This window comes from Sorex araneus, chromosome 1 (assembly GCF_027595985.1).
Source record: "Sorex araneus isolate mSorAra2 chromosome 1, mSorAra2.pri, whole genome shotgun sequence".
Classification (NCBI taxonomy): Eukaryota; Metazoa; Chordata; class Mammalia; order Eulipotyphla; family Soricidae; genus Sorex; species Sorex araneus.
This window is the reverse complement of record NC_073302.1, coordinates 300,782,803-300,839,954: the sequence shown is the minus strand read 5'-3', so window position 1 is coordinate 300,839,954 and position 57,152 is coordinate 300,782,803. Positions and strand designations below refer to the sequence as shown.

Genomic DNA, 57,152 nt, shown 5'->3' with positions numbered 1-57,152 from the left:
ATAATAAAGCCAAAATTGGATATTAACAGCAATTAGTTTCTGTAGAGACACGGGGAGAAAGAGCTGCAGAAAACCCCACTGGGCCTTATGCCGAAGCAATCTGAAATTAAACCAGTGTCTCAATTAAATGGGAATAAATATTGCCCCATCAATCCCGGGGAATAGGAAGGGGCTGAGCAGAGCCCCCTGCCAAGGCCACGTGCCCCTCCCCCGGGTCAGGTTTTGGTGGCCTGGCCATGGCAGACACATCCGGTTCCATGTACACATGACATTGACCTTGGACTCGGGGCTCTCAAGGTCATGCCAGGGCACTGGCCTGTGAACCCCAGCACCCCAAGGACCCACACCTGCAAGGAGGCAGAAAGGAAAGGAGACTGTCCAAGCTAAAAGACAGAGTGATCTTGCTCTCCTGGGACAACAGCAGGGCTTGGGGGTTCAGGAAGAGCCTCTCTCCTCTCCTCCTTTTTCCAGCTTCCCAAAGGCTCAGTCCCCTCCGGGCTGCAGAACCACTTCCGTCCAGGTGGAAGGGGGGGGGTGTCTCTTTTGGCTTCCTGCTGATTGTTGTGTGTGAGGGGGCAGATGGGGATGGGGGTGCTCGCCAGGGGGCAGGCAGAGGGGAGTAGGGGAGACACTTACACTGCCTGCGTAGTGGGGAGCAGGGCTGAGGCCTGACTGGGGTTGGGGGGCCCTTCCTCCACCTGCCCCCTCACTGCCCCTCCAGAGCCCCTCCCGGCCTTCATTCTAGCACATTCAGAGGCAGATCCGGCACCCTGGAGGTGGTACCCCACAGATGGCCCCCCTTGCCTGCACCCCAACTCAGTTGGCCTCTGCGATTTGACTGCTGCGGGGCCACCTGTCGCCAAGCGGCACCAAGGGGGGCTTGAGGGGTTAGACATCCCTGCTTGTGTCTGAGGTGTGGATGTGGGGGTCCACACCTTGGTTTAATGGTAAACTCAGGGTGAGGTGTGAGACCTCCAGATTTGGATGCAAAAAAAGAACCCAGAGCCCGAAAGTCAGGAGCAGAGGGGAAGTGGGGTTTTGGGAGGCAGGGCGAGGAGCCCCGGGACCCTCAGAGACAAGCAGAGGTGGTGTGTGTCTAAGAAGGGGACTTCTTCAGAGGCCATTGTATTTTTTTAGGGGGGTTCTGAGGTGCCCACCGGCTTCCCTTTTTGGGTGTGTGAAGCATCTCTTTCCAGACAAAAGGGAGAAAGGAGAAGCCCTTGCAAAGGAGACGCCATGGAGGTTGCTTGCAGCTCACAGGCCCTGGCACTTCCCTAGCTCTCCACCGGGCCAGCTGCTGTTTTTCCTGACCAGCTAAATTTGGTGGCCGCCTGTGTCCGCGCCGGCCCTCCCACCACCACAGCCAAGGGCACAGAGCAGCTTGCCGTGTCCCATTTGAAGTCCGTTCTTCTCTAGGTCTTCATCTGAGAGCTAATTAAGGATGACATATGTTAACACCCATGCGCACACACACACACACAAACTGAAGTCGGATTAAAGAAGAGTTGATTTAAAAAACAACAACAACAACAACTAAAATCACCCAAATGAAAGAATTGTAGATGGAAGTTGCAAGAGAAATCTTTATTAGGCATTCTTGTTCCCATGATTGTTATTATTGACATATTCATCATCATGAATCAGCCAGGCAAGCCTCAAGCGCACACACGCCACCAGCACGCCCCTCAGCCCCAGCTGACTCACGGGGCTCGAAAACCACCCACAGAGGAACTGGGAGAGGGGGGTGCCATCTGTCCCAGCGAGGGGGCCGTGCAGCTGCCCCCTCCATCCTAAGGTTGGAACAAGGAGTGGGGGTGTTACGTAAGTTCAGTGGAGGGAAGAACATTGTCTGCCCGGAGAGCCGGCTCTTTCCTGGGGCGCTCATTCGCTTCCTTGCCGTTGTCAGCAATCGCTCTGTCGAGGCCTCTGTCTGCTGAGCCACTGAGACTGCCCCAACCCGGTCCTCTTTTCTCTGGCCTTGGCTCCCAACTACTGAGGCCATCAAACCCTCCCCCACCTGGCCTCTGGGAGCGGGTGGCCCACCTTTGCCTTTGTTAAAGATCTATTTCTTCTCTCCGACACAGAGATCTGGACCCTGAGGCTCTCTCTGGACCCCATCCCCCTCCCACCGTCTCTCTACGGGAAGAATATCCACCCTCGAGGGTCTTCTCCAGTGGGATGAAGAGGGGAGGGGGCCTTTTTAGCAAATGCAGCCGGGAAGGGCCCAAAGCACCCCAATGTCTAGGCTCTAACCAGAGGGGCTCCAGTGGGGTGGGGAAGAGATTGGAGAGGCTTTTTCTGGTATCTACGTCAACCAAGCTGGGCCCCAAATACATGGCTGACCTTTACCATCGCCTCTGGTGAACATAAAAGGGCCCCTGATGTGACAAAGGTGCAGGGCACCTTCCTCTACCTCTACACTTCTGCCACACAAGCCCCACATCAAAGGCACTTGGTGGTGAGTCTGGGGGATCACAGGAAGCCTCCTCTTTCCCCCAGAACACTCACCCAGACTTGCTGGAATGGGACTGGCTAAAAGTCTTTAAATGCAAATAGGCAGGCCCTGGCGGCCCTGTCCATGGTGCCGGGGCCGAGGCTTTGGAGGAGCGAAAGCGCCTGAGGTTTCCGCAGAAAGGGGGTATAACTGGGGCGGCCCCTGGGGCAGGCAGTGCTGGGCAGACCCCTCTGCCAAGGGCACAGCTTGTCTGATGGAATGATGGGGCAAAGCTGAGCGCGGAAGGGCCCGGGGCTAATGTGGGCAGTTGTAGGCCACTGAGCTCGGATGGCAGACTGCGCCCCGCAGAAGCAGAGGCGAAGGGCAGGGAGGGCGCCCTGTTTGCCCAGATGCCTGGCTGCCTAGTCCCCGCCGCTAAGCCTGCCTTCTGGGGCCAGAGGGAGAGCACTGTGCACGCCGTCTGTCTGGTGGGACCGCAGCCTTCTCTCCGCAAGGGCGAGCAGATTGTGGCCTATTTTTTTTTTTCTTTTGCAGATCCAGTGAAGGTTCTGGAAGGAAGGTCACCCGATTGCAGATCCTTCCTCCAGAGGGCAAAGAACCTCAGCTATTACTTAATTATACCCTGACGGGCATGGGGCAGGTGCTTAATAACTCTGGAAGGGGATGAGATCTGGGGTCCTCGGAGTCCTGGCATATTAATTGGTTTCCTGAGCTGGACTGAGGATTTCAGAGAAAAGAGCATCTCCTTGGGATGAGGATTTCTGTGTCAAGATTCCCACTAAAATCCTAAGCATCCCCCTGGCTGAGGTCTTGCCAAGACAGGCCAGTGCCAAGGGCAGGGGAGAAGCTGGTGGGGGCTTCCTGCCTCGGAAAGCTCCTTGCTCTTCTCCGCGGGGACTGCCCCGCCTCCATTTTCTCCACCTGGAAATTAATGGCTTTGGGTTTTGCCACCATCCCTGGCAGCTGGGGAGGGGTTAGGACTGAGTTGGGCAGCGCCGAGGGGGTCCCTGGGCCCGGCTACTCTAGGTCCGGAGGGAGGGAAGAAAGCCCCCCAAAATGGTCTGTACCCAGCCCCACCTCTGTAGGCTGCTGTCTTGCCCAGCCGCGGCCTCTCCCCTCTCACTGGGATCTCTGCCCCAAGCTGCGGTGACAGCGGCAGGGAGCTGGCCAGCACTCCGGGAGTCCTTTCTTGGCACCCCGTCTGCCAGGGACTTCTGAAGGTTGTCAGGTGGCCCAGCTCTACCGCAAAGGACAACAAACACCTCCTCCCCACCCCCTCCTTCACCTCCCGCAGAGCACAAAATAGCGCAGCGTAGGCCCGGGGCAATCTGGAGAGCTCATCAGGCGCGCTATTTTTTTTCCTTTTTTTTTTTTTTTAAATAAGGACAAAACCAAAAAAGGAAGCCTGGGCCCCCAAAACCCCGCCGCGGAGCTCAGGTGGTATCCGCGCCCCCTCCCCATGCGCCCCGGGAAAGGGCAGCACCGAAACGCGCCCCCCGCCAAGCGCTCCCAGCCCGCATCTGCGCGCTCTCACTGGTCCGGGTTTGAGGGGCGCAGCGTCGGCGCCCCTTGCCCGTTCCTCTCCCGGAGTCGGTCCGCCGCGCGCACCCCAGGCCCCCCGCGCCCCCTCCGGCCCGCGGGCGCAGCGCTGCCGGGTTCCGCGGCGACTCCCGGTGCTTAACCAGCCCCATTCTTGGCATTCACCGCGTGCCTTAATTGTATGGACATTTAAATCAAGGTCCGCTGTGAACACGGAGAGAGAGGCCTTTCTTCTGCCGAGGGACCGAGGCGGGGAGGAGAAGGGGAAGAAAGGCGGGGGTTGGGGAGAAAAGCAGGAGAAATCCGGAGCAGGGCGCGAGCGTGCGCGCTGGCCGCGGCTCCCCCAGTGCCCAGACAATGGGGCCGGCGTCTTCCACGGGCTCTTTGTTCTCCCCCACCCTGCGGATCCAGGCTTTTTCCTGCAGAGCGGAGGGGGTGGGGTGGGGGTGTGGGTGGGAGCGGGAGGCGCAGGGGTGCCTCCCCCGTGCTAATTACCCCGACTCCCCTCGCCCCTTCTCCGCGCCGCGCTCCAGACAATGAAAGACCGTCTCCAGCCCCACCTCGCCCCAGCGCCGCCGGCGCGACCCACCCAGCGCGCCCTCGGCTCGGCCCGGGAAATTCAGGGGGGCTCGCGGGGCGGGGGGCAGCAGGGGCGACCCGGGCAGGGCGCGCCGCAGCCGCCTTTACCTCGCAGGCGGGGTTCCTGGCGCGGCCCGGGGCCGGGAACGCGGGCGGCAGCCTGGCCGGAACTCGTCTGCTGCAGTGCTCAGGTCCCGAGTGGTACAGGGGTGGGGGTGGGGGGGCGGGTGGGGAAGGAAAAGGAGGAGGAAAAAAAAAAGGAGAAGGAGAAGGAGGAGGGAAAAAAAAACCACCATAAGAGCGAGGTCCATCTGTCCCTTCATCAGCTTTGTCAAGTCTTGCATACGCTAAAATGCTAATGACCTACATAGCTCATGCAAAATGCAGCAGGGAGGGGGGAGGGAGGGAGAGCGGAGGGGGGCGGCGGGAGGAGGGGACGGAGGGAGGGGAGAGCGAGCGAGAGCGAGAATATATAGACACGGCTTCGAAACGCCCCGTGCCGCGCTGCGCACCCCACCCCACCCCGCCCCAAACTGTCAAAGGGCTTTACCAGGTAAAGGAGAGGGGGGCGCGAGCCCAAATATAAAAGGTCACTGCTGTCGGATGCGGCTGGGTCCCTGGGTCAGAAACGGGGAGACGGACAGAGGATAAGATTCCCCCAAAGCCCAAGGGATGATAATCAGACATTATTTTAATCTCCCTCCCTCGCCCCCCCCAGCTCTCCGCCCTTTCACGCAGGCCCTGCTGCTCCTTATCTGGGCACATCCGCATCATCAATTTTTCCATCAATTTTTTCAGAGCTCCTGGCCACACACGCCCCAGATTCTCACCCCCCCAAAAAATACCCCAAAACAGCCCCTTATCCTGTGAACCCATGCGAGGGAAGGGAGGGTAAAAAAGGAGATAAAAAAATAATTTAAAAACAATTAACCGTTCTTTGGCACCTCTCCGCCCCCGACCCCCCCCCCCCCCCCCACTTCGCCCCGCGGTCTCCCTCGGGACCATCTCTCAGGGCTTCTATTTTCTAAGCTCTCCCCGGCCGCTGTCCAGCACCCGGATCCCCGCAAGGTGAAGCGGGGGAGGGCAGGACCCGAACCCCCCTCACCGCCCGATCCAGCTCCTGTTCTCCAGGAAAAACAACAGAACCCAACAAAAACACCCCAAGCCCTGTCCCTGAGCCCGCCTCAGCAGTGCCAGCATGCCGAAAGCTGACGTACAATTGCATCCGAAGAGCCTGCAAGTCCACGCGCAGGGCGGGCGCCCCTGGGCACCGAGGTCACTGGCGCGCGCCCCTTCTCGCCCAGCCCCAGGTGCTTTTGTCCAGGAGGGGGGGTGCGGTCCGGCAGGTCTTCCTCTTTTTGTTCTTCGGCTTTCGAGACTGAGACTGCAGTCCGCAGCGTTCCGGTGCGCCCGGGAAAGGCAGCGGATCTACCGGGATAAAAGGGATGAGGATAATATATATGCAGATGGCGGAGGGAGGGGTGCGCGCCGCTGCCCGCGTCCAGGGAGCGGCCGCCCCGCTCGGGCCGGCTTGTTTGCTGAGCGGGGGCAGGGGCGGGCGGCGGCCACGGCGCGCTGGTGGTCGCTGCACCTGGCAGGAGGGGGTGAAGCCCCACGATCAGAAGCGTCGTGCTGGGGAGGACCGTGAGCGTGGCCGGAGAGACGCAGCGTCTGCCTCGGGTGCGCCGCGGCCGGGTGCGGGCAGGGGCGCGCGGGGGGCCCGGAGAGCCGCGCGGTAGGCAAAGGTGGTGGCGCCGCAGCCTCCGATGAATAATAATAACGCAGCGCCCGGTGCGGTGCAGCCTGGAAATTCAGCCCTTGGCGTGAACTCGCGTCGAGTGCGGATTGCAGGGGATGGGGAGGGGGGAGAGGAGGGAGGAGGAGGAGGGACGGGAAGGAGGAGGAGGAGGAGGAGGGAGAGCGGGGGAGGGGGAGAGGGACCAAGAGAGAATTTGGAACCTTTTCATTTATCCTTACCAAGCCCTAATCTCGTTCGCTGTCTGTCCTCTTCGACTGAGGTCGATCTCTCTCTTTAAAAAAAATTATTATTATTCCTTTAACGGATTATTCAGTTAGAAGAAGGCGCATCTGCTGACGGTACCGCCGGGCCGCAGCCCCGCAGCCGCTCTGCTGCAGCACACGTCATTCTCACTGCCCCCGGCACCTCCCTCTCCGGCTTGCTCCGGGACAGCTGTGCCAAGGAAAATGCGGATTTGGGCACAAGTGAGAAGGGGGAGCGCTCGGCCGAGCGGCAAAACCGAGCCCGGGGGTGGCGGTTCGCACCCCCCCCAACACACACTCACGCGCGCTTCCGCCGTCTCCCCCAACCCCCGCTTCCATTCCAAGGGAAGGGGCATCCCGGCCACCCCCAGCCACCAGCCCCGCGGTCCCCTTCCTGCCCCCAGCTCGGACTGCGCACTCGGAGCCGTGGGGAGGGGGAGGGCACGCGCCCCGCGGCCCCTGGTACCCGGCGGGTGAGGCCGGCGGTGGAGGATGCGGGGCGCTACCTTTGACATCCCGGCGGGGTGCGCGTGGGTCAAGCGCCTCTGCAGCTTTCCCCGCCCCCCAGCCCGGGCCGCTAGGTGTTGGGGAGCCCCATCCTCCCCGACCCCCGCTGTCAAGGTGAACGTGAAGGAGAGGGGCGCGCGTGCCCGCGCTCTGCGTCCGGACGCGCGCCCCGCGCCCCTCCCTGACCAGCCCGCCCCCCCAGCCGGCCCGGCCAGATGGACGCCCGAGATTCGAGAGGCGCCGACGTGCGCCCCCCATGCCCAACAGCATCTCGCCGTCGACCCCCTACTCGCTCCCGGGAGGCGCCTTTTGTTGTGCGGGTCCCGGGCTCGCGGGACGACTTCGGCCCGCAGAACCGAACCCCCATGCCTCCCCCAAGCGCCCCCAAAGCCGGGTTGGCTCGAGCCCCGAAGTCAGCGCGGGTGATGGGACAGCGGCAGCGGGCGTGACCCTGGCCTGGGCCACGGACACCCCATCTGCTCCTGCGACTGCGAGGCGGGGGAAGGGAGGGCGTGGAAAAAATTCTCAATGTTTCTTGGGCAGCGCTGGGAGCAGGGCAAGGAGAGATGGGAAGGAAGGACAAGCCCTCGACAGCGAAAGGGACCTCGTCAACCCGCGCCCACAAAGCAGGCGTGGACCCTAGAGACCGTGGCCTGCACACTGCCGGGTGGACCTTGCAAGGCCATTCCGGGCTCTGTCCGTTCTAGGATGTCTGCCAGGCACGAGAACAGCGATCTCATCACCCCTTAGAGCTGGTTTTCGCCTCCAACAATGCAGCAGGAGAGAGATAAAAATACAGCAGAGGTTTTTTTTGGGGGGGTGGCGGGGAGAGAGAGAGAGAGAGAGAGAGAGAGATCGAGATCATCCCTGCAATGAAGTTTTCATTCCTGGCTTCCGGTGTGGCGTCTCTTTCCAGGGAAAACTGACCCCTCTGATAACACTCCCCTCAAACTGAAATACTTTGGGGCTGGAACAATGAACAATGAGAGTGGCCAGAGACTGGGCTCCTGGTTGCCACCATTTTGACAGGGGCATTAACACGAGGGGCACCTTTCTTCCTGGTCATTATTACCTTCCCTGGACCCCATCTGCGTGGGTCGAAGGGACTGCCACCCAGAGCCAGCACTGCGTTACAGGGCCTGGCCTGGGCTTCTTAAAGGTGGAGTTTTGTTTAGCTGGCGGCCACTTAGATGCAGCCCTTGCCGCTGCTGCAATGCAGACTGTTGCTCTCATCCTGCGGCATAGGGGGAGGGGAGCAGGATGGTTTTGTAACAGGCTCTGCAGGCCAGAATGGGAACGCCTCAAATGATGAGCTCCGGTAAAAAACGGAGAGGGGGAAAAAAAGAGAAATGGGGAGGCAGAGGGCAGGGAGGGAGAAGTGGCTGATGCTGAATGAATGCTTAGAGCTGACCCTAGGGTCTGCCCCAATCAGGGGTCCGAGTGTCCCATCGCTTCCCCACCCCCATTCCCACCCCTCCATTGCAGACTTCATATTTGTTTTTAACCAGTCAGATCAGAGGCCGGGACATTTGCGACGGCTTTTAAAGCCTAAAACCCTGGGGCTTAAGGGCTGTCTCGACTCCTGATCAAACTCACCCCAAATACGAACACGCTAAGAAATTACATGGTAAAACCTCCCCAAATCGGATTCACTGGGCTGTTTGGGGCCCATATGGCCGGACAGCTGCGCTGTTCCACTGAAAAGGCACTGGGGCCCCTCCCGGCGGAACCAGGCGGTTCCCCAGAGAGTCCAGACATGACCTAAGCATCAGCTTAGCCTGAGGTGAAGACTGAGTTAAAGTCGCTCCTCTCCGAGGTGAAAATAAAGGCCACAGCAAAAGTCTGCTGAGGCGCTGGTCTGAAGCCATTGTGAGCGGCCGATCCCCCGCCGCTTACCCCCTCCTGAGGAGGGAGCCCCAGAAATCAAGTCCCTGCAACTCCCCAGAAGCATGACGTCAGGCAAGCTGGAGGGACGGGAGCCGGAGGAGAAATACGTTATTTGCCAGCCATGACATGTGTTGGCGCCCGGTGCCGAGGGGCAGACCCGGTGCTGACCTCCGCAAGGACCCACGCTCACCATAAAGCCCAGCCTTCAGAGCAGCAGCCTTCAGTGGCCAATGACCCATTAGGAAATGCAGCCGAATTTAATTTTTAATACGGCCGCCGAACCTCTCCCGCATTCTTTGCGGGTGTTGGTTTCCAGCGGGGTGACTCATTCCACGGCAGAATGCAAACCAGCACTCTGCAGTACTTTAAAACGGGCACCTTGTTTTTAAAGGTGCCCTGAAATAGAATCTTCTGGCACCTCCAACTCGTCAGGGTTCAGAGAAACGGAAGGCAGAGCTGTTGGGTGACGGTCGAAGCCAGGGAATGCGGGCTTACACCCTAACCATATTTTTGAAATAAGGGAGGGGGCAACAAAATATTACAAGTCAATCTGGAGGGTGATGTAGGAGGGGAGGGGGAGGGTTTGATTTGTAATCTCTTCTTCTGAACTGGGTCTGCACATTGTTTTTGGAGAATCATCTCAATAGTGAAACAGCCTCCTTTGAAAGCTTGCAAAGATTTAGCACAGCCCAGCATTTTGTGGTGGGCTCACATCCTTGGAATGAGCTCCACAGAGTTCCGCAATTGCTGGGGCTTTCAAGAAAACAAAACCATTTTGTAGATATCATTTGAATGGTATCACTTACAAAGCCCACCCCTGGCCCCTTGATCATTCGGTTTAAAAGAAGAAAGCCAGACCTAGGGAGGAGGAAAAATTGCTTCTAGAGATCACGTGGATAGTTTGCAGTGAATTCTGTGGTTCCGTTAAGAAGGAAACAGTTCTCTTTGTTTCTTGCCTGTATATAGTTCTCCTGTCATTTATGAGCTATACATTTTCTTAGGATTTTGGTAAATCAAAGACTTACCCACCAAGCCTAGCATATACATTCACAGCAGAGCTCGTATTTAATTCTGAAATTCAGGTTCTCAGTTTGCTTGTGTTTACATTTCTTCAGGTGTAGCATCTTTCTGAACCTATTTAGAGATAGGAAACCAGCTTCCGAACCTCAGAGAGCCAGGCTGCACCACAGAGTTCAGAGCCTTGGGCCCAGGCAATGGATGCCACGTGTCTGAAAACACATTGTACCAGGAGCTGGTGGCCAAGTCTGTTTGTTTTGCTTTTGCATTATGCAATAAATTATTTAATGAAGTATACCCAAAAATGGGGGATTGAAAATAAGCAGAAAGGAAATGAGAGGGAGTGGAGTTGTGCTAGGAATCTGTCTCTGGAGAAGATGCTTTCTGAAGTCTCTTCTGCACAGAGATGATTTCTGTTGTTTCCAGCAAATCATGCTTGTTCCTGAGGCTGCAGGACCTGTCTTTCTCTTAAAAATCTCTCTGGGAGCAGAGCGATAGTACAGTGGGCAGGGAATTTGCCTTGCAGGCAGCCGACCCAGGTTTGATCCCTGGAACCCGTTACGGTCCCCTGAGCTTGCCAGCAGTGATCCCTGAGTGTAGACCAGGAGTAAGCTCTGAGCATCACTAGGTGTGGCCCCCAGCCCCAAAATGTCTCTGGCTGACATCCTAGTCACCATCTTCTTAGAGGTCTAAGCCCTGAGCCCACCTGCCCCTCTCACCTCAGTTCTCCTCTTGAACCTAGTCCAGTGACCAGCACCTGAACTTGGGTACAGGAATAAGAAGTTGAACAAGAGCTTAGAGGAAAGGAATGTGTGTGTGTGTGTGTGTGTGTGTGTGTGTGTGTGTGTGTGTGTGTGCGCGTGCATGCGCGTGTGTTTAAAAGGCATTGATCTCAAAATACAGCCATCTTATTTTTTATATTTGGTCTTTGGGCCACACCCAGCAGTGTTCAGGGCTTACTCCTGGCTCTGTGCTCAGGGATCACACCTGGTGGGCCTGAGGGGACCATATGTGGGGCTGGGGAACAACCCTGGAGTGCAGTGTCTCCTGGCCCTCCTCCTGGCCCCGGCCCCCCTCCCCCGACTCAGGCTTCAGCACAGCTTTCTTCTCTCTCCATCACTCTGGGGCAGGAGAAAGCAGGCCCAAGCATTTTCTCTCCCTCACCGTCCCCCCCTGCCCCTGGCTCCCTTTCTCTTGTGCCTTCCTAGGAGCTGACTCCACCGCCTGCAGTGGGGTTCCAAGCCCCCTCCCCCGCTCATGCTCCATCCTGACCTAGATTGAGGATGGAGTGTAATGATTCATTTGCAATGCTTATGCTGGGTATGCCTGGTGCCGCCCGCCCCTGCTTCAGAAAGAAGCCTCGTTATGTGTCCCTCATCAGCTGCTCTTACCACCGGTAAATATTTTTATTCTATTGCTACCCAGGGCAGGAGGCTGGATCCTAATGAATGTTCTGCCCCAGGGGGGAGATCTGGCCCCAGCCGGGGCTGCAGGCCATTTTTTTTTTTTTTTTTTTTTTAGCATGTGTCATTTTGTGCTAGCCTCAGAGAGCTGGGGGTGGGGGCTGCTGGGGTTGCAGTCACACTGCTTTTTCCTTTCTGGCCTGATGCAGGGAAGGATCATTCCACATACCTTTACACAGCGCAAAGCTTTGTTGCAGGAACAGGCGAGCAGAGCGTTTCCTGAATCTCAAGGCGGGGATGCTGAGAGACTGTTGTGTGTGTTTCTCTGCCGGTTCATGTTTGCCTGTGGCCCAGATGAGGCCTCTCCGAGTTTCCTTCTCAGGGAGCTACCATGTACTATAAATTATGAAATCAGTTCATGGCACTCGAAAAAAAAATGGTCTTGACTTCTAATGAGGTGCCAATGGGTTTGTTCGTAAAATACACAGATTTGAAGCACAATTAGTAGAAATCACTAGAAAGGAAATCTTGTCAATTACATAAAGAAGGTGCTGACAAGCTGGGGGGTGTGGGGTGGTGGAGAGAGAAGAAGAACAACAACACGCAAATGTGATTCCAATCTTGTTGGACTGTGTCTGAAAAGGATTTAAATAAATTTGGACCTTTGGTGGTGACAAGACAAAAATGAAAAATAGCATCCAATTGGACAAAAAGGAAAAACTGGGCCTGGGAGTATAAAAAATGAAAAATATCAAGTAAAAGCAGGGTGTGAGCTTCAAGGAGACCTTGTTTGTGAGGGATGAATCGATGGGATGGAGAACACATCTTTCCCAGGAGCTGAGTGAGGCATGGCAGAGAGGCCGCTATTGTTCACAAAATAACCTGGGTGTCCCCGGTTTGCTGAGTAGTGTCACCCGGATTCTTCACATATATCCCTCCTTTCCATTTGAATTTCAGACTGCGGCAAGACAGGCAGGCACGGAAACCCTGCGGCACAAAGAGCCAGGGAAGACCCAGCGCCACACAGCCCTTCCTCATCTCTTCCTTCCTCGTCTCCCCCAGCCCTGGACTGAAGATGCCACCCAGCGAGCACCGGGCCAGTACTGCAGGCTGGCCAGAAAACACCCAAACAACCTTATGTAAGGAAAAGCAAATACAATGAAGCAGAAACACGATGGCAGCTTTTCTCCTGCCTCCTGCATACCCAGTTGAGGCAAGAGCGTGAGGCTGACTGGGCACACGAGACACCCACGGAGGGGCATTTTCCCTGCTGGCCTGTGCTGTACATCACGAGAAGCTGATGGCGCGAGAGGAGATGTCAGCCACACTTTCCTGCTAGTTATCTTTCAAGTACACTACTGAGGGCGATCAACACACACCAGGTCTACAGTACCCTAAATAATACAAATGTGGGCAAGTACAAATGTGGGCTGGTGTCGCTCTGATATTCCCACTTGCCCAGGAGAGCCGCTGGCTTGGATGATCCCTAGTGATAATCTCCTGTATGGAACCCGCATCTTGATAATCTCGGCAGGTTGTTGTGATTTTTTTTTTTTTTTTTTTTGCCACCTGGGGTGAAATGAGGAAGAGGAAAAGGGAACCTGGAATTAGAGAATTTTGTGACTCATTTCAGGATGGAGGGCCTGAGCGAATTCTTTGGCGGTGGGGGGGGAAGGGGAGGTGGGGGCAGAACTATAACCAAGGGAACACACTTTCATCCTGTTTCAGTCACAACTGCCACCGCCCTCACCCCCTGTGTGGTCTGTGGTAAATGATCAGGTTCCCCTCCAGCCCCTCCGCAGCAGACCCCTGTGCCTGAACGAAAAGGGAGGAGGGCATGCACTAAAGAGAGAAGGACGGATTTTCCACATCCTTGGGTCTGGCTTATTTTTCTCTCTATTGATTTTCATGGCCCAGGCCTCTTTAAGGGAAATTGTTTTTTTTTTTTTTGAAAAAAATTTTTTAAAAATTTGTTTGGGACCACACGGCGGTGCTCAGAATTTACTCCTTGCTCTGTGCTCGGGGATGACTCCTGGCAGGCCTTGGTGGACCATGTGTGGTACTGGGGATTGAACCCCAGCTGGCCACAGGCAAGGCCAGAGCCTTCCCCACGGTACCCTCATTCTGTCTCGTCCTAGGGAAATTAGAAGAGGATTTAACATCAGCTGAAAGCACTCGGGAACTCCAGGCTGGCGGAAGACGTTGAGAGTGTGCTGGTTTTCCCTTCTCCTTTCCTTATTGTTTTGGGGATACCCCAGCGGTGCTCAGGGATCACTCTTTGCAGCCTTAACCCACTGCCCTAGGTCTCCAGGCCTGACTAAACGTAGTCTGGGAAACGGGGAGGGTGGGCGTCCACAGCACCCAGAGCCAATGCCAGTGGCACCAGGCCCTACCCGGTGGGGGCTTGGTGTAGGTTGCCCAGGGCCAGGATGGGTGACACTGCCGCAGCATCGCTGGGCACCCCAGTACGAGCCAGGTTTGTTCTTCTCTGTCGTCTTTCCAAGAGGGGGCTGGGTTGTCCCACCTCCGACCCACCCCAGTTAAAGAGTGGGTGTGGCCCAGAACAATAGCACAGGCACTTGCCTTGCATGCAGCCTACCCGGGTTTGAATCCTGACATCCCATGTGGCCCCCCTGCCTGGTGTGACCCCCTCCCCAAAGTGGGCACAGCTACAGGTGAGGTGCGGGCCTTGTGCCGTGCAGACCGCAACTGCGTCCCTCACCTCATCTGAGCAGGAAGGCAGCCCGGCCGCCTTCTCCTACGGTGGAGGTGGACCAGCCACCGCCCCTCAGGAAGGAGAGGACTTACAGGGAGCTCCTCCTGGGGTGGGGATGCGGAGCACCACGCCAATGGCCCCCCCCCCCCCCTGCTGGGCCCCGTTTCTTGCGGCTGGTGTGGCTGAAGTGGGAGAGAAGTGGGGAGCGAGGCAGGAGACCTCGCCATCGGGGAGTGGCCAGAAGACCATTCCACGGGCCCACAGTGCCGGGGCTCACTCTCCCGGGCTGCGCAGGCTCTGACAGCATCCTCACGTTTGGAGATTTCCTTGGTGAGGGGAAAATCCCCCTCAGAGACTTGTCAGGATAAAAATGACCCAGTGAATAAGCACACTCAGCATTGCTTTGTCTTTGTTGGGGGCTCAACAGATATGAATTAAAGACTTTTTTTTTCACATCAGGACCAATAAGTGGCAGCCATGTTGGCAAAGAACGTCAGTGAAATGGGCTTTGTTCTCCCCGGCCAGAGAAGAGCCGCTGGCTGCACGCTGATTGCGGGAACCACACTTTCTGAGGGCTGGAATGACTCTGGGGAGTCCTGGGCTTTGAAGTTAATGTCTGCTATCAAGGAAGTGACAACCTATACTATCTTCTTTGTCATTGTTTTCCTTCTGGAAAGTGATCTGTTACCAGGGACTTGAGGAGATACTGAAGACATTAGCTGTGGATGGAAGTTCTTTGAGGATGTCTGGGAGAAACAAGATGGAACTTAGGACTTAGAAATTTTTTAATGTGATGATACTGCACTGACCAAGAGAGGGAGGGAGGAAGAGAGAGAGGGGAGAGAGGGGGAGAGGGAGAGAGGGGGGAGAGAGACATAGAGGGTGGGAGAGGGAGAGAGAAGGAGAGAGTTAGAGAGAGGGGGAAAGAGCAGGTGAGCAAGAAGGGAAGAGAGACAGAGAGGGAGAGAAGGAGAGAGAGAAGGGGAGAGAAAGGGAGAGAAAAGGGAGAGAGGGTGGAGAGAGAGGGAGACAAGAGGGGAGAGAGGGAAAGAGACAGGGGAGAGAGACAGAGAGGGGGAAAGAGAGGTAGAGAGAACAGAAGAGGAGGGAGGGAGGGAGGGACACACAGAGAGTGAGAGTGAGAGAGAGAGAGAGAGAGAGAGAGAGAGAGAGAGAGAGCAGACCAATTCTGAACACCCTCAGGGAGGCACTGTAAAAAGCATCCTTAGAAATATTCTTAAATAACAGGGTCCTAGACCTTTTATTTCTGGCAAGAAGAAACCTGCAAACCTCCTGGAAATCAATACCTGAAATGCTTATTCTTTTAATTGCATAGCAGAGCTTGAAGGGAATAAATATAACTAGCTAGCTGGACCAGAAATAAAATCCAGCTTTATGCTGCTTACAAAAGATCCATCAAACCCACGGAACAAAAAGGCATAAAGAAAAGTCTGGAAAAGGTAAATACTCACCAGGAGAAAACTGGTATCATTCATTAATGGCAAATAAAATAGACATGAGCGAGAACGCGCGTGCGCGCGCGCGCGCGCACACACACACACACACACACACACACACACACATACACACACACACACACCCCTCCCTGGTGCCGAAGATGCCCCACAGACGGTCAATAGAACACCTGAGGGAAGAACGTTCCCAAATGTGTCACCCCTAGAAAGGCAGCTTCTAAGTGTAAAAGCAAAACAGGGAGCACTTACATGGCAAAGTGAAAGCAGATTTTAATGTGCCTCTCTTGGTTCTTTTTGTTTTTTTTTTTTGGTCACACCTGGTGATGCACAGGGGTGACTCCTGGCTCTGCACTCAAGGAATTACCCCTGGCGGTGCTCAGGAGACCATATGAGATGCTGGGAATCGAACCCGGGTCAGCCACATGCAAAGCAAATGCCCTCCCGGCTGTGCTATCACTCCAGTCCCTCCTCTTGGTTCTTGACAAAAATTGTTGGAAAGGATATTCTACTAAGCTTGTTCTACGGAGAACTTCAGAAACCCTTTGTCAATAGTCTGATAAACTCCTTTCTGAGCAGCCACGAGACTTTTATAAATGCAACCATGTACTAAGACATTCCTGATGTTTCAGCGAACACGAGGGAGAATTCCATGGACCAGAGCACATGCTTTGCATGTGGGAACCACAGTTCAACCCTGATGCCGCATGGTCCTGTGAGCACTGCCAGGAGTGGCCAAACACGAACAGGATGCAATGCCAGACAGATTATTTGAACACAACAGAATTCTGCCTTCCCTCCAAAATCTGTACATTCAGCAGGGGGTATGGATAGACATTTCTAAATAATTCATTGGTCCAAGAAAAAATCATATTGTGAATGATTAATTTGTTAACTAGAATACTACAGATCAACACTTGGATCCTAGCACTGAAGCCATACTCAAAGGAACTTGTGAGTTGAGATACTTCTGTCAGCAAAGAGGAATGATTGAAGGGTCCCAACAGAAGGAGTGTGTGTGTGTGTGTGTGTGTGTGTGTGTGTGTGTGTGTGTGTGTAAACTTAAGAGGGGATGGAGAGATAGCACAGAAGGGGGAGCACTTGCCTTGCATGTGGTCACCTGACTTTGCATTCCCGGCAACCCATTGGGCCCCCTGAGCACGATCAGGAGTAACCCCTGTGCAACACTGGGTATGGCTCCAAAACTAAACCAAACTACCAAAAACACCCCCCTGCAAAAAAAAAAAAAAAAAAAAAAAACACCTCCCTAAGAAAAACAGAGTAAGCTTCTAAAAAGAATAAAAAAACAATGAAGGTGAGACCAGAGAGATAGGCGAGGAGTGTTGTTAGACTTAAAGGCCTTTGAGGAAAGGTCTGGATCCATTTTAGCAACCGGGGGAGTGCCCGGACTCAGCATAATGGAGCTCCTCCCGGAGGTCCTTCTCTCAGAAACTGCTGAACACTGTCCCATCTCATAGGCCCCTTTGGTGACACTGCCCCCTCCATCTTTCTCTCTCTCATTTTTTTGGGGGGGTCACACCCGGCTATGCTCAGGGGTTACTCCTGGTTTTTCACTCAGGAATTACTCCCGGAGGTGCTTGGGGGGTAAAATATGGGATGCTGGGAATTGAACCTGGGTCGGCCTTGTGCAAGGTAAACGCTCTACCTGCTATGCTATCGCCCCAACACCCACCCACTCCATCTTTCTCATCGCTGTTCCCATATATGGGCTGAGCTGTGACTGTGTCCCCTCTCCCTGGAATGGGAAGGCAGGCCTCTGTCCTTCCGGCTGGAAGAGAGGCGGGGAAGGAAGCCTGGGGTCACTTCTGATGCGGGCAGACTCGGGGATCTCATCGAGGTTCAGAAAAGGCTCCTGTGGGACCTCAACCCTCAAAGGCACTTTCTCCACGTGAAGCCATGGCTTTGCGGCTTCTGAGGAAGTGAATGTAAATAAAGAAGTAGGTACATAATGAATAAATAAGCGATGTGTTTTTCCAGTCCCTCGAGGGGGAGGGGGCTTATTCTTTGCTAATCTTGGAGGCCATCATTGGGTCAGAAGGTTCGGGAGTCGCCTGCTCTGGAAGGTAAGTATTATGGGGAAGTTCACAGTCCAAAAACATATCATTTGGGGGCCAGAGAAATAGTTCAGCAGGGAGAGTGTTGCCTGGCATGCAGCTGACCCCAGCTCCATCCCTGGCACTGCATATGATCTCCTAAGCCCCATCTCTAAGCACAGAGCCAGGAATGATCCCTAAACCCCCCTGGGGGTGGCTACAAAATACGAACAAAACACCCAGATTGTTTTAACCATTTTTTTTTTGAGGGGACCATACCTTGCAATGCTCAGGGTCACTCCTGCCTTTGCACGCAGGAATTATTCCTGGTGGTTCTGGGGGTTCCATATAGGGTGCTGGGGTTCAAGTCTGTGTTGTGCAAGACAAGCACCCTACCTGCTGTCCTGTCGCTCGGGCCCTTTTTAGGGGAGTAGGGTGCACCCAGAAATGCTTAAGAGTTGTTTCTAGCTCTGCACTCAGGAATTACTCCTGGTGGTGCTAAGGGGACCATATGGGATACCAGGGATCAGGCCTGGGTTGGCCACGTGCAAGGCAAGTGCCTTCCCCATTGTCTTGTTGCTCTGGCTGGCCTTATTTTTTTTTTTTTTTTGGTTTTTTGGGTCACACCCGGCGATGCACAGGAGTTACTCCTGGCTCTTCACTCAGGAATTACCCCTGGCGGTGCTCAGGGGACCATATGGGATGCTGGGATTAGAACCCGGGTCAGCCGCGTGCAAGGCAAACGCCCTACCCGCTGTGCTATTGCTCCAGCCCCTGGCTGGCCTTATTTTAACCATTTTTAAACAACACCATTTGGTGGCCTAAAGAACATTAGAAATGTCTTGTAATCACTGCTGCTGCATTTCCAGAACCTTTCCACCACCCCAAATGGACATTCTTCTTAACTTTCATTGTTTGTTTCAGGGCCCCTGTCTGGAGGTGCTTATGGAATTTTATAAGGTGCTGGGGATAGATCCAGGGTCACGCCATGCTGGGCAAGTGCCTTAACCCCACACTATCTCTCTGGCCCTTGACTGTGTCATTTTGTCCCTTTATCAGTCTCTTCACCTGTAAATCAAGGTTAATATTCTCTTCTGCGTATGAGGCTTGTCTGGACTAAGTGACACGGGGCAGAAGCACTCAGTCCAGGGCCCGGCTGTGTGTCCAGTGGAAGACGCATCAATGTTTGGTCTTTTGTTGGTTGGTTTCTGGGCCACACCTGGCGATGCTCAGGGGTTACTCCTGGCTCTGCACTCAGGAACCACTCCTGGCAGGGCTCAGGAGAGCGCAAGGGGCGCTGGGGATCAAACCCAGGTCGTCTATGTATAATGCAAGCACCCTGCCCACTGTCCTATCTCTCTGGTCCCAGTACTCAGTGCATGTGATTAAAGAAAAGAGCAATTGAAAAGGAAGAGCCCAATCAATTTGAGTCCCAAGGAAGACTCCAGGTCAGACGTAGCTTGGTCAAGGGAAGCAGGGTGGGTGGACAGGGACCGAATGGGGGCTTGCCTAGAATACCACCTCTTGGAAATAACCTCCGCAGGCTGGCCAAGCCCTGGGGTGGGAGGAGGTCATGTCTAAAATCCTGCCACCAACGCTACCTCTGGCTTGTCGCTCTAAGCAGCTTGGAGAAAGGAATGGATGGATGCACCAGCATTTCAGCACTGAGGAAACCACCATGCCTGTTTAGCTTATCAATGACAAGGCAGCCTCAGAAAAGGAAAGCCAACTCCCTCCAGGGCGCAGCCCTTGGGCCGAGCTGGGCTGAAGAGGCTGGGATGGAGGCAGAGTGGGCATCCTGAACTTGAAAGTCCAGTCACAGGAGAACCATCCAAGAAGCTGAGAGGCCTCGGCAATGCCTACGGGGTCAGGCCCATTCTTTCCCTACTCTGAATCAACATGGTCTGGAAGGTTGCAGAGGATTGCTTCCCTGAAGGAGAGGACGTTTCCCTTTGTTCCAGCAGCCCTGGTCACTCTGGTAAGGAGAGTCACAGGAAGGGCTCCCCCTCCCCGCTTCTAGACAAAACATAACGTGATTCTTGGAAGAACTGGGCACTTTTTAAAGACCCCCACCAGCCCACACATCACGAGCTCTCCTGGCCATTTCACTTGTCAGGTCTGGAGAATAACAATACCTTGTGAGTGGGATGAGCATTCAGTGAAATCCAGCCCAGGGGAGTAGCCTGCACCAGGCCTGGCCTGCGGACAGCGTTCGGCAAATATTTGTTCCCAGCCAAGAAGGCAGATATGGATGTAGGGTCCTCCATGCCCCATCAGCAGCCCACTCGCTCATGCCAGGCAGCTTTTTTTGAGCACTTGGTTTGCTGTGTAACCTGCAGAATAACCCCAGGGGAAGAGGCTGCCATTGGGTTGGGGCAAATTGATGGACAACACGGCCACTGGTGCTACAGGCTACAGTCGGTCTGAAATGGCTACTGTGTTTGCTGGAAACATCCAGAAGTGTCTCAGAGCTATGAAGGCAGCACCATGGGCTTTTAGCCCCTCCCTGCCCACATGGCATGGAATGGCCACCCCCATTGGCCTGGGAGCGCGGTTGCCGCTTCTAGACCCGGCCACTTGCCAGCGTGCACTCTAGGTCAAAGGGATTCACTTCTCTGGACCTTGGGTCCTTGTCTGGGAGGCGAGAGACTTGGAGCCCATGAACTCCCAGACTCCCCCAGCTCCCTCCTGGGTCTCGATGCTAGGTATTCATTCCACGCACAGGTTCCTGTCACCGCTGCTCAGTGAGGCTGAGAGCCCGCACATGTACACAGATCTCTCTCCCTCCCTCCCTCCCTCCCTCCCTCCCTCCTCTGTCCCTCCCTCCCTCCCTCCCCTCTCTCTTTCACACACACACACACACACACACACACACACACACACACACGCGCACGCACGCACGCACGCATACACACTCCCTCTCAGACCCCAACTCTTCCTTCCGAGGAGAAGCGCACCACACCAAATGTGCCCGTGCAGAGCCGTTTTACTCACCGGCTTTCGAGAGCCGCAGCCCAGCTGCCTCTGGACAAGAACTTCTTCCGTGTGACTCGGAGCTTCTGCTGCCAAATGAGCTAGAAACGGCACAAGCTGACTTGCACCCCGAGCACGCACGACTGACTGCCGCAGTGCTCGCCTCCTCCACCCTGGCTGCGGCGGGAGCAGAGAAGTGCTGAGCGCAGCACATTGCTCAGGCTGCCGGGAGGGCTGCAGGCTGCAGAGGAAGGGCTCCCGCTTCTCTCCACTGCGGGGTCCACCCAGGCTCTGCGAGTGCTGGAGGGAAACAACACATCGCCATGCTGCGGGGGGGGGGGCGCGTATGCAGACCCTTGACTTATGTTAAAGCAGCCCCCGGTGGCTCCCCGTGAAATCACATTTCCCCATCTGGGTTCCTCTCCACATGTATAGCTGAGGCCACGTCTGTGTTTGTTGGTTAGGCACTAGTGTGGGGTCTTGGGCATCCCAGGACAAATGCCTGGACTAGTGCAAAGAGGTGGATGTTTCCAGAACCTTTCAGGGCACCAGGTGAGCCAGTCCTCGGGGTTCTGGCTTTTCCTGTGTTATCTGGTGGGGCCAGAACAGGGCAGAGCTGGAGCTCACTCACTAAGCGGGGGGGTCCTCTTTTTAAGTCCCCCAGGTGTTTCTCCTTGACCCACACTCTCAGCTGTGGGACTCTCAGTGTCACTGGTGACCCATCTGCTCCCACATGCACGCAGCGTTGCTGGTCTCAGGATGTATTTGTTAACTCTGGTCTCCGTTTTCTCTTCTGCCCGTGAGGCCAACCCATGACATCACCCCAGCAAGGGTAGCTGTGATGATTTAGGACAATGCCTCCAAATCTTTTTGGGGGACAGTCCCCATCAGCAAAGACCTCCTCACCTGTGGTTTACCCCAGTGCCAAGACCTTTGCCTATTTTGTGCATGACTTAACACCTTCTTGTCCTTCACTCTCTCAGTCACATTGACATGGATGAACTTCATTACTAATGGCAGTGGGTGACATTCCAAACAATTGCAATAGTCTGAAAACCATTTGGCTAGCTGTTGGATATCATTGGTTTATCCTACTCTCCTTGCAACGAGGAGCTTAGGTTTATCAGTCACACCCATCAAAGTGCTCCCGAGTCACTCCCATTCCTTTGTTTATCTGTAACCACTTCTACCAGTTTATCTGCTCTTCCTCTAATCAAACTCTGTTAATTGGTAAGGTCAGAACTTCCTAGGACACTGAATATTATAACATTGCCTTTCTCTCCTCTTTATGCCTTTTGAATAATTTACTTTAAAGCTATGTCTTTTTTGTACAGACACAAGAAGACAATATTATGTTTTTGTAACCTGGGACTTAATTGGCCTCGAATATTATTCCCTCCCGGGCATCTGTTTTCTCCACTTAAGCCTCAGTTGCCCTCAGTTCCTAGCACCCCAAAGCAGGGTCCCGACGAGGGACAGGAAGGATCCAGGGCAAGCAGTGAGTTATGTGCTACCCTGGCATCGAGATGGGCCTGGCCAAAGTGCCTAATTCTTAACTATAAGTTAAGAGCTTGATCATAGACAAATGCTGTCATGATCCAAAAGTAATGATGAGACTAGGACCCTGCTAGGGATAGGAAAGACTGTTCTGGCCTGAGCACTGTAGTCTGAGATTGAGATGGCCCCAGGAGAGCAATTCTATAAGCTTTAATGCATCTCTTATTGTGTCCATACAAAATGATTAATATTATGAATTCTTATATGTTTGCTGGCTGAGGAGAAGAGAAACACATTCATGGGACTCCGCCCTTGGGTGGATCCTCCTGCTGAAAGAGAATTAAGTCCTAGGAGAAGCATCCCCTGAGGGAAAGGAACCTTACCCTATTGCTGACCACACCTATGTGTATGCCCCAACCCCCTCATGCTGTGGAGATTTAACTAGGCTGTAAGAGTGGGTTGGGGGCCAGATCCACAGATCGAGTGAGAGAGAGAGAGAGAGAGAGTTCCAGAGAGGCAGAGAGAGAGAGAATGAAGTAGGATGGGGGAGGAAGAGGAGGAGGAGAATCAGAGGAGAATGGAGAAAGAAGTTTGGAATAAACTGCGATGAGACCAACCATCTTGGCTCCGTTCCTTCCTTCGCCTGCCACATCATCGCCATCAACCTCCCCGGGGTGGGGGAAGTGGCCGGAGACTACTGAACTCAGGTGGCGGGAGAGACAGCGCTGCTGCCCTAGGCCCTGTGCCTGGCCCGGTGCGGTGAGGCGCTCTTTCCTTTGCCCCGTGCTTTTCTTTTTATTTTTGTGTTTTACACAGCTAGCTTCTTAGATCTGAAAAAGTCCTCATTGGTGGGGGAGAGAGGGGGGCTGGGCCACACCCAGCAGTGCTCAGGGATCACTCCTGGCAGGCTTGGAGGACCATTTGGGGTGCTGGGGATCCAATGTGGATGGGTTGCGTGCAAGGTGAGCAGCTTCCTTGCTGTAGAATCTCTCCAGCCCTCGTTGTTTGCAGTGTTAATTTGGCTTTGGATCAGGTCTCAGTGTGGTTGAGTGCTGATGTTCATTGCAGTGAAATTTGGGATTTCTTTGCAGGAATCTTTCTCAGCAAAGCATTTCCTTGGAGGGGGTGGTGGTAGTGTACTTAAATTGATCCTATAAGTCAAAATTCCACCTATCCCTTCATTATGGAATTGTCATTTCCTTCAGGATGTCGTGCTTTGGGCTTATGAAACAGGGGCAAAAAAGTCTTTGTGTCAAGTCCTATATTCTTTTTATTTTGGATCTTGGGCCACACCCAGCAATGCTCAGAGGTTATTCCTGGCTCTTCACTCAGGGTTCTCTTCTGGCAGTGCTCTGCGGGACCATCTGGGATGCTGGAGATCAAATCTGGGTCTGCCATGTGCCAAGCAGTGCCTACCCCACTGAACCACTTCTCTGACCCCCTAAGTCCACATATCCTAATACATATATATTTGGTGTTGGGGCCACACCACACCTGTTGGTGTAGGGAGTGACTCGTGGGGCAGCCCTTTGGGGTCACTCCTGGCAGTGTTAGGGGCATCAGACAGTTGCAGGGATCAAGCTCTGGGCTCCCCCAGCACTCCAGCCCCTTGGACCATCTCTCCAGCCATGGTCCTAATTTTCCCTATAAAATGAAAGGGGTTGTGAAGATCTCTCCAAATTCCCGTTATCTCCGGTTATCTTCTTTCTCATAACTCTTTTCCTGAAGCTCCAGCAATAGGCAGAGGTAGTTGTATCAGTGAAAAATTTCCACCCAAGCAGAAGATTGGGAATGTGACCCTGCTTCTGACCTCCCCGGCTCTTCCCCTGCTGCCCACACCACCTGTCTCCCCTCGCTCGGCTTCATCTCCCCCTCCAGCCAGAGAGCAGGGCCAGAAAGCCTCAGTCATTTCTTTGAGCTCAGCTGCTGCTGTAATGCTTCCAGCTGAAATTCCATCTGGAGCTCATGTTTTCGGCCAGCTCCTCCTGTGAGAGCTGCCTCCCCTCCCTGCACCTCTCAGCCCTGCACCCCAGGGGACAGGGGCTGAGCTGAGGCAGAACTGGCCACTGAGGACAGAACTGGCCATTCGAATCCCCCAAGCCAGAGCCCTTTTTAGAGGCAGAACACCCTTGAGAAGCATCTGTGGGAGGCAGAGCTCTGCCAGGCCCTGGAACCAGCCAGGAGGGTCGAGGCCCGGCCTTCGCCGCCTCCTCCGCGCCCGTGCTCCGTGGAGGCGTTGCCGCTCAGACAGCAGCAAATGGTTAACTCCCCGCTGGAGAATGCTCTAGAGTTCGGGAGGTCTGTTCTCATAGGCTCTCAGTTCCTTCCTAAAATAACTCTGCGAGTCTTGTATTCTCACTTTACAGAGAAAGAAAGACGCTGAGTGGCGTTCCTAAGATCGCACCATAATTGGCAGAATCCAGGTCTTCTAAGCCCCAGACGGGCGTGTTTTTCTCCCCCTTTTCATCCCCCTGACACGTTCCTATTTTCTAGTTCCCTGCCTTGGGGGTCCAGGAAGTCCTCTGGTGACTAGTCACCCTTAATGATGAAATATTCTTGATTTACACAAGGCCAAGGTGTTGTTCCTCTGGTGCCCTCACCGCCAACACTATGTGATGACAGGAGCGGTGGATGATCACATGATCATGCACAGAGGGGCTGAATATTTGGTTCACTGGCAGAGTACATCTCTCACGTGTTTTGTGCTTCATCTATGGCATTGCAAAAAAATTTTTTTACATTTACAGTAACAATAGGAAGCTGCCTGTGGGTGTGATATTCTATGCATACCAAAGGCTCCTTCCCCGCATTTTTTTTTGCTTTTTGGGTCACACCCAGTGATGCTCAGGGGTTACTCCTGGATCTGCACTAAAGAATTACTCCTGGCAGTGCTTAGGGGACAGTATGGGATGCTGGGGATTGAACCTGGATAGGCTGCGCACAAGACAAACGCCCTTCCCGCTGGGCTATCACTCTGGCCCCTCCTTCCCCTTGTTGTCCATCAAATACTTGTTCTCAGTGACCAGCTAATGCTTCATTCCCTGGCATCTGAGGTTTCAAATGGAGGCCCGCTCTGGTTCACATTCACTCTGGTTTCTAAAAGCTTCTCCCAGACTCGTACTCCAAGAACATGCTTGGGAAGTGGGCCGAGGAGGGGGAACATGGGCGATGGGGCAGGAGGGGAGGACATGGGCGAGGGGGTAGGGAGACCCACAGGGAGAGGACAGTCCCGGGAGGTTCGAGGCAAGCGCTCCGGTGGCTGGGCAGGTCTCGGAACACCAAGAGCTCCCCAGGGGGATTTAAGGGGAGGATAAGCACACTTCGTCCCCATTCTAGGGCCAGTAGTCAGCTCGGGTGGGGTGGGGGGTCAGGACCAGCGGCCACTCCAAGACTGACTCAGCACTGGAGCCTGGAACATCCTCTGAAAGCCACAAAGCCGCTTCAGCACCAGAGACAGCGCCCTGGGTCCGGGTGAAACTCCGCGGGGTCCCCCTTGCGCTGACCTTTCTACTATGTCCAGTGTCCTGTCTCCTGGTGAGCTGTGCTGGAGCCAGGCCCGGCCTGCTGGGAGGGTTGGCCGCTCTCTGTCTCCCTCTCAGCTAGGAAGCGTTTTCTTCCTCCGTCTGCTCTGGGCTTGCAGTCTTGCTCTTCTTCCAGTTGCTGGAGCCCTTTGTCTCTCATCCCCTCTGCCCTGTTTCGTCAGAAAGAGGAAGATCTTGTGCCATGGCTTCACTGCTGCCCCTAGAGGAATCTTGTTCATCTTGGTTTCTGCCCGTCTTTTCTTTCCCGGGATGTCTGGCTCTGTGCACACACGTGAATGCCCCCGTCTCCTGTTCTTCCCGGCCAGTCCGTGGAGCCGGGAGCTGAGGGGCAGCCTGGGAATGTTGTCGCTTGTGGGGGTTTTGAGTCAAGATAGGCCCCAAGCAGGGCAGAGCGTCAGGGCAGCTACAAACGGTGCTCTGGCAGGCTCTTGCTCTGCACCTGTGAAAGGACCCCCAGAGTCTAGCTCACATTCCTCCCCCTGCAAAGACTCAGAGCAGACCCCTAACTTCTTTCAGCCTGCCTTCTCTCTCATTTATTTTGTTTTGGGGTCACTCTGGTGGTACTCAGGGATGACTCCTGGCTCTGTGCTCAGGAATCACTCCTGGTGGTACTCAGGGGACCACCTAAGGTCTCAGGGATTAAACCCGGGTTGGGGCGGGTTCCAGGTCTCACCCATACATGTTCTCCGGCCTGAACTGTAAGGAGACTACACATAGCTCATGGAACAGCCATGGGATCCCTGCTGATAAATTGTGCTGTATTGATACTTGGTCACCGATAGCACAAAACCTTTTGCACAAGGGAACCGGCCTCTTGGATTCCTGCTCACGGCAGACTCTGAATGGCAAGCCTGAGGCTTTGACGATTCAGAGGGACACTGGTCAGCAGGTTTTGGCCAGAGGTGTGACTCTTTGGAGAGCACTTGCCTTGCATCATAAAAATAACCCTCAAGCCCTGGAGGGACACTTGTCATCCTGCTTTGAGTTGGCTCTTGCCAGTGGCTGCCACCCTGATAGACGCCCTGGGCTTCTCGTGCAGCTGCAGGGCTGTGGGGGTCCACAACGAGCCAGGAGCCCTCCTTACCTCCGGTCACCCCACTCTGCAGAAGTCTGGGGGCGTGGTTCTGACTCTCTGCTCGATTCACTCCCTTTCTGTCCCTTCCACTGACCACTGCCCTGTCTGGCAGATGAGCTCAACCTCCTTCTTCCGCTCTTTCCCCTTTTGTTTTGTTTTGTTTGGGGGCCATACCAGGCAGTGCTCAGAGCTGATTCTTCGCTCTGTGCTCAGGGATCACTCCTGGGTAGGGGGCTCGCTCAGGTGACCATATGTGGTGCCCGGGATTGACACTGGATTGAGTACCTACCTCCCTGCTGTACTGTCGTTCAGGACACACTCACCTGCCTTTGGATCAGAACAATCTGGGACGGGGGCAGAAGAAACTGTGGGTATCTGGGGTGGGGGCAGGAGAAACTGTGGGTGAGCTGAGAGGTGCCATTTGCTTAAGGGTAGATTTCCAGGAGTGTGTTTAGTGATTTTTTTTTCCTGAAAAGGAGACAGTAGCCAAATTCAGTTTAGGAAACTTTGTTTTGGGATTTCTTTTGTTTGTTTGTTTGTTTGTTTGGGGGCCACTTTGGAAGTGCTCTGGGGTTAATCCTAGCTGTCCACTCAGGAATCACTCCAGGTGGGCTCAGGGGACCAGATGGGGTGTCGAGGATCAAACTGGGGTTAACTGTGTGCAAGGCAAGTGCCCTGCCTGCAGTACGATCTCTCTAGCCCCATTTGTTTTAGAATTTCTAAGGGAGACGCCTGGGCAATAGAACAGTGGGTAGGGCCCTTTGCCTTGCACTCGGGCAATCTGGATTCGATCCTCAGCATCCCATATGGTTTCCCGAGCACTTCCAGGAGTAATTCTTGAGTTCAGAGCCAGGAGGAACCCCTAAGCATGACTGGTTATGACCCAAAAAGGAAAAAAAAGGACTCTCTAAGGGAACTCACTTTGTATTGTCCCTGAGAAGGGCTCCCATCCCCCCCAACCCCCTAACTCCGTGGCCAGTACAGTTTCTGCTTGGAAACCCAGAGGAAACTTTAGAGCTCTCATCCTTGTCTTGTCACGTCCTGTGGCTTCTGGACAATCGTACTGTTTGTCTCCACAGCCGCATCGTCCTCTTCTCTCTTTGCAAACGGGCATCCTCTCTCACACAGACCTGATGGCGTGGCGGGAGGGCATCAGCTGCCCTCTGTCAGGGGTTACTGCTGCGAGGTCCCCAGGAAAGGGTTGCGAACCCCAGGAGATGGTGCAGAATCTGGATGAGCTTCCAGGAAGTGCGCCAAGCTGCCACCAGCCTGATATGGAAGCCATCACCCCAGATGGCAGGGCGGGGAGTGGAGGGGCGCGTGGGTCCTTGGTGATACTGCCAAGCCTCGGGATCAATCAATTCTGAAACTTGCACTTCTCCCAGCCTTCCTGTTGTGTGAGAGCTGAGCTCCGTATTGATTGAGCAGGGGTTTCTATTCCCTGTACCTAACACCCTTCAGATGCTCTCGGGTCATTTGTTAAAGACAAATGAATCCACGGAGCCCACCAACCGCCCCTCTCACTCATTGGAGATTCCTGAACCAGCCCTGGTTGCTGGGTCTGGCCTTCCTGGTGACCTCTCCCCTTGGTCAGGTGGACTTCAGGTGGCCTCGCCAGAAGACTCACCTGCCAGTTGGTGAATTCCATTTTATTTTATTAAAAAAAACCCCTTGTTATTGAGTCACTGTGAGTTATAGAGTTACGAAGTGATTCCGATGGGGATTCACGAGTGCTCACTTTCCTCCACTGATGTCTCCAGTTTCCGGCCCGCCCGCCTGCCTCTCTGCGGGCACTATTCTCTCCCCAGTGGGCACTGGGATTTACAGTCCTGTACTGGCAGAGAATCACGCATGCCCCTTCCCCTCCTCTCAACACCTAGTCCTTGTCCTAAGTTGTTGGGGACTGCTCAGGACCCTGAACAAAAGAGGACCCCGAAACCTTTACTCTGGACAAACCGGAAAATTCCATTACCAGCTTTGCATAACCTGAGGCACAGGTGCCCTTGTGACAAAGGAAATAGCTAAACTCAAGAAGTAAAAGTAGCCCAGGGCAGTTAACTGAGAGACCCCAAAAAGCCCGTAGAGTGCCTTCCGTTACACTAAAAGCTTTGTGCATTCCTCCTGACAGATGCTCCTGCCAGATAAACCCTTGCCTTCCTCTCCCCACTATTTCTCAACCTACTCTTGGAGAATGTTGTAAGCCCACCAAAGTACGCCCCGAACCTTTCCTTATTTGGTCTGAGAAGACACTTCCCTGATGATTGACAACTTATGTACCAACCCCCTGCTAAGAAAAGTATAAAACCAGCATGGCTGTTAATAAAGTTGCTCTTGATCGGCATGTGTCGTCTTGAGCCCCTATTTATTATCCTCACTAGTTTTATTTCAGATCGGGACTGCTCTTAGAATCCACCCAATTAGGAGCGCTTTCCACTGTTGTCTCTCCGTGGGCCGGAGAGATCTCCGGGGGAACGCGCACTAAGTGACCCTTTCTCCGTCTATCATTATCTCAGCGGTCCTTTCCCTGACCTATCCCACTTCTACCCACCCCCCAATTTTCTTTCTTTCTTTCTTTCTTTCTTTCTTTCTTTCTTTCTTTCTTTCTTTCTTTCTTTCTTTCTTTCTTTCTTTCTTTCTTTCTTTCTTTCCTTCCTTCCTTCCTTCCTTCCTTCCTTCCTTCCTTCCTTCCTTCCTTCCTTCCTTCTTTCTTTCTTTCTTTCTTTCTTTCTTTCTTTCTTTCTTTCCTTTTGCGTCACACCTGGCAATGCACAGGGGTCACTCCTGGCTCTGCACTCAGGAATCACTCCTGGCAGTGCTCAGGGAACCATATGGGACGCTGGGAATCGAACCCGGGTTGGCCACGTGCAAGGCAAACGCCCTATCCGCTGTGCTATCACTCCAGCCCTTATTTTTATTTTTGAATGTTTTGTTTGCTTCTGTGGTGCCTAGGGCTTGCTCCTGGCTCTGTGCTCACTCCTGGAGGGACTCGGGAGACCATATGGAGTGCCGGGGATCGAACGCAGGTCACTATGTACAAGATAAGAGCCCTCCCCGCTGCACAAAGGCTCCAGACATGGCTTCCACCTGAGGTCAGTTCCTGATCAGATTCTTCTCATGGCTAACTTGTTTGCCTGATGCGTGGTCTTGACTGTGTTTGGGCAGCTGGCGTGACCTTTCATTTTTTCACATGAAGATAGGGTGAAGAATTTCAGGGCTCCTCGAAAGGCATTTTGGGCAGTCAAAGAAACTCCTTAGAAAAGGCTTCTGGTGGCCATGTTAGTTAATCTTTAGGGTGACACAGTAGAAAGGTCCCATGTCCTCTCTAGCAGCTGGCCAGTCCCCTGACACCATGGCACCCCTCTCCACTCCTGGGCATGGTCTCCTAGGGGGTGGGAATGAGGGCACAGGGAAAGGGGCGGCTGCTGATTCCCTGATGCCCACTCCCACAGATGGACGATTGGTGGGCTCTCCCTGGAGTCAGAGACCAAGAAGAAGAACAGATGGGGAAACTGAGGGACTAAAGACACTGCAAGGAGATTGTTTTTCTACTCCCAACAGGGTGAACCCAAAACTGATGAAGGAATCATTCCTGTATCCTGAGGGTGGGGGTGGTGTGGGCATCAGCGCTGGGCTTCAAAGATGACCTTAGCTAGCCACAGTGACTTCCAGTTTTAACACAAGCTGGGTGAAAGATAGGAGGTGACAGGCACAGACAGCAAGAGGAGTTGTCACTGATTTCACAAATGTTCAACTGGAAGCTCTGATAACAGTCTAGAGAGGCAGGGGCAGGGCTCTGGTGGGCCAGGAAAACTGGGCCTGGGGACAATGGTCCCCACACCCTTCATCTTCGCTGTGACTTGTTACTCAACTGAGACTCTAGTTCTTGATATTCACATGTCCTGTGAGGACTCAGGCCCCCGTTTCATAACAAGGAAACTGGAAGTCAGGTACTTTGGACTCTTACTATCTCTTAGCTTAATTGAGATGCACCCATTTTAAGTGCATAATTTGAGCACTTTTAGTGCATTTCAGTTAGGCAACCATCACCACTGTGACTTAAACATTTTCATCATCTCCCTAAGAAGCCTTGACTCATTAGTCCAACCCCCCAGGTCCCCCTGGTCATTGTCCAAAGGATTCCACTCAGTCCCCATGGGGGCCGAATGGCTCCAGGGTTTGAGCACTTATGACTCCTGCGTTATTAGAGAATTATTTATTTAGCTCGCTCAGCCCAATGAACTCTGAGACTGAGTTTGACAAGACAGGTAAGCAGACGGTCTTATTTAAATCTGAAGGTGAATTCCTGATGACTTTTACTAAATTGTGTCTACTGTGCTCAATTTTACATAATCTGATTGTGATAGAATGTTCTGGATTTGTACTCTGAGATTATTTCTCTCCTATATTCACACACTGGCCAAAGTGGGAGACATTGGAAATTTCACATAAAATTTCCTTATATTTGGACCGAGAGATGAAAGCAGAGATTCACAGATGAACCAACAAATAACACAACATCCTCTGAATTAAAAAAAATTGGTTTTGGGGCTGTACTCAGGGCTTACTCCTGGTTCAGTGCTCAGGGATTCACTCCTGGTGGGACTCAGGCTCATATGTAGGGCTGGGGATCCAACCTGGATCATCTGCGTGGGAGGCAAGCTCCCTACCCACTCTTGTATCTCTCTGACCCCACAACACAACACCCTTAGGCACACCTGCAAATGTGGAAATCGATGATTAACTCAGCACTCTACCAGGCCACTGTTCTATCTCCTCACTGAGTGATTTAGCCAAGGTAGCCATTAGGATGTGCTCTTCCCGAACAATAGAATTTCCCCCAAATCCCTTTGTCTTGAGAATCAGTGAATGAAACTTCAACCGTATTTTAAACATCGACAAACATGAGGCATGGAACCCCAAACAGAGCATTCAACAGTTTCCAGATGTCTGTACTATAAAGCAAGAGATCTTCTGGTATTTGACTTTAAGTAAACCAGGACAGGAAATCAGAGAGTGTTGGATTGGGAATAAGTTTACCCAACTGTTCTCATCCCTGAGACTGAGTATGTGAAGTCCCTTTTCTAAAATCACACCTTTGGAAGAAGGCTGAGGGTTAAACCCAGGTCTGCCTGATGCCAGAGAGCATTTCTTTGCGCTCTACCCAAGAGCTGGAAGCATGAAGCAGATGTGAGGGGTTCAAGTTCCTTCTCCCACTGCAGCAAAGGGGATCCCAATGCCTAGAGGCTACATTTCCCACTGTACCTGTTTTCAGTTTGGGGGCCACACTCAGTGTTGCTAAGGGACTACTCAAAGACTCTGTGCTCTGGGATGCTGAGGGGCCACACACTTGGCCCCCCTGAGCTGTCTCCCCAGGCTCTTCAGAAGGGCAAGACGCAGAAATTCCTTCCCTTCGGTTTGCTCATTCTCACTGGGATTCCTTAATTCCCAAAGACGCCAGAGAGCAGTTGGGTGAGGGTCCAGGGTTTAAGGGACAATCCATGCCCCCCACCCAAATTCCCACCTCCAGGCGACAGTGTCTGGGGCAGGCTGCTCCGCCTTTCCTGCCAGACAGGAGTGAAACAAAGAGGAACAAGATCAGACACCCTGAGACCATGCCCCTCACTCTGATCTCGCCCTCAACAGCCCCCGTCTCTTCTGGGCGCTCCCCACAATATCCTGCAGAGAAGAATGAAATCACGTCTGAGGAAGGAACTGAATTTCTTGGAGCAAGAAGCTAAATGACTCCAAGGGCTACAAGTGCCATTATCAGCCATTTCTAATCCGGATTCAAGCACCAGATTGAGTTTGTCTTCTAAAGAACTGGTCAGCTCTCGAATCAAAGAGCAGAGGCCTCTTATTTTGCTCTTCTGGGCTTTCGAAGGGTGATGAGAACTCCAAAAGCCATGGCAACGGGAGCGGCGGAAAACCCATCCCGGAAAAGTGGGCCAGAGAGGGCCCCGAGGAGCCACGGCCCCCCACAGCCCAACCTCCTCCAGGCAGCTGCGCTTCTGGGCATTGCTGGGAGCTTGCAATGTGGATGTGCTCAGTCCTGCTACAAACTGGCCAGGCCCCCAGGCCCCTGGCTGCTGCCCCCCACCCCCGCGCGCTGTACCCCAGGCAGGTGGAGGGGGAGCGTGCAGAAGCAGCGGCAGTATCTGATGTTCAGCTTGGAGAACTCTCCGCCCCTCTGTTAAGTTGGATTTCTTCACCCTGCTCTGCCCCTCCCCCACCCCCCCGCAGTTCTCTGCTGATGTGGTTTGTCCCTTTGTAAATTATTTTTCCGTGGTGGTACACAGGGCTTATTGCTGGCTCATGCTCAAGGAGTGGCCCTCAACAGTGCTCAGGGGACCGTGCGTGGTGCTGGGGAGTCAAACCAAGGCCAGCATCATGCAAGGAGGGTTTGAAGTCCCGTGACCTCCTGTGCTGGTTCTCCAGCTCGGGCTTGTCTTTCTGGAGGGAGCTGGGGTGAGCAAGGGCCCCTCTGCCAGACTTGTGTAAAATTTGGGGGAGTCAAGTCTGAATCTTTGTGCTGCTCTTCTCTGCTTAGGAGGGAGACAGTGGAGAGAAGATTTGCAGGTGGAGCACCAGGGCTGGCACCCCTGGGTCCCGGCAGGCCTGATTCCTCATCAGAGACATCCCATGCATTCAGCCCCTGGCCACTCGGATGGCAGCAGGCTGAAAGCTCTTTTGGAAAAACACAAAAATTAAAAACCGGAACTGCACATTTGTGTTTTGGTTGCCCTGGCTCAGATTCCTGAGGACAGGACCCTGTTCTGAGGCCCCTTCTTGGTGGAGATTCGAATCGGGGTGTGTCAGCCCAGCGAGGTGGTTGCTGATGGCAGGGCTCTGAGTAAACAGTGGGGGCCGAGCACGCACCCCCTTCTGACCTCAGCCAAGGACTGGCCGCCACAAAGCAGAAATGAGTAGGGCACAGGGGACCCCCCTTGGTGCCCCCCACCCTCAGTCCCAAAGCCAAGGTGTGACAACAAGAGGCTGAAACTTTTCCACTCTCACCTTCTGCTTTGGGGTCCAGTGTGAGGTGGGACCCAGTTGGATCTCAGGGCGAGGCCTCGAGCAGGCTGCCCGCCCAGGCTGGCCCGTGGCTACGGCCACTTCCGGTCCTCCTGCGTCTCCACCAATGAGAGCATGTCAGGGAGGCTGGCCGGTGGCCCACTGAGGGATGTTTTTTGATCAAGATTTATTGAGCGCCTCTGGGATTGGAGGGCCTTGTTCATGTCAATAGCAAATGGGACAGGAGCCGGTCCTTGTGCCCCGAGTGCGCGGGAATAGGGGACGGGCAGTAGAACACAGAGAAAGTCAGACTGGTTTTGTTTTCAAGTCCTGCCAGGCTGTGCTGGGAACTGAACTCCTGACTCTTCAGGGGTCACTTCTGGTGGGTCTCTGGGGAACCTGTGTGGATTGAACCCAGGTTGGCTGTGCCAGCCCAGAAAGTCATATTTTTTTTCTGCACTGTATAACTTTAAAAAATTTAAATTAATTCTTAAAAACTCCTTTACATTTAAAATATTTTTTTTTTGCTTTTTGGGTCACACCCAGCAATGCTCAGGGGTTACTCCTGGCTTTGCACTCAGGAATTGCTCCTGGCAGTGCTTGGGGGACCATATGGGATGGCGGGGATCGAACCCGTGTCGGCTGCGTGCAAGGCAAACGCCCTACCAGCTGTGCTATCGCTCCAGCCCCCAACATTTGAAATATTTTAAAATAAAAAATATGAAGGCACTGTGGTTTCCATAGTTCCTCAGAGTTGAGTTCAGGTGTGAGGTCCCAGCACTGTGGGGACGGCACTCCAGCAGGGTCCCTCCTGTCCAGTGTCCCTCCCGCCCCCCAGCCTGTGGTATATGCAGATACATCACCCTCCTGCCGAGACCCCTGCCCTGCCCCGCTCACCCCTGTCACCTCTTCTTACTACCCCCCTGCCCTGGCCTCATTTCTATTATCTAGGGTTAAGGGGGACCTGGTACCTTTGATCCCACATCCCTCCTTCAGTTATTCTTCTATATTCCACAGATAAGCTATTTGTCCCCCTGACTCACTTCCCTTCACGTGATTTCCTCCAGTTCCAGCCAAGTCAGAAAGCCAAGTCTTCAGAGACTATTTCAGGAATCGGGACACAGAAAGAAGGCGTAACCCAGGTTTTGACTGGTGTGGAGGAGGCTGTAATTAAAATAGGTCACATTTATTTATTTGGAGGGGAGCGTGTTTGGGCCATACCCAGCAGTGCTGATGGGTTATCCTGGATCTGTGCTCAGGGGGCCATAGGGGATGACGTGGATCAAATCTGGGCCTGCCATGTACAAGGCAAATGCTCTACCTGCTGCACTATTGCTCCGGCCCCTAAAATAGGTCACTTCTAAACTAAGGCGGGCAGGACACTGATTGGTCAAAGTGAGACTGTTATTTAGAATATAACTGCATATTAATAGTCACAAAAATGGCCTTTAATGATACTATTCATTTGTGCTACTTGTTTGTTAATAATTAATAAATGAGCCATCATCTGTTCATTTTTTTTTAATTCCTAAAGGCTTATGCATGCTGTGCGTCTGCCTGCCTGTCCAAATTTCATTGTCTAAGGCTCCTGTTTTCTTCCCGATTTCTTCCCAGTCACCTGGGAATTTTCCATCCTGGACTCCAGCCCACTAACCCCCTCCCCCGCCCGGGCGGCCCCTCCCCCGCCTGCCGAGCCAGCTCCCAGTCAGCCCCTGGGTTTTAGCCGGCCTGGGACAAATGGACTGGAACTGCCTCAGCCTGGAGATGTGAGAGCCAGGAAGAGCCGGGCAGGGGGCAGAGTGGGAGCCCCTCATGGGCACTTCCCTCCTTCCCAAAGTGTGTGGGTTCTGGGGACCACAGCTGCAAGCCTGTGTCACCAGCTGGGGTCCCCACCTGATGAAGGGGATCCCTCAAGGACGGGTGCCCGGCTGCCAACCTCTGCTTCTTCTAAGGATGACGGTGACTTGAGATGTCCTGGGATCCCAAGGTCCTTGGGAGCGCTGACGGGCCAGGTGATGACACAAGCAGTTACCAGGACCAGAGCCCCCAGCTTCCCTTCCAGAAGAAAGGGTTTCTGTTTTCCTTGGGGGACCGGTGACGAGAGTGCTGCCTTGCCCGACAGACCCAGACTGTGATCACACCAGCGCCCCTCTCTGTGATGGACTGAATGACAGTGACGTAATGGCTCTGAGCCACACCTACACCCCTCGGTCTCTGTGGTATGGCAGGACCTCCAAGTGGCAGCCCTGCTGAGCCCAGAGGGCTGGAGGTCCTTGAGGGCCTCGCTGATGGCTGAACATCCTTTCAGACCCCCGAGGCAGGAGCACATCTCTTGGCATCCTGCTGACGCATATTTGACCCGAGTCTATTTGCATTGGAATCTCCTGCCTATAATCTCTCAGTTTCCACAGCTTTATTGGTATTTTTGATTGGTCTATTGATTGGGGCACCTCCTGTAGTGGGGAGGGGTCCCCTTCAATGGTCAGCACTGGTCAGTCACTCATTTTGTGTTTAGTTTAAACTGGAGAGTATCTTACTTGCCTAGGGGATAGTTCGTGTACAATCAGCTATGCCTGTTAAACTGTTAGCAAGTTCTCTCAGACCTCTTTCATTAAGGCATAAATTGTTTTCCTTTAAAATAAATTGGTTTGGGGCTGGAGCGATAGCACAGCGGGTAGGGCATTTGCCTTGCACGCGGTCGACCCGGGTTCGATTCCCAGCATCCTATGTGGTCTCCTGAGCACCGCCAGGAGTGATTCCTGAGTGCAGAGCCAGGAGTAACCCCTGTGCATCGCCAGGTGCGACCCAAAAAGCAAAAAACAAAAACAAAAACAAATTGGTTTTGGGGCCATACTCGGTGGTGCTCAGAACTTCCTCCTGGCTCTATGGCCAGGGTTCCCTCCTGGTGGGGCTGGGGGGAAGGGGGTGGATGGAACCCGGGCTGGCTGTGTGCAGGGCCGAACCAGGCTGACTGTGTTTGGGACAAGTGCCCCCTGCTGGATCTGTTCTCTGGCCCATGAGCCCTCCTCCTTTTTTGTTTTGGGGCTCTCCCAGGCAGTGCTCAGGGCTTCCTCCTGGCTTGGTGCTGAGTGGTCACTCCTGGTGGTCTTGGGGGACCATCAATGGTGCTGGGGATCAAACCTGGGCTGGCCACATGCAAAGCCAGCATGCTCCTTGCTGGACTGTCCCTTTGGCCAGCCATGAATCCTATTTTATGGCAGGGGGAGCAGTATTATACAGGGAAGGGAGCACTGGGGCGGGGAGGACCAGGATGCAGTGTGGGGACTCTTACTGGGGCTGTACTCAGTAAAACTCAGGGTCCATCACTTGAGCCCCATTCCCAGGCTCATGGACCTCACTCTTGAGACTTTCTTCACTCGCCTGCCTCTTGCCTCCCGCAGGTCCTTGTCACATCCCTCTGGGAGGAGAGTTTCAACCTATGGATTTTGGGGACACAACCACCAGGTCCCCAACATACCTCTGGGCCGTGCATGTGCTCCTGTTGCCTTGCCAAGGTGCCTGATGGGGGATATAGGGAAGAGTGGACAATGGTCAGTGCAGCTGAGGTAGGGGACAGCGGAATGAGTGCACAGCAGTCATGCAGCTGAGATGGGGAGTATTGGGATGAGTGGACAGTGGTCAGGGCAGCTGAGATGGGGGATACTGGAAGGAGTGGACAGCGGTCAGGGCAGCTGAGATAGGAAGTATTCGGATGAGTGGACAGCGTCAGGGAAGCTGAGATGAGGGATACTGGGACTAGTGGACAGTGGTCATGCAGCAGAGGTGGGGGGCACTAGGATAAGTGGACAGCAGTCAGTGAAGCTGAGATGGTAGATACTAGACAGCAGTCACACAGCAGAGCACACGGTCCCTGCAGGGTATCCCTGTTCCACCCCTTGCAAACAGCCTGGTGGTGGAGGAATGGCCCTGACTCCAGTTCCAGAGCTGCCCCCCTGCCCACCTGGGCATCTCCCCAGGCTCCTTGTGTGTGTCCTTCATGCTTCTGTGGAAATCGGAGCTGGATTCGTGCCTTTAAACAGAGAGAATTGGACTAGCTGCAAATGTGCTCAAGGTTGCTGAATTCTTGCCTCTCCTGGGAGTCTCTCTCAAGACCCCATGGAGCCGCTTGAGCACTGCCAGAGTTAGGTCCTGAGCACAGGGCCAGGAAAAGCCCCTGAGCACCGACGGATGTGCCCCCCCCCCCAAAAAAAAGAATAGGTCTACAGGATCCCATGTCCGTGCAGACACTCGAGGGGGGCATCCACACGCTGAATTAGAATGGTTGGTTCTCAGGCACGATGAGGGGCAGGGCCCAGGCTGGGCTGTACTTGGCTGAGGGTGACGGGCCACAGATGGAATGCCCAGCAGAGGTCACTGCCCGCAGAGGCTGGCAGCCCACCCTGGATGGCCACGCGCTGCTCGCTGAGAGCAGAAGCTCCCGTCCCAGTGTTCCTGGAACCGGTTCAGGTACAGCTCTGACGTGTGCTGTGTGCTGTACATGAAGGTGGCCAGCAGCTTCTGCCTGCCCCAGAAGGCCACCCTAGGGGACGCCATCAAAAAGAAAGAAGGAAAAACACAGGCATTGTTGCCAGCCAGGCTGCGCGAGGCAATTGCTATGCCTCCCAGTGCAGAGACCAGCACACGTCCGAGAGGGGAACATCTGGGAGAGAAAGCCCAGGACGGAAGTGGACATCAGTTTGATATCATTGACACCGAGCACTTGATGAACAGGAATTAAAAGTCCAATTTATTTTCTTGTGTTCTGTGAAGAACAGCATGCAAAACATATTCCAAGCAACAACCAATCAAAAAGCTAGAGAGCTGCTCCAGGAAGCCAAGCTGGGGTCCCTACTCTCTGCTGGACTCTACTGGACTAGACCCCAAGCCTCCGAGAAACAGTGGCTCGGGGAATATGGGGTGTGGCTTCCAAGCAGAGTTTGAGGGTCTGGGATGGTGCCAGGCCCCGTCGGCTTTGCGCCTGCAGGAACGGGGGATGAAGCGTGAGTGCTCGAGGAGGCCAGCCTTACTGGGTGGGGGATTCCAGGCTTTCTGATTTCTGGATGATTTTTTTTTTTTTTTTTTTTTTTGCTTTTTGGGTCACACCCAGCGATGCTCAGGGGTTACTCTTGGCTCTGCACTCAGGAATTACTCCTGGCCGTGCTTGGGGGACCATATGGGATGCCGGGGATCGAACCCGTGTCGGCCGCATGCAAGGCAAACGCCCTCCCCGCTGTGCTATCGCTCCGGCCCCATGGATGATCTTGTTTTGTTTGGCATGTTTTCTTTGGCCAAAGGGGACCCAGAGAGTGTTCTCTGGGTCTGAGGACGTGACTGCTTTTCTCTGTTGGGCCAGCTGGGTATGAATTTCAGAGCATTTTGGGAGGAAGCGGCTCCTGGAATTTGGGGTTACCTGTGGCCTGGTTGCAGACCCTGTTGCTCTGGGGAATCAGGAAATCCTCTGGGCTCAGAAAGAGACATCACATGATCACCCTAAACTTTCTGGGTGGGGAGTTCAAGGATATTCTGGTGGGAGTTTCCATGGCAACCTGGGGTGAGGTTCCGTGGCACCCTGGTGGAAGAAATCTCAGGAAAGATTCCTGAGGGTGCTTGAGGGACCCCATGCAGTGCTGGAGATTCGATCCAGGCTCAGCTGCATGGAAGATAAATAGCCCAGGTGGGGCGTGAGTCAGGGAGGAAGGGCCAGAGGGGCTCCGAGGGGCTCTGCTGCCCAAGTGCCCTCTGCTCAGCTGCAGCTCACAGCCTTTGTTTGCATGTGATTCTGGATTTTGGTGCCACACCTTGGGGCTATTCCCAGTAGGGTTGGGGGGTGGTGGTGTCACTCCCTGAGGTGCTCAGGGGACCAGAACCATAAAGCAAATGCACTAGCCCGTTGAACCATGTCCCCAAACCCAATTTTTCTTTTTCTTTTTTTTGAGTCACACCTGGCGATGCACAGGGGTTACTCCTGGCTCTACACTCAGGAATTACTCCTGGCGGTGCTTCAGGGACCATATGGGGTGCTGGGAATTGAACCCGGGTCAGCTGTGTGCAAAGCAAATGCCCTCCCCACTGTACAATAGCTCCAGCCCCCAGACCTACATTTTACTTCATTATGCAGTGCTGGGGATTGAACCCACGACTCCTGGACTCCAGCCCTTTGAACTACTTTGGCACCGAAAGGCTCTTTTCAGAGGAAAGTGGAGGGAGAGAAGGGACTTCATCCCGTCCGAGACTTCCAGGATGAAACCCCAACGGGCCTGAGTCAGATGGACTTCCTGCTCTCAGGAGCACAGACCAGGATGTCCTGCTAGCCTCCAGATCCTGCTCCCTCCCTCCCGCCCCCCAACCCCCAGCCCTCATCGCCCTTTCTTTTCTTGTCCTGCTGGGCATGCGGGGACATTAGTCTGGCTCTGGGATCAAGTGACACAAGTTGGAATGTTTTCTAAAGCAGTCTGTGGCAAAGAGTGTCTGTCTTGCAGAGCAGAGACTCAGAATCTGGCCCCGCACCGAGCCGGCTCTGGGGCCCTGTGTTCCCATGGTGAGCTCAGGAGCACTGAGCCAGGGGTGTGTGACCAGAGCATCACGACAACCCAAGTTGGTGAACGAGCAAGGGAAGGAGAGGAAAGTTTCTGCTTTCTGGCTCTCAGGAAAGAGGGGTGTGACAGATGACAAAGGGCAAATAAATGCTCCACAATTAGATATTTTCCTGGCCACAGAGACCAGTCTCTCTAATAGAAAGGATATTGCTGATAAAAATCCAGATTTTAGGTAAGAACGGCCCCCCCCCAATTTTCTCTTTGGGTGGTGTGTTTTGCAGGGCACCACACTTGGAAGTGCTCAGGGCTCGGTCCTGGCAGTGCTCAGATGCCCCTCTGTGGTCTGGGGACTGAACCGGGACCAAGGTGCATGCAAGGTGACTGCCCTCATCCTGTGCTATCTCTTTGGCCCCAAACCTCCCAATTTTCATTCCTCTAGGTAGACAAAGTGGTAAAAGTTTCTCAACTCAAAATAATCTGCCAAGTAACATGTGTGGGGACACCAGTGCCAGGGCCTGGCCTGGCCCAAGTTCATCCCATGCCCTCCTCAACTTCATCCCAGACATGGGTCCAGGCCCAGCCAGAATGAAGGGGAGCAGCTGGTCCATTCTATCCCGCCCATAGAAGATTCCTCTCAAGCTGACCCGGAGACCGAATATCTCGCTGAATATCCTGACACCACCGAGATGCATTTGGGTTGTGCAGTCAATACTTAAGAGGCCCTGGGTCAAGCAGAAAACGAAGAATATAACCAAGCTTAAGAAAGCATGGCACCGGGGCTGGAGCGATAGCACAGCGGGTAGGGCGTTTGCCTTGCACGAGGCCGACCCGGGTTTGAATCCCAGCATCCCATATGGTCCCCTGAGCACTGCCAGGAGTAATTCCTGAGTGCAGAGCCAGGAGTAACCCCTGTGCATCGCCAGGTGTGACCCAAAAAGCAAAAAAAAAAAAAAAAAGAAAGAAAGCATGGCACCTCTGCATGAACTGGGTTGAGTGCTCCCCTCCCCCCTTCCTGGCTCTTGATTCCTGGAGGGGGGTTGGAGAGAGGCCGGGGAGAGCTGTGAAGATGCTCACCCAGCTTCCGGTTTCTGGGCATTGCTCAGGGAGCTGCTCTCTGCTGGCCCCTGGCCCCTGCCCCTTCCAGCGCCATCTGAAATGTCACAGATGATGGATCACTTCCTATGGGCGCCTCTTCCTTAATGTGCCCGTTCCCAGGGGGACGGCTCCTTCCTGCCTTTCTCCCGGCACCTCCTATGGGTCAAGGCAGCAGCACACGGCACCCCGGGGGCTCTCAGCGGATGGCAAATGATGTTTCTTTCCCAGAACCACATCATGGGCTGAGACCAGAGCTGGGCTCGGTCCCTGCACAGCAGGAAGGAAATCAGGAAACAGAAGCAGGATGATTAGGGGCAAATTAAGAACGAGAGGGAGTGGGGAGCACAAGAGTCAGAGCGTATTCTCCACAGGGACGGCCGGGCCGAGCTAGCAAAATACTTCACGCAGGGGCTGACACGGCACCTGGCACACAGCCGTCCAAGATACGGCAGCTCAACAGTGATCATGATTGTGACTATTGTCCTTCTCACTCTGGGGTAATGACTGCTGTGGTTTAGTGAGGTAACAAACACGCTAGTGGTGGCCTTGGTGGAACTCCGAGTTAGTGCTCACTGAGACGCTTCCTCCAGAGGCATCTCCCATGGAAACATTAGGTCTCCCGTGGCACTCTGCATTGTGTAGATGTGGGGCTTGATCTTATGGGTGAAAGAAATGCTTGGTTCTTCAGACATGCCGGTACACAGGTTGTTGAGAAGTGGTTTTCCAAAGAAGAGGAAGATACAGACCCTCTCAGCACCTGCCAGGGAAAGTGTGGGCCTCAGGGGGCAGCCAACACAAGACCCCTCATTTTCTTCTCACGAGGAAATCCAGGGTGGATGTCCCCTTTCTGAACATCCCAGTAAGTGCAGACTGCTGCTTCCTGACTTGTGCCCACCACCTCCCTCCACCTGCAGCCCCCTTAATCATGCTGGTGCCACCCACGACCAAGTGGGTAAGAAGATCCTGAGCGCCCTCTCACCAAGCTGCCCTCTTCCGCCCTGCATCCTGCCATGCCAGGCCCAAAGCTCTAAGGAACCCCACAGTGCATGCGGCAGGCCCACGAGCCCGGGGAAGGCCTTGTTCTAATCAAACAGAGGGACGCTGCTGGACTGACCTTCCCTGACCCTGTGGACCCTCCTAGAACATGGCATCCGGAGGCCAGCCAGATACAGCAAGCTCACAGACTGACCAGGGCAGGTGGGAGGCCAGAAAGACCCAGAACTCCCAGGATTGCCTCTGACGTGTCCAATATGACAATCACCACTCGAGAACGCGAAAGCGGCCTGCAGTGAGATGCTCTGCGGTCACTGGGTGGGAGTTGTGAGACCCTCCCAAATGCAAGAGGGTCCCAGAGAGCCTCTCACTGGTCCTGATGCAGGGCGGAGAGATTCGCAGCTGCGGTTCCTCTTAGAGCGTTTCTCAGGCGGGGCTGGGAGTGCCTGAGCTGTCCACAAGGGTGGTGCTGATTTGTACTTTGTGCAGCCTGGCTTCTCACGGACCCAGAACCTGTGCCTGCAAATGCAGGACTAGGACAAGGTGTGTGTGTATGGGGGGGGGAGGGGGATCACAATAGGAGGGAGAGAGGGGGAAGGGTCCAGAGAGAGGGGGTGCTCTATGCCCTCCCAGTGAGTCTGGCCTTATATTAGAACCATGGTGCTCCTTATTCTTTGCTAAGAAGAAAAACCGGCCTTGGTTCTGGATGGAGTGGCGGGGGGTTAGGGAGGTAGGGAGGTGGGGGCCGTGTTCTGTTCCTGGCAGGGAGCCCCCACGCCAGCTGTGAGGGAGCGCAATTGCCTTTTCATTGCTCTTGGGTCAGTGTGGAGGAGAGCAGCCTTTGAAGGCTGATCGCCGGGTCTGGCCTTGATTTTCAGGTCGGCGAAAAATAAAATCCTGAAGCACTGCAAGGAAATGTCCCAGCAGAGGCTTGTTTCAGGCGATTGTCCTGAGAGCAGCCCTGGGGCCAGGGACAGTGTTCAGGCCTCTTTTAAGGGTGTGGACACAGCCGGTGTTGCTCAGGGCTCACTCCTTACTCTGCACTCAGGGACCACTGCTGCCCAGCGCAGGGAACCCTATGGGGTGCTACTGAGCCTGGGTCGGGGTCCAGTGCAAGGCAAACGCCCTGCCTGCTGTCCTATCGCTCTACCCCCCTCATAGCCCTCTTTTAGGACCCATGGATTGACCCACTGGCTTGTCTTTCTTTGCTTTGCGAGGATTTTGCCTGGTCCTTGCAGAGCAGGAGAGAGCCAGGGTTTTTATTCCTTGCCTCCCAGAGATCAGTAAATGTACAATCCTTAACGTTTCTCCCTTTGATAGTAACTCTAGGGAAATTGACATGGATAAAAACAAAACAAAAACAAACATAGGTCAGTTGCTAAGTTACAAGGAGCCTTAAAAGCTTTTCAGAAATAGCAGGTACTGATCTTGGTTAAAATATAAATGGAAGTTTTTATTTTGAACCCTACTTAACCCCATTCTGAACCTCCTACTGGCCCGTTGCTAGGATCCTCCCCCCCCAAACATTCTCATTTCTTTCCATGTCTTTAAGACCTCATTCTCCTCCAGCCTCCAGCTATAGTGGGGCTTTTATTGAGTCTGAGGTGCTCAGAGCAGGGGGAAGAGCATGGAGGATTCTAGGGAGTGGCATGTATTTTGTCTGATCTCCTCTCCTCAGCTCTTTCTTGGTGTCTCAAACAAAGCCAATCGCTGGACGCATGTTTTTGTTTGAGTGCGTAATCAGGCCTCAGAGAGTCTCGTGGGGCTGGAGAGATAATACAGAGGCAAGATGCTTGACCTGCCTGCAGCAAACATGGTTTTGATTCTTAGCACTGCATACAGACCCCAAACACCAGTAGGAGTGATGCCTGAGCACAGAGCTAGGAGGAAGCCCTGAGCTCTGCTGGGCATGCCCCCCCCCCCAACACTTATGCGCGCACGCACTTGCACACACATTCACAGATAGCCTCAGGGCTGTGGCCCAGTGGCAGATACTCACCTAGTATGTGTGAGACTCTACTTTGATCCCTGGTACAATGTGGCCCTCCAAACACCACTGAGGCGACCCCAATTGCTGAGCGAGATGTACTTCCACTTTTAATTTTCTTTTTGGGTCACTCCTGGCTCTTCACTCAGGGATCACTCTTGGTGGTGCTCAGGAGACCATATGGGATGCCAGGGATCGCCCCTGGGTTGGCTGTGTGCAAGACAAATGCCCTCCCCGCTGTCCTCTCCCTCCAGCCCCCAGGGCATGTTTCCTGAGCACCACTAGCTGTGTTCCCCAAATCCAAAACCAAACCCAGGCTCTGACATAGCCAAGCGTCTGCTCTGACTCTGACGGCCTTTCCCCGCCTCCCTTTGCTAGTCACTAGACTTCTCTCATCTTCCAATTTCCCAACCCAGCTCTGCACTTTCCCGTGAAGGCATTCCAGGAAGTCCAGCCAGAAAAGATGCCTCTTTCTGGAGCTCTCGGTCAGGATCTGCAAGCTCTCTCCATTAACACCCGATCACTCCCAACCAGAACGTCTCTCTAGCTAGTTAAGGACTCACAGATGCCCCTCAGGTAACTGAATTAACCATGTTTTGAAGCATACCAGCACTAGAATTTCTGAGATGGGCAATGAATGATTTAATCGTGGCTTAAGTACACTCTCCAGATTCTGGGGCCATGGTGGGGGAGTGGCACTTACCTTTTCTTTGCTTTGCCTCTACTAAGCTGTCCCCCTTCCCCCCATTTGTCTGTTTCTCGCTAACCAGCTCTCTACCGTCCTCATCAACCTCAGTCAGGTGGAGTCTGGCCGTCATCAGAGACGTGCTCTCCCAGTTCACAGGGACCCTTTCCTTCCCGGGATGCGTTCCCTAACCACTGAACTCCCTTCAGGGCCCGGTTCTCTGGTACACACACAGGTCGTCTTCTGCCAGATATGGGGGGAGGGAGGGCAGTGATCTCTCAGTCACAGTCTGTTGGGGAACTTCAGCTTTGCAGAACTACAGATTTAACAAAAGCTTCATTAGCGGTGATTATCCACTTTACAAAAGATTCCTTTAAATAGCAAATTCCCAGAATGGGCTTAAAATAGGTTTAATTTAACCTCCATCCCATTTGTACAGCCTGTTCAATAACACGCTGATTGTCAGAGATGAGGTACACTTGAGCTTATTTATAGACGAATTGCTTGTTTGTCCCTTTAAACCCCCTACTTCTTACCTAGTAGACCAAAGTCCCTTTTTTAAAGTCTTTAAGACTCATGTCTGTGGGAAAAGGGGTGCCTCGGGCTAGGCTTGGCTCAATTTCATCATCACAGTTGCCCATGATTGAATAGATGGAATGATTTGTTCTAAAAAACAAAACCTCCCCAAACAGAAAAACAACCAAATAAACCAAACAAGAAAACAAAAGGACTGTCCCTGACCCAGCCTCTCCCACCCCTCGGCCCTCCCTGTCTCCCAATCAGCAGTAATATTCTTGTTCCCCTGTGATTAGCGTCTGAGCTCCGAGTCCCATCACCATGGTACTGTTACTCCGTACATGGTCTTTGAGGTAACAAAGAGAAACAGAGTAACCTCCTTCTCTGTACCCACCATCAAAACCAGACAAAGGGGCGGCTCATGCGAAATTTCTCCATGGTGCATTCCAGGTCACGTGATCTGGGTATTTCCACCCCCTCTCTCCCCACCACACACACACACACACACACACACACAGACACACACAGACTCCAGCTGCATCCACAGGATTCTTCCTGATCTGGCGGGAAATGAACGAGGTAACGAGAAGAAAGCTCAGCTTGCCCCTCAGTTCCTACTGTGCTCCCATGGTACCTGCTAAGAACCTGGGCTGCGGAGCATGGGCATGTGCCTTATTTCTTCCTCTCTGTCAGACCATCAGTTCCGGTGGGGCATTGATCCCCTGGGCCTAATCTCAGATGCTGCAGTCCCTAGCCCAGGGCCTGGCGGACTTGATAAACAGGGGAGAGACTGTGGACACCAATCAGAGTTTTGTCTTTTGTTTCCTTCCGGACTTGTCCAGCGGAGGCCAATTTGTCTCTCACTGATGCCTGCTAAGCCCAAGTCCTCAGCCTTGGGAATCCAAGTCCACCTTCCCCATGCCTAGGAGTCATGTCCAAGCCCATGGCCGGAACACTCCCCGCAGTTAATTCACTGCTGTTGTTTAGAAATGTTAATAAATCAACATGATTGGTCAGGTGTCAGGGGGAAACAAATCAAAACGTTTTAAAAGCCACATCAACCTTTCCAGGTAAATGAGCTCCAGGCACTAGGCAATGGGGCCCGTCCAAACAGCCCAGGAGAACCAACCAGGATGTTTTAAGTACCAAGACCTGGACACAACCCTTGACAATTTTTATTTACTTGATCTGGGGAAGTGGGTCAGGCATCAATATTTTGGCTTTGCTCTTTGGGGTGAAGGGTGGTAGAGTTTTGGGCCATAGTTGGCAGTGCTCAATTCCTGTCTCTGTGACCCGGAGGGATTGCTGGCAGAGCTCAGGGGACCATACCTGTGCTGGGAGTTAAATCAAAGTTGACCAAAGTTGACATACAAGGTGCCTCACCTCTCTGACCCTGGTTTTGCATTTTTTCCCCTTTGGGGACACACCTGTTGGTGCCCAGGAGCTGCTCTTGGCAATACTGAGGGGGCCACAGTTGGTGCAGGGGCCTGACCCTGAGTCTGCCGTGTCCAGGCCTGATATTCGGCATCAACAACCTCTCTGGCCGTTGAAAATTGAGCTCCTGGGTCAGGGCTGGCGCCAGTAATCTTGACCCTTCCCTGATACAGAGTAGGCCAAAGTTCTGCAACTTCCTCATTTCCCGAGTGGGCACTTGGCAATCTCACTGACAGGCCCTTCCTGGCCTGTGCCCAGGTCTTGAAGCCGAAAGGGAAAAGCAGTTTCTGGTTCCTTTCCATCGCCCCTGGAGGTGTTTGCTCTAGAGCAGATGCAGAGCAGCCCGAGATGTGCTCAGTGCTGGGACGCACGCTGGGCATGTGTGAGTTCCCGAGTCAGACGCTCAGCACCATAAAGAAAGTGAGCGTCGGGCTGAGCCGGGCCCAAAGGGGGACTCAGGGGCTGTCAGAGAACAGCTTTGCCTGGGCCCATCTGGACGGAGACTTTCTTTGGCACGCTGTGCAGTCTTCCAGACACCGGGTGCAGCTTCTGCAGTGATGGTTATTTATTTAGTTTTTGCTTGTTCACTTAGTGAAGCTTGCTTTATCTTCCTGCTTTTTATTTTATTTGAATTTTTTTAATTGAATCATCATGAGATACAGTTACAAAGCTTTCATGATCAAGTTTCATCATACAATGTTCCAACACCTATCCCTCCACCAGTATCGATCTCCCACCTACAATGTTCCCTGAATCCCTTTTGTCACCCCCACCCCCGCCCCAGCCTGCCTCTATGGCAGGTACTTTTCTTGTTATTGTTGTTGTCCTTCTTCTTCTTCTTCCTCTTCCTCTTCTTCTCGTCCTCCTCCTCCTCTTCCTTTCCCTTCCCCTTCTCCTTTCCCTTCCCCTTCTCCTTGCCCTTCCCCTTCCCCTTTCTTCCTCCTCCTCCTCCTCCTCCTCCTCCTCCTCCTCCTCCTCTTCTTCTTCTTCTTCTTCTTCTTCTTCTTCTTCTTCTTCTTCTTCTTCTTCTTCTTCTTCTTCTTCTTCTCCTTCTCCTTCTTCTCCTTCTCCTCCTTCTCTTTCTCCTTCTCCTCCTCCTCCTCCTCTTCCTTCTTCTTCTCCTTCTTCTTCTTCTTTTTCTCCTTCTTCTTCTCCATCATACTTGATCCTTTGTCCACTTTTAGCACAACTCTCCCATCCAGAGCGATCCCTTCCAACCATCATTGTCACAATGGTCCCTTCTCTATCCCAGCTGCCCTCTCCCCCAGCCCTTGAGGCCAGCTTCCAACCATGTACCATTCAAGTGACAGTTGTTTCCTTCTTCAGCACAGAGCTCATGACAGTACTTGGAGAATGCTGCTGAAGACGCCTGCAGAATGAGGGGTGCTTTCCCAGGCTCCCATGTCACTGGATGGAGGTCAGCTTGAGTGCAGCATGACCTGACCATGTCAGCTCTAACCCCCTCACCAGGGAGATGGGGGACTACTGCGCCTGGGCAATGCCAGGCCCCAGAGGGAGCATTTGCCGGAGCACCACAGATGGCAGCCACTATTCAGAGCTAAGGATTTTGAGTGCTTTGAGAACACGCTTTATACTTGCTGGCCAGGGCCTGAGTATCCCTTTCCTGGACCTCTGAGAGGTCAGTGGTGTTGTTGCCAGGTTTTATGGGGGGACTTTTGGGGGCTCAGCGAAACCCTAGTGGGTTCTGGCTGTGGAGATGCTTAGTGTCAGAGCCTAGATGAGGGTGCCAGAGCACTGCGCCTCCCTCCCCTAGGGTCTCCTGGGGGGTCCCAAGCAGAGCTCAGGAGGCCATCATTCTTGGCCAATTGACCCTGAAGACTTGATGCTTAGTCCAGGGGTGCTGTGGACTGCCTGGCGGTGCTCCCTGGCAGCAGGGTCGCATCTCAGGTTCTTGCTTGGCCCCCACACAGGCCCTGACCCTGTGCCCTGGGCATCTCCAGGGCCCTCACCTGGCGGATCTCGCCTGCTTCCAGCTGGGGGCAGGAAGGCACATTTCTGGGCTCAGCTCTCCGAGAGCTCACGTGGTGGCTGCTGTGTGTGCTCCATGAGTCTCTTGTCACCTGCAGGCCCACCAATCCTGCTTATTATTATTTTTAATAATTTGCTTGGGGGGGCTGGAGCAATATCACAGCGGGTAGGGCATTTGCCTTGCACGCGGTCAACCTGGGTTCAATTCCCTGCATCCCATATGGTCCCCTGAGAACCGCCAGGGGTAATTCCTGAGTGCAGAGCTGGGAGTGACCCCTGTGCGTTGCCGGGTGTGACCCAGAAAGCAAAAAAAAAAATTTGCTTTGGGGCATACCCAGTGGTGCTCAGGTTACTCCTGGCTCTGCATGCAGGGATCACTCCTGGCAGGCTCAGGGACCACAAGGGGTGCTGGGGATCAAACCGGGTTGTCTGCATAAAAAGCAAGTCCCTTACCCACTGTACTATTGCTCTGGCCCCTAGTCCTGCATTTGGGGGGAGCAGGGCTCTCTGCATTGTGGGGTACCCCCAAGAAGGAATTCATGCATCTCCCTGGCTTTCCCTGACACTAACCTCTGACATCAAGGGTTGTTCTTGGGGCGCGGTTAACCTACCTCGCCTCCCGGCTCTTATCAGCAAGTACTTTCACCTGCTGAATGAAGTGTGGCCCCTTAGCGCCCCCAGAGCGAAAGCTCTTGGAAGAGATCATCCAGTTCCCGAGTCCCCCCTCCACTACTGCAAATTGTGCTCTTGGATATTTGCTCAAGTGTGGCATTTCCGTCAGCCCCTGCCGTTCATTCTGCCTCCATTTTGAGAGGGGAGGGTTCAGATTCTCTGGTGAAGAGGGCTTCTTCCTTCCTTCCCGGGAGCTCTGGGATGTGATTGAGGAGGCATGGGAGACTCAGTGTAGTAAAGTCCCTTTCAACCCAGCTCCCTCCCGTCTCCCAGGAGAGCAGCAGTACTTGGAGACTCCATGAGGGGGCGCTCCCCCGATCCACAGCCTCCAGGTGGGACTGTAGGAAGCTTCCAGTTCCTCCTGAAAAATGAAGACAAGCTCAGATGGAGAAAGTGAGTGTGCCAAGTGTGTGCTGTTAAAGAGGGGTAGGAGTGTGGCGACCCCCTTGCATGCCTCACTAAGTAAAGGAGCAAAACCTCACAGGCCCTTGCAGGCTGGCAGGGGCTCTGCTGGGGAGCAGAACCCGGGACCCCTCCTTTCAGAGATGTCTTTCTTCTGGGGCTCATCGTTGATCAATTTTTCTCATCGCGCATCACTCGAGGGTTGTGCCATATTTTCCCATTGAGTGTCAAGACAGGTTCTTGCTGTTCTCCTCTTGCTGAGGAGGTGAGCGGTTGGTCATGCCAGCTGTGTGACCCAGGGGAAGTAGCTCAGCTCCTCAGCTAGGAACTCAGAGGGGGAGGACTCCTTGCCTTAGAGAGCTGTTGTCAACCCTCCCCAAACATGGTGGCCACGTTGGTGACTGCTGTTCCAGGCAGCTGACCGCATTCTATAGTCTGATGCTTCTCACATATTCCCGGGGAAGGACTTCGAAAATATCCAGTTCAACTTGGGTGGAAAGGGAGAGTGTGAGTCAGAAAGAGAAAGACAAAAAGCAGATGATCTCATTCACATGCCAAGAGACAAAGCCAGGGGTTAGACCATCCCCAGAGGGACTAAGATCTAAGGGTACTGGGAGGAGGGAGGGGATGGGGGAGGAGAATCGTGGGGCATCCTGGCACTCTGGCCTTAAAAGGACTGTGGTGCAGGGACACTTTGGTGGTTGTGAAGATGCAGTGACTTTGTACTCTAAAACCATAAATGTTGGTGTTAGATGCTTGAAAGTCAATCATGAATAGCTTTGTAACTCTAATTCACAATGATTCAATAAATTTTTTTTAATTTAGAAAAAACATTAAAAAAACCATAAATGTTAACACTATTGTACCCATGATACCCAAACTACAATAAAAATTAGAAAATAACATTTCCAACCCATAGTAATTTCACAACATATCATCACATTGAATACATAGAAAAATGAAATAGGAAACAGGCCAATGGAATTCCAACTCCAAGCTTTATTTTTTATGATAGCTTATGAAAACTTAGTAAAATTAAAATTTATTTAATTTGGGCTGGAGAGATGGTACAGTGGGTAGAGTGCTTACCTTGCACATGGCCAACCCAAGTTTGATCCTTGTCATCCCATAGGGTCCCCTGAGCACCGCCAAGAGTGATTCCTGGGTGAAGAGCCAGTAGTAGTATTGCCATGTATGGCCCCCAGCACAAACAAAAACTTCATTTAACTTTTTTTTTAGGGGCCGGAGCGATAGCACAGCGGGTAGGGCGTTTGCCTTGCACGCGGCCGACCCGGGTTCGATCCCCGGCATCCCATATGGTCCCCCAAGCACCGCCAGGAGTAATTCCTGAGTGCAAAGCCAGGAGTAACTCCTGAGCATCGCTGGGTGTGACCCAAAAAGCAAAAAAAATAAAATAAAATAAAAATAAAAAAAATAAAAAATAAAAAAAATAACTTTTTTTTTAATTTGCTTTTTGGGTCAGACTCAGCGATGCTCAGGGGTTACTTCTGGCTCTGTGCTCAGGAATCACTCCTGGCAGTGCTTGGGGGACCATATGGGATGCCGGGGATTGAACCCAGGTCGTCCGCGTGCAAGACAAACATCCTACCCGTTGGGGCTGGAGTGATAGCACAGCGGGTAGGGCGTTTGCCTTGCACGCGGCCGACCCGGGTTCGAATCCCAGCATCCCATATGGTCCCCTGAGCACCGCCAGGGGTGATTCCTTAGTGCATGAGCCAGGAGTGACCCCTGTGCATCGCCGGGTGTGACCCAAAAAGCAAAAAAAAAAAAAAAAAACATCCTACCCGCTGTGCTGTCACTCCAGCCCCTCACTTAACTTTCTTTTGGAGAGGTGTGTTGGACCTACCACACCTGGCAGTGTTCACGACTTACTTCTGGCTGTATGCTCAGGGGTCACTTCTGGCAGTGCTCAGCGGACTATGTGGGGTGCTGGGAATCAAACTGGACAGCAACTGTGTGCAAGGCAAGTGCCTTAACCCCTGGACTACATCTCCAGTCCTTATTTAACCAGGTTACATCCAGATGCCTGGAAGAAGGAAAAGTTTTAATTACATTTCTATGTTCCAATGCAAATGATACTTCGAGGACACAGAGAAAGTCGATTTTTTTTTTTAATGGTAGGGTCCATAGAAATAAAATCACGATGTCAAATAGCTATAAATGTTTTGAAAAACTGACTTTCAATTTCTGTTCTTGCTTGTCAGGGAGCAAACGACTTGTGGACAGCCACCAGCTTCCAGCCACACCCCAGCCACTGGCTTCAGCTCTCGGCCGGCCGCCCTCTGCCTTCAGCACAGGCCTGTACCTCCGGCTGTCGCTGGCCTATGGGGCTGCCGTTGGCTAGCCCTGGGGGCCGCCTCTCACCTGCTGCTCTCAGAAAGGATTCCCAAGTAAACGTTCGAGTCAGGGCCCATCAACACTGGACACCCCAGTTTTCAGTTCTTTTTCTTTTCTTTTCTTTTCTTTTCTTTTCTTTTCTTTTCTTTTCTTTTCTTTTCTTTTCTTTTCTTTTCTTTTCTTTTCTTTTCTTTTCTTTTCTTTTGCATTTAAGAAATGATTTTTGTCAAAGAAATAAACACCATATCGTGTTTATTTCAACACGCGTCGTACAAGCCAAGATTGGAAGGTGCCTGAGTTCCACTGGCAGATGTCTGAGGCCATGGAAGTGGCTCCCGCGCTGTGCAACGCCAGGGAAGCTGCCGTTTGCTGCTCGGCCCCAGAGTTATTAGGCTTGATGGGAGGAAGGAGGCCGAGAGAGGCGCTGTGCGTGCTTCCTTGCTGGGGAGGACAAAGAAACAAAAGCGAACAGAAAGAAGATGAAATAAAAATGGCCTGTTAGACGATGCAGCAGACAGACAGCGGGAGGCGGGCGGAGAGGCAGGGCAGGCCCAGGTGAAAGGGGCTCACTTTCTGCTGCAGCCGGAGCCGACGCTGATGGCAGTCAGTTCAGACACTGATTTACAGCGCTTTGCGTCCGCCTGGTAGCTGCAGAAGGGTACAAACCCAGTTTGCGCCCATGAAAATTCAACAACACGAAAATGCGAACAATTCAACAACACAATCATTGCTGGTGGTGAGAAAATGTCTCCGAGATGAGCAGCTGAGGAACAATGCAGCCCGGCAGGCAGAATTCTCCAGCTCAGAACCAGGAGCAGCTTTGAATGACCTGAGTCCTGAATTCCAGGGGGGCCCTTTGAAGCCTCTCTTGTGCTCCCTCTCTCCCTTTCTCCCCCCTCCTCTCCTCTCCCTCTCCCTCTCCTCCCCTCTCCCTTCTCCTCCTCTTTCCCTCTCCCCTCTTTCCCTCTCCCCTCCTCCCCTCTCCCCTCCTCCCCTCTCCTCTCCTCTCCTCTCCTCTCCTCTCCTCTCCTCTCCTCTCCTCTCCTCTCCTCTCCTCTCCTCTCCTCTCCTCTCCTCTCCTCTCCTCTCCTCTCCTCTCCCCTCCTCCCCTCTCCCACCCTCACCCCTCCTCTCCTCTCCTCTCCTCTCCTTTCCTCTCCTCTCCTCTCCTCTCCCCTCCTCTCCTCTCCCCTCCTCTCCTCTCCCCTCCTCCCCTCTCCCACCCTCACCCCTCCTCTCCTCTCCTCTCCTCTCCTCTCCTCTCCTCTCCTCTCCTCTCCTCTCCTCTCCTCTCCTCTCCTCTCCTCTCCTCTCCTCTCCTCTCCTTCCCTCCCCTCCCCTCCCCTCCCCTCCTCTCCTCTTCTCCTCTCTTTTCCACTCCTCCTCTCTCCTCATCTCCCCCTCTCCCCTCTCCCCTTTCTCTTTTCTCTTTTTCTGTTTTTATTTTTTGGGTCACACTCAGTAATGCTCAGGGGTTACTCCCGGCTCTGCACTCAGGAATTATTCCTGGCAGTGCTTGGGGGGGGGGTCATATGGGATGCTGGGGGTCGAACCCAAGTGCAAGGGAAACACCCTCCCTGCTATACTATCACTCCAGCCCCAGGCCACACAATTTCTAGGGAAACGTTTCTCAGATTGCAAATGTCATGCTTGCTACCATACGCATAGTCGGGGCAGGTCAGTGATTAATACAATCTAAGTCCCATATAGACATTTACTTATTGTTTCCATCACCCCGTTTGCTGCTGTTCAGACTCACTCTCCTGCTCTCTGATAATCGTACCTTTGTGGTTTACGACCTGCTTGTCTCTGCCCAGCTCCTGCCCGGGGTCACTCCGAGGCTCGGCTCTGCTCTAACTTTTCCCTTTTATCAGGAGAGAGACAAGTACCAGCCCATCTCACCCACCCAGAGGAAGTGTACAAGAACAAAGCAGGGCCAGACCTGTGCAAACTCTGGCTACTTCGGAGGAGAGGGGCGAGCGGGTGCGGTGGCTGGTCAGTGGTATGCCGCCACTGGAGCCCTATCAAGTGTAAGTCTTTGCTCTCTTGTGACTCAATCTTAGCTCAACAAAAGAAAGAGAGAAGAATTTCCTAAGTTCCAACCTGCTACTTAGGTGGTTATGTCCCGGGAAAAGAGTTTCGCTCGCACATTGATCAGACCAGATGCGAGGCTACAAATGGAAGGCCCCTTTATTGCTAGCTTGAGCTAGGGTCCGAGTCTCATCCAACACAGTGGAGTCTTGACAAGGACCCCGACTCCGAATTCTGAAGAGCATCTATAGGGTTTGGTTACACAACAGCAATTTTCCATGAACTGACAATATATTTCCTGTTCTGGTCCCTGTCTGGTCCCATGATTCCAGGGACCAACAGTATGTTTCCAGTTTTTGGTCCCAGTCCTGTCCGGTGACTCATCTCCATTGTCCCTCTCTACTTGGCTAGGCACCACTGCCCATGCCCCCTCTTCTGATAGGCTGTTGCCAAGGGTTGGTCTATCTGCCCAGGGTGATATTGTTTACTGAGAAGTTGGGACCTTCTGATGGGGGAAACCGAGACTTAGGCCTGCTGAGTTTCAGTCTTAAAGTGAAGCCTGTCATGGCTCCACTTCAGCCTCACAAAGTGTCCAGGTTTGACCCCTGTCCTGGGCTCCCTGGCCCCAGATCCATGGGTGATCCTGACCCGGGAACGGAAGTCTGTCTCTGCCGCAGGCATCTGGCACCCAGGGGGTTGAGGACCAAGGATGGTCTGGTGGCCTCATCCTTCCTCCACACCCGCTTTCTGGCTCCCCGCAGCTGCTGCTAGAACCCGTGTCTGCTGTCTGCCGAGAGAACCTGTCTATCTCCTCTCGGAAATGAGGCAAAGCTGCGGAAGGGGGAGCTGAGGAGGGATGGTCTGAAAACTTCTGTTCCAAGTGCCAGTGTGGGTTTGCCATCGGGGAGAGTGGGGCTCAAGCCCAATGAGGACCAGAAGGGATTTGTGGCCAAGGAACGGAGGAGGGGGCATTGCCAGTAGGGAAAACGACCCCCAGGAAGCCCCAGGGACAGTGCAGGATTCTTGCCAATGGGGCTCCACAGTGGGAAGAGATGGGACAGAGATGGGAGCTCCGGATTGGCCTGGCCCCGGTGACACTCATGGAGGGGGGGCAGGCCAATGAGTGTTCGGTCAATGGCGGTCAGTTTCGGCATGGTGGAGCTGGCCCTCTTGGTCATCATGTGTCCTTCATGTGAAACCTCGATAGCATTCCAGACCATGAGCACTGTCACATGAGATGCAGCCTGGTTATTCAGAGCTGCTTTCGACCAGACCGCCTGCTATAAAAGGTTGTTTGTTTGTTTTTGTTTTTGGAGGTGTGGGGGAAGCCTATTGTGCCCTCTGCGATTTAAAGAGTGTTTTAAGGTAGGGGGTGTGGGGGGTGGGTAGGGCACGCGCTGCTGTGCTCAGGGCACACTCCTGGAGGTGCTGGGGGCCCATACATGGTACTGAGCTCAAACAGGGATCAGCTGCCTGCCTTAGCCACTGCACCCTCTCTCCAACTTCTGCTATTTCATCTTTTGAGATTTAAAATAAATTATTAATTAAGTTTATTGATTCCCCTTGAATTACAAAGTTATTCATGATTGGGCTTCAGGTGTACTGGTCCCTTCATTAGTATGCGCGTCCCTCCACTCATGGCCCGTTTCTCTCCCACCCCACCTTCTCTCTTGTGGCCTCCACTGCTGTTACTGACAGAGCATCATGCGTATCGAGTTGGTGTTCCTTGCCCTGTCTTCTCCCCTCACCCACATCACTGACAGAAGCGAGCTTCCCACTGAAGCCCCATTTCTCTGCTCTCTGTTCCTCTGGCCTTGGGGAACTGATTATTTCCCTCCTATGAGGTCACTCTGCCTGTCCTCTGACTCAGTTTACTCAGCACGAGACTCCAGACTCACACAGATAGCAGCAAACCACCTGCCTTCATCTTTTCTTAGAGCCGAGCCATTGAGTAGATGTGTAGACGCCCCATAGCTTCTCTACCCTCTCACCTGTTCTGGGCACTTGGGCTGCCTGCAGATATTAGCTAACAGAGCAGTGCAGCTGGCTTTTCTGCAGCGGGTTTTTGGGGTTATTTTCAGAGCCATAGAATTGCTGGGGCAGGTGGAAGCTCCAGCCCCAGTTTCCTGAGGAGTATCTGGATTGCCTCCCAGACCTGTTTGCGCAGCACCAGGGGTCAGAGGCTTTGTCTTGCAGACGTAAAAATAACTCCGACATTCAAACAGCAGATCAGTTCCAGGGGGTGGGGTTGGGTCCCCAATGCTGTCTGAATCACAGACTCTAGATTAACACACACGTTTTCTGGAAAGCCCCAAGAGAGGCTTGTCTCACGCCATCAAGCCTGGAGGAAGGAGGCTGTCGGCTTCAGCCTGTCACGGCTGCTTGGCCCGAGTCCTCCCTGCCACCAGCCCTCAGACGTGGGGACGGGCTGTCAGAGGCGGTCACGGCTGTGGTCAAGGCCCTGTGCTCGCTGAACCCCAGAACACATCAGCCCCCTGCTGGAAACTTGGGCCTCTCTTTCCCCAGCCCGCTGCTGGCACAAGGCTGAGGGTGGAGACTCCCCCAGAACAAACGGCCACAGACATGCATCTCCACCATTGCAGGGAGCAGCATGGGGAGTGGTGCTGACGCTGCAGCTCAGAGGCGGCTCAAACGGGTGTCTGGGGCTGGGGATGGTCATTCAGGCCAAGCGCTTCATCAGGGAAAGAACTGCTGGAGCCAAAGGG

The 57,152-nt window shown here is 53.5% G+C and overlaps 1 protein-coding gene across 1 annotated transcript; it reads right to left on the bottom strand.

Annotated features, from left to right (window-relative positions):
* Positions 1–1,556: 1,556 nt before the first annotated feature.
* LOC129402217 (uncharacterized) lies at positions 1,557–55,604 on the bottom strand. The gene is made up of 9 exons (XM_055127806.1): positions 55,402–55,604; positions 52,966–53,043; positions 38,128–38,268; positions 27,041–27,092; positions 20,625–20,903; positions 5,791–6,001; positions 5,124–5,190; positions 4,682–4,751; positions 1,557–4,413 (listed from the first exon to the last, which is right to left on the bottom strand). The coding sequence occupies exons 1-9, from the start codon at positions 55,602–55,604 to the stop codon at positions 4,189–4,191; spliced, it is 1,326 nt and encodes a 441-aa protein (XP_054983781.1). The 3' UTR covers positions 1,557–4,188.
* Positions 55,605–57,152: the final 1,548 nt, after the last annotated feature.

Excerpts from the sequence above, each read along its gene's own strand:
- LOC129402217 (XM_055127806.1), bottom strand. The coding sequence starts at position 55,604 with ATGACCAAGAGGGCCAGCTCCACCATGCCGAAACTGACCGCCATTGAC. Across the intron at positions 27,093-38,127 it reads GCAGCGCGTGGCCATCCAGG|ATACCCACAGTTTCTTCTGC; the intron begins GTGGGCTGCCAG and ends CCCCCACCCCAG. Across the intron at positions 4,752-5,123 it reads GCCCCCCTCTCCTTTACCTG|CAGACGAGTTCCGGCCAGGC; the intron begins GTAAAGCCCTTT and ends TGAGCACTGCAG.